The 64,161-nt window shown below is 45.8% G+C and overlaps 1 long non-coding RNA gene and 7 other non-coding genes across 8 annotated transcripts; all 8 read right to left on the reverse strand.

Annotated features, from left to right (window-relative positions):
• Positions 1 to 34,758: 34,758 nt before the first annotated feature.
• LOC125516080 lies at positions 34,759 to 38,928 on the reverse strand. Its single transcript, XR_007287229.1, has 2 exons — positions 38,592 to 38,928; positions 34,759 to 38,512 (listed from the first exon to the last, which is right to left on the reverse strand). It is a non-coding gene; the product is annotated as an uncharacterized LOC125516080 (long non-coding RNA).
• On the reverse strand, positions 36,020 to 36,100 carry LOC125517725. Its single transcript, XR_007287768.1, has one exon. It is a non-coding gene; the product is annotated as a small nucleolar RNA SNORD34 (small nucleolar RNA).
• On the reverse strand, positions 36,244 to 36,336 carry LOC125517787. Its single transcript, XR_007287795.1, has one exon. It is a non-coding gene; the product is annotated as a small nucleolar RNA Z43 (small nucleolar RNA).
• Positions 36,757 to 36,877, reverse strand: LOC125517678. Its single transcript, XR_007287726.1, has one exon. It is a non-coding gene; the product is annotated as a small nucleolar RNA SNORD14 (small nucleolar RNA).
• Positions 37,017 to 37,137, reverse strand: LOC125517680. The gene has a single exon (XR_007287728.1). It is a non-coding gene; the product is annotated as a small nucleolar RNA SNORD14 (small nucleolar RNA).
• Positions 37,276 to 37,396, reverse strand: LOC125517681. The gene has a single exon (XR_007287729.1). It is a non-coding gene; the product is annotated as a small nucleolar RNA SNORD14 (small nucleolar RNA).
• On the reverse strand, positions 37,436 to 37,581 carry LOC125517808. The gene has a single exon (XR_007287813.1). It is a non-coding gene; the product is annotated as a small nucleolar RNA snoR2/U65 (small nucleolar RNA).
• Positions 37,751 to 37,850, reverse strand: LOC125517788. The gene has a single exon (XR_007287796.1). It is a non-coding gene; the product is annotated as a small nucleolar RNA Z157/R69/R10 (small nucleolar RNA).
• Positions 38,929 to 64,161: the final 25,233 nt, after the last annotated feature.

The following is a 64,161-nucleotide window of genomic DNA, read 5'->3' on the forward strand; positions in this document are numbered from 1 at the left end:
TCCCCTGCACCATGCCCCTGGCCGCCCACGCTGGCCGCGCTCGGCTCGCCCGCTGCCGCTGGCACCCGCGTGCGCTCGGCCGCCCCTGACCGCGTCGTCGCCTGAGCTCCCGTGCTGCTGAGCTGCTCCTTGCGCCGTTGTTTCTTCGCTGCTACTTCCGCCACTGCTTGCTCCTTGACCGCTGCTTGCTGCTGCCGGTAGCCGCTGTTGTGCGTGCCTGCTACTGCGCTGCTCTGCTTCGACGCTGCTGTTGCTTAGTGCAACTACTGCGCTGCTCTACTCCAGCCGCTGCTAGTTGCTGCTAAAGGCCATGGCCGAGTGTGTGCGTGCAGCGTGCAGCGTGTGTGTGTTGTGTGCGTGCAGCGTGTGTGTGTTGTGTGTGTGTGTGCGAGTGTGTGTTCTGTGTGTGTGGCCGGCCAAAAACTAGTTTAGGGACTAGTTTAGTTTGTTTGTGTAGTTAGTAGTACTAGTTAATTAGTCCAATGGTAGATGACATGTGGACCCACTCTTAGTTAAAATTTTTTTAAAAAAAAGTCTAAGTCAATGACATGTGGCCCCTACACCGTTTATATGTTGACTAGTCAACTGTTGACTTTGACCCTGACCCCACCAATGATAAACTATGGCTAGAATAGCACTAGGTGACAAAACAAATTATTGTTTTATTTCCGAATTATAAGAATTCCAAACTACCATTAAAACTTCAGAAAATCATAGTAAAACAACCGTAACTCGGATGAAAAAACTTTGTATATAAAAGTTGCTCAGACCGACGAGACAAATCTGAATACGCAGTCCGTTCGTCCGCCACGCATCCCTAGCATAGCGAACACGCGACTTTCCCCCTCCGGTTCATCTGTCCGAAAACGCGAAACACCGGAGATATTTTCCCGAATGTTTTTCTCCTTCATCGGTACCACCTCATACCTCGTTAGGGCACCCCTAGCACCGCTACTTCTCTTGTCATGCATCGTTATTCATCTGTTTGCATTATATTTATTGTTTCTTCCCCCTCTTCTCTCGCTAGACACCGAGACCGACGCCGCTGCTACCCAGTACGACTACGGTGTTGACGACCCCTCTCTCCAGGCAAGCCCCCCTTGATCACCAGATATCGCCTACTCTTCTCTATACTGCTTGCATTAGAGTAGTATAGCATGTTACTGCTTTCCGTTAATCCTATCCTGATGCATAGCCTGCCCTTGCTACTACTGTTGTTACTTTTACCTGCAATCCTAATGCTTAGTATAGGATGCTAGTTTATCATCAGTGGCCATACATTCTTGTCCGTCTGCCATGCTATACTATCAGGCCGTGATCACTCGCGAGGTGATCATAGGTATATACTATATATTTTATACATGATACATGTGATGACTAAAGTCGGGTTGGCTCAAGGAGTACCCGCGGTTGATTCACGAATTGGGGGCTGGAAGGACATACTTTCCCGACGGCCCTCTATGTGGATCTTTGTGGCGAAGCGACAGGGCAGGTTGAGACCACCTAGGAGAGAGGTGGGCCTAGCCCTGGTCGGCATTCGCGGTTATTTCAAAATAACACGCTTAACGAGATCTTGGTATTTGATCTGAGTCTGGCTACTGGCCTACACGCACTAACCATCTACGCGGGGACAGTTATGGGCACTCGACGCCGTGGTATCAGCCGAAGCCTTCGTGACATCAGCGACTGAGCGGCGCGCGCCGGGTTGGACTGGAACTCCTACTCTTGTATAAGGGAGGCTAGGTCTGCTCACCGGCCGTGTACGCAACGTGCAGGTGTGCAATGGGCGATGGGTCCAGACCCCTGTGCCATAGGATTTAGACCGGCGTGCTGACCTCTCTGTTGTGTCTAGGTAGGGCTGCGACGTGTTGATCTTCCGAGGCCGGCCATGACCCAGAAAAGTGTGTCCGGCCAAATGGGATCGAGCGTGTTGGGTTATGTGGGTGCACCCCTGCAGGGAAGTTAATCTATTCGAATAGCCGTGATCTTCGGTAACAGGACGACTTGGAGTTGTACCTTGACCTTATGACAACTAGAACCGGATACTTAATAAAACACACCCTTCCAAGTGCCAGATACAACCGGTGATCGCTCTCTCACAGGGCGACGAGGGGAGGATCCATCGGTTAGGATTATGCTATGCGATGCTACTTGGTGAACTTACCATCTACTCTCTTCTACATGCTGCAAGATGGAGGTGCCAGAAGCGTAGTCTTCGAAGACTAGCTATCCCCCTCTTATCCCAGGCTTTCTGCAGTTCAGTCCACATATTAATAGCCTTATTCCAGTTGATACCAATGCATACATATGTAGTGTAGCTCCTTGCTTGCGAGTACTTTGGATGAGTACTCACGGTTGCTTTCTCCTTCTCTTCCCTCTATCCTTTCTACCTGGTTGTCGCAACCAGATGCTGGAGCCCAGGAGCCAGACGCCACCGTTGATGACGACTACTACTACTCGGGAGGTGCCTACTACTACGTGCTGCCCGCTGACGACGACCAGGAGTAGTTAGGAGGATCCCAGGCAGGAGGCCTGCGCCTCTTTCGATCTGTATCCCAGTTTGTGCTAGCCTTCTTAAGGCAAACTTGTTTAACTTATGTCTGTACTCAGATATTGTTGCTTCCGCTGACTCGTCTATGATCGAGCTCTTGTATTCGAGCCCTCGAGGCCCCTGGCTTGTAATATGATGCTTGTATGACTTATTTTATTTGTAGAGTTGTGTTGTGATATCTTCCCGTGAGTCCCTGATCTTGATCGTACACATTTGCGTGTATGATTAGTGTACGATTAAATCGGGGGCGTCACAAGTTGGTATCAGAGCCGACTGCCTGTAGGAATCCCCCTTCCACACTCCTTGGCCGAAGTCGAGTCTAGACATTGAAAACTTTTACTAACATGGTGTGCCTTACGGGCCCACGTCGCCATTGGGTGGTATTAGGATCTTTTACTCCTCGATCCTTACTCTGGGACTCTGAACTCTATTCTATTCGGGTTAAATGAATTTTGCTAAATCTAACATTAGGATCTCATTATCACTTTCACCCGGAGAGCCCCTTATTACTAATGATCGTCTGCTGCACGTGAAGACCCTGAAGATACTCACCGCTGTTAACCCGAGAATTTGTGTTCATCGCGTTTACAATACCCCTTCCACCGTCAACCCTTATGGATAAATACTTGCAGTTGTTTATGCTTACATACATCCCTAGTCGGTCTTGTTATTACAGATACCCCGAAATACTCGTCGTATTTTCGAGAATCCTTTGAGCTTACTGCCTTGCTGTTCTTTGTCACCTGAATACCCCTACGGATAATTCTCGCACTATCGAGTATCCGCTCATCCCCAGATATTCATGCAGTTCACAAAATTCTTCGAAATACCATTCGGTCTTCCGAAAATCCTGAGCAACCTATTGCTCCTGAAATTCTTGCTTGCTTGCATTATGGTTAATCCCATAATTAAGTATAGTAATCTTATTGGCAACCTTTGTCAATATCATTTTGAGTCCATTGACTCAATATGTTGCGCATGCTCGCAATCCTCACTCAGATCATAGAATTCATCCTTCCAGCTCAGATGTCATTTAAAACGCGAGCTGGTCCTCGGCCAATCAGATTGCCATCGATTGTACCCCTAAGTCTATTCAACTTGTCCGTCCTTGATCAGAGCGTTTGCTCCTGATCCCTTGATTCAAAAATCATAATTCCTTTGTTATTTAAACGTTGAATTATTTAGATGTTCTAGAAAACGATGCATTTGCATTCTTTCTTCCTCTGATTGGGTATTGATACTCACATCAGCTCCATTGTGGATCACCATATCCACTGTTGGATTATTATCCGACAATGTCCTTCATAATTAATCACCTTGTGAGTTCTTTCTCCGATACATAATGCCTTTGGTAAATTGTATCCTCTCCTTTTGCCAACCATGCTCTGCTTTCGAGCTGGTAATATTTACTCTCAAAGCTTGTGGTATATGTTTCCACGATACCCTGACGGGTTGAACCTATGCCTTCCTTAATTTGTGTGACCTCGAAAGTTATGCGGGTTATACCCTGCTGACGCTTCGTCAGGTAACTTCTCAACACTACAACTTCGAAAAAGGGGAGGTAAATGTAAGGTTATGCATTGAAGAAGTGGGAGTCGACCTTGAACTTTGTGTTCATGCCCATGGACACGATGTATATCTTATCATTAAAGCTTCTCTTAAATTAATAACTCCCTTGGTATAAGTTCATATTATATCTGGGATCTGGCCTTTTTGCAATCGTGGTTTCGACCATGTTCTCTTTTAGGTACCGTTTCTCGTGCAAGTTTAAGCACTTGTCTTCTGCAGAGCAATACCCCAGTCCAACCTCTACTTTGATCTGTCGTCGAGTATTACCCACTGGTATCTCGAGGATACCACGGAGTACATAACTTCTTATGAGTTCTGCATCAACTAATATTCTTGCCAATTCCATTTTTCCAATGGGTTCTCAGTTGTTAGAACCCCTCAAGGACACCGACAACTGAATTGAGTCCGCACTACGATTCAACAACTCTTGGTAACCTTCATTACTTACGAGTCTGAACTCGATCACGTCATTCCGAGCCTACTCGGCTATATCATTATCGTGCCAAATTTTAACTGTGCTACCTGGTCCTTCTTTCCGGAGCACAATTTCGACGATGGGCTAAGCTTACGTCGATCTTCCTTGTCTTATCGTTTCACCTCAAACAACAAACTTGATTTCAAGTTTGTGTCGTACCCATGGTTCCAATAACCTTTCGCTTCATCATTCGTTTGACTTGATGTCATCGCCGACCGATTACATCTCCATGAAACCTCTCGACAGAAATTGTCATGATCATCATCAACATTTCGAACTCCTCAAGGATATCAATTGAATTCCTGATGAGAAATACCATCCTTGCCCTCGATGATTTGTGTTATCATCGACCACTCGATTGCCTTCCGTTCAACACAAACTTGTTCGTGTTTTGTGTTATGCCTTGAGATCCTTGCTATCCAGCATTTGTTCTCCTTTACCTTGGAGTACTACCATCTTTTATGTCAAGAATGTTGTGAGAATTTCACCACCTCTTAAGAATTCTTGATATAGGTGATACTTCTTGCCATATCCGTTCATTCCTTGCCCGCGAGTTCAAAAGTTCTAGCAACCCTTTTGCTCTGAAGTTAATGGTTGATATTTCATTCTTAGACCATTGGTTGTCGAATCACCATTCTAACTTTGATCATGCTACCTAAACCCATATTTCGGGTGGACCTTTCAACCAATGTTTAATTGTGTATGTTCTCCTCGAGCATATTTCACTATATCATTTGATCCGACAAATGTTATCTCCTTATCCACATAACTGTGGAGACCCACCTTTTGGGATACCATCGTTGAATTATCACTGAGTCCATCAGCCACCTCCTCATCCTCTCCTTGGCTTAAATGATGAACTCATGATTCGGAACTTGCTTCCATAGTTCATTTCCCGAGAATCTTGCAAATCATCTCGTCAATTTGTCTTGTACCTTTTCTTCTCAGGCATCTTGAGTCTGAGGTTTCCTAACACTGATCAGATCTGAATCTCGGTCAGATCTGATGGTTGGAACATATTCCCAAGAGTTATAATACTGGTCTTTTATATGACCCGGTAAGGTGATGTCATGCCTAGCACACCTGGCCGTAGGCCCTATTGTTATAACTTCCTTTTTAGCAAGGTTAACCATTCTGCCATGACGAAATTGTAAAACTTATTCTATAAGTTGTTTTCGGTGGATCCTTTGTATCCAAAGTCTGATCTTCACCTGGAGACCATGCCAATGCTATCTCGAAGCATGTCTATGGTACTCCGATTTTCCACAAGAGCATTTGAAGCCCAATGCTAAATGTTTCCTGCTCAATTATCCAAACACCGTTGTATGGGTAATGTCAGGAAATTTCTCTCCCCATACTTAAAGAATTTTCTACATTATATCCTGTCATGGATATCATGCTCTACTTGTCCATGGGAAGGATATATCCCTGAAATATGTGTTTAAACACATTTTCCTTTCCATTGTTCTGTTTAAATCTGATGATCACCTTTTCCTTTCCATTGTTTTGTTTAACCTTATTGGTGATATACATGATCTAAGCAGTAATATTCTCCTGCTTATGTAAACACCATGGTGTACAACTCAGTCAGTAAGACCCTGTTACTATTGTTGATGATATTCCGGTAACCACCGATGGGCGAGAACTTTGCCTATTGGTCCGCCTCGTTTCGACGAGTAGGAAAATGGTTCTCTTCGTCTCTCGCCCTTGGTACCAACGTTGTTGCCGACATAACTGACATGGTACTCTCTGACATGCCTTGCTATCATGACCAGGCAAGATGTCCCTGCTCCTATAAAAAAAATCACCTGGTGGGCCCATAACCCACAGGTCCACTGGATCGAAACCTGACTCTTCTTTACAACCCAGATTCTAATGTGTCCTGTGCACCTGGCTTCGTATGTGATTCACGAGCTAAAATATATACCATTATTCATCCTGAAATCTAACAGCATGTTATTCTCGTTGTTCAAACCCCCATTCCAGCTTCTGTCTAGTCAACGAATGATCGCCTGCCAGTTTGAAACTTTGGTACCATCGTTTATTGCACTCAGAGACTTCACTGAAATACAACTCGTGGGGTACCTTGTGTATTTCCTATTGAGTTCACCGTCAGATGCCCAGCCTTCTGGAGATGCGTTCTTCCGGAGTTTTTCCCCTTGGTCGCGTTCGTAGGACGATGGAGATCCCGGAGAAAGGATGACGAGTTGATCATGGTAATTGGAAGTAGAGAAATGAAGACATCAACGAAAGGGATCAACCTCTTCGAAAGGACAACCAAGACCGAGAAGACTCGTTAGGTTTCTCGCTACCAGCACCTCCCCCCCTACTCCCCTGCTTAAATCTCGGGACGAGATTTCTTGTAGTGGAGGAGATTTGTGACGCCCGGGTAATTAAACTACAGTAAACCTCTACTAAGGATGCCACGTCACCTCGGTTACTGTTGATAAACTCGAGTTAGTTCAAAAAACGATTCAAATTTAAATCCTAAATAAGTCAAACAACAAAAGTTTTCAAATATTATAATAAAAATGTTCGGGCTATGTCAATTATTGCATCGTTAATTATGGTGAAATAAACACATTTTTATAAAATGCCTAAATACTTTTAAATGAATTAAAACAGAAAAGAAATAAGAAAAGAAAATACGAAAGCAAAAGACAAAACAAAACAAACAAAAAAATAGGCCCCCTGGCCAACTGGGCCAAACGGCCCAGCTCACCGGCCAGGCCGGCCCACCTGGCCCAGCCGGCCGACACGCCCCTGCCTTATCCCCACGAGGGGGAAAACCCTAACCCCCCCACGATGCCCCACTCCCCCACTCGTTACCCACCCCCGCGCGTCTCCCTCGCCCCTCCCCGATCTAGATCGAGGGAGACGGCGCCTCGGCCCCGCCGCCTCACCCCTGCGCCCGATGCAAGCCGGCGTCGGCGCCGCCCCTCCCGGACTCCTCGCCCCTCCTCTCCCTCGCGTGGCGCCCAGCTGAAGCCGCGGCCTCGCCTCATCGTCGACCCGACGCCATTCGTCGTCGCTGCCACCTCGCCCCCGTCGTCGATCTACCTCGTCGGACCACCCCGAGCCCGCTGTCTGTCCCTACAGCATCGCTGTGAGCTCCGCCACCCCCCCTGTGCCTTCCCGAGCTCGGATACGAGCTCCTGCATGTCCTCCCCACCACCCGTAACTCCGGCCACCGCTCCCTTCGCCGCCTCCGCCGCGCTTGTCGCCGTCCCCTGCCCGGCGCCACTTCGGCCTCCTCACGGCCCGTCGCGTCGCTGCTCCGGCCGCGGCCACGAGCCACGCGTCGGCCCCCCTTCTTCCTCCCCTCTCGCTGGCCGCATCGGACGCCGACGCCCGCGCCTTCCCGGTCCGGCGCCGTGGCCCGCCTCCCCTCTCGCCTGCAGCCGGCGCCCAGCCCGCCTCGCCGGCGCTGGCGCGCGCGCCTGCGGCGGCCGCCCGAGTTCGCCGTTAACGGGTGGCGCCCGCGGCCTGCACCCAGCGCCCGCTAAGGCCCCTGGCCAATGACACGCGGGGTCCACCCGAAAACGAAAAATAATTAAATGAAAAGATATAATGATTAAAATAGTTAGTTAATTAATTAACCAAATGAATTAATTAACCTAATTAATCATGTTAATTAACCTATTAACTGCTTAATTAGTCTAACTAAAATTGTCAATTTACTAGTGAGTCAATGACAGGGGGCCCTACCCCCTATTGACCAGTCAAACCGTGACTGGTCAACTGGGTCCCCCTTGGCCCACTTGTCATCCCCTGGGTACACTTTTGTGTACCCTGTGCTGGGTGCACATAGCATTTATTCAATTAATTTCGAATTAATTGCTTCATGTGCTGCCTCCGAGGCTGCCATGTACTCCGCTTCACATGTAGATCCTGCCACGACGCTCTGCTTGCAGCTGCACCAGCTCACTGCTCCACCATTCAATATATACACGTATCCGGTTTGTGACTTAGAGTCATCCAGATCTGTGTCGAAGCTAGCGTCGACGTAACCCTTTACGACGAGCTCTTCGTCACCTCCATAAACGAGAAACATTTCCTTAGTCCTTTTCAGGTACTTCAGGATATTCTTGACCGCTGTCCAGTGTTCCTTGCCAGGATTACTTTGGTACCTTCCTACCAAACTTACGGCAAGGTTTACATCAGGTCTGGTACACAGCATGGCATACATAATAGAACCTATGGCTGAGGCATAGGGGATGACGCTCATCTCTTCTATATCTTCTGCCGTGGTCGGACATTGAGCTGAGCTCAATTTCATACCTGCAACACAGGCAAGAAACCCCTTCTAGACTGATCCATATTGAACTTCTTCAAATATCTTATCAAGGTATGTGCTTTGTGAAAGACTATGAGCGTCTTGATCTATCTCTATAGATCTTGATGCCTAATATATAAGCAGCTTCTCCAAGGTCCTTCATTGAAAAAACTCTTATTCAAGTAGGCCTTAATGCTGTCCAAGAGTTCTATATCATTTCCCATCAATAGTATGTCATCTACATATAATATGAGAAATGCTACAGAGCTCCCACTCACTTTCTTGTAAACGCAGGCTTCTCCATAAGTCTGCGTAAACCCAAACGCTTTGATCATCTCATCAAAGCGAATGTTCCAACTCCGAGATGCTTGCACCAGCCCATAAATCGAGCGTTGGAGCTTGCACACCTTGTCAGCATTCTTAGGATCGACAAAACCTTCCGGCTGCATCATATACAATTCTTCCTTAAGGAAACCATTAAGGAATGCCGTTTTGACGTCCATTTGCCATATTTCATAATCGTAGAATGCGGCAATTGCTAACATGATTCGGACGGACTTTAGCTTCGCTACCGGTGAGAAAGTCTCATCGTAGTCAACCCCTTGAACTTGTCGATAACCCTTAGCGACAAGCCGAGCTTTATAGATGGTCACATTACCATCCGCGTCTGTCTTCTTCTTAAAGATCCATTTATTTTCTATGGCTTGCCGTTCAACGGGCAAGTCAGTCAAAGTCCATACTTCGTTTTCATACATGGATCCTATCTCGGATTTCATGGCTTCTAGCCATTTGTCGGAATCCGGGCCCGCCATCGCTTCTTCATAGTTCGAAGGTTCACCGTTGTCTAACAACATGATTTCCAAGACAGGGTTGCCGTACCACTCTGGTGCGGAACGTGTCCTTGTGGACCTTCGAATTTCAGTAGGAGCTTGATCAGAAGTATCTTGATCATTATCATTAACTTCCTCTCTAGTCGGTGTAGGCACCTCAGGAACATTTTCTTGAGTTGCGCCATTTTCCGGTTCAAGAGGTAATACTTCATCAAGTTCTACTTTCCTCCCACTTACTTCTTTCGAGAGAAACTCTTTCTCAGAAAGGATCCATTCTTGGCAACAAAGATCTTGCCTTCGGATCTGAGGTAGAAGGTATACCCAATAGTTTCTTTAGGGTATCCTATGAAGACGCATTTTTCCGACTTTGGGTTCGAGCTGCTCAGGTTGAAGTTTCTTGACATAAGCATCGCATCCCCAAACTTTTAAAAACGACAGCTTAGGTTTCTTCCCAAACCATAATTCATACGGTGTCGTCTCAACGGATTTCGACGGAGCCCTATTTAAAGTGAATGCGGCAGTCTCTAAAGCATAGCCCCAAAAAGATAGCGGTAAATCAGTAAGAGACATCATAGACCGCACCATATCCAATAGAGTGCGATTACGACGTTCAGACACACCGTTACGCTGAGGTGTTCCAGGCGGCGTGAGTTGTGAAACTATTCCACATTTTCTTAAGTGTGTGCCAAATTCGTGACTCAAGTATTCTCCTCCACGATCTGATCGTAGAAACTTGATTTTCCTGTCACCTTGATTCTCAACCTCACTCTGAAATTCCTTGAACTTTTCAAAGGTTTCAGACTTGTGTTTCATTAAGTAGACATACCCATATCTACTCAAGTCATCAGTGAGGGTGAGAACATAACGATAGCCACCGCGAGCCTCAACACTCATTGGACCGCACACATCAGTATGTATGATTTCCAATAAGTTGGTTGCTCGCTCCATTGTTCCTGAGAATGGAGTCTTGGTCATTTTTCCCATGAGGCATGGTTCGCACGTGTCAAATGATTCATAATCAAGAGACTCTAAAAGTCCATCTGCATGGAGCTTCTTCATGCGTTTGAACACCTATGTGACCAAGGCGGCAGTGCCACAAGTATGTGGGACTATCATTATCAACCTTACATCTTTTGGTACTCACACTATGAATATGTGTAGTAATACGCTCGAGATTCATTAAGAACAAACCATTGACTATCGGAGCATGACCATAAAACATATCTCTCATATAAATAGAACAACCATTATTCTCGGATTTAAATGAGTAGCCATCTCGTATTAAACGAGATCCTGATACAATGTTCATGCTCAAACGTCACACTAAATAACAATTATTGAGGTTTATAACTAATCCCGTAGGTAAATGTAGAGGTAGCGTGCCGACGGCGATCACATCGACCTTGGAACCATTCCCGACGCGCATCGTCACCTCGTCCTTCGCCAGTCTCCGTTTATTCCGCAGCTCCTGTTGTGAGTTGCAAATATGAGCAACGGCACCGGTATCAAATACCCAGGAGTTACTACGTGCACTGGTAAGGTACACATCAATTACATGTATATCAAATGTACCTTTGGTGTTGCCGGCCTTCTTGTCTGCTAAGTATTTGGGGCAGTTCCACTTCCAGTGACCCTTCCCTTTGCAATAAAAGCACTCTGTCTCAGGCTTGGGTCCATTCTTTGACTTCTTCCCGACAGCTTGCTTGTCGGGCGCAGCAACTTCCTTGCCGTCCTTCTTGAAGTTCTTTTTACCCTTGCCCTTCTTGAACTTAGTGGTTTTATTCATCATCAACACTTGATGTTCCTTCTTGACTTCTACCTCTGCTGATTTCAGCATAGCAAATACTTCAGGAATGGTCTTTATCATCCCCTGCATATTGAAGTTCATCACAAAGCTCTTGTAGCTTGGTGGAAGCGACTGGAGGATTCTGTCAATGACCGCATCATCCGGGAGATTAACTCCCAGCTGAGTCAAGCGGTTATGTAACCCAGACATAGTGAGTATGTGCTCACTGACAGAACTATTTTCCTCCATCTTACAGCTGAAGAACTTATCGGAGACTTCATATCTCTCGATCCGGGCATGAGCTTGAAAAACCATTTTCAGCTCTTCGAACATCTCATATGCTCCATGTCTCTCAAAACGCTTTTGGAGCCTCGGCTCTAAGCTGTAAAGCATGCCGCACTGAACGAGGGAGTAGTCATCAGTACGTGTCTGCCAAGCGTTCACAGCGTCTTGGTTCTGTGGGACGGGTGGATCACCTAGCGGTGCTTGTAGGGCATAATCTTTCTTGGCAGCTATGAGGATGATCCTCAGGTTCCGGACCCAGTCCGTATAGTTGCTGCCATCGTCTTTCAGCTTGGTTTTCTCTAGGAACGCGTTGAAATTGAATACAACGTTGGCCATTTGATCTACAATACATATTGTAAATATTTTAGACTAAGTTCATGATAATTAAGTTCATCTAATCAAATTATTAATGAACTCCCACTCAGATTAGACATCCCTCTAGTCATCTAAGTATTACATGATCCGAGTTAACTAGACCGTGTCCGATCATCACGTGAGACGGACTAGTCAACGTCGGTGAACATCTTCATGTTGATCATATCTTCTATACGACTCATGCTCGACCTTTCGGTCTTCTGTGTTCCGAGGCCATGTCTGTACATGCTAGGCTCGTCAAGTTAACCCTAAGTGTTTTGCATGTGTAAAACTGTCTTACACCCGTTGTATGTGAACGTAAGGATCTATCACACCCGATCATCACGGCGTGCTTCGAAACGATGAACTGTAGCAACGGTGCACAGTTAGGGGAGAACACTTCTTGAAATTGTTGTAAGGGATCATCTTATTTACTACCGTCGTTCTAAGTAAACAAGATGCAAAACATGATAAACATCACATGCAATCAAATAATAATAGTGACATGATATGGCCAATATCACATAGCTCCTTTGATCTCCATCTTGGGGCTCCATGATCATCCTGTCACCGTCATACTCATCGACATGTAAGTTGTGATTCCTTGTACAATAGCATGAACATCTCATACATCACATATAGATCATTCATCATTCATCACAACTTTGGCCATATCATATCACAAATCACTTGCTGCAAAAACAAGTTAGACGTCCTCTAATTGTTGTTGCAGGTTTTACGTGGCTGAAGTAGGGTTCTAACAAGAACGTTTTCTTACCTACGTGAAAGCCACAACGTGATTTGTCAACTTCTATTTACCCTTCATAAGGACCCTGTTCATCGAATCTGCTCCAACTAAAGTAGGAGAGACAGACACCCGCCAGCCACCTTATGCAACTTGTGCATGTTAGTCGGTGGAACCGGTCTCACGTAAGCATACGTGTAAGGTTGGTCCGGGCCGCTTCATTCCACAATACCGTTGAAGCAAGATAAGACTAGTAGCGGCAAGAAAATTGACAACATCTACGCCCACAACAAATTGTGTTCTACTCACGCAAGAGAACTACGCATAGACCTAACTCTGATACCACTGTTGGGAAACGTTGCAGAAAACAAAAAATTTCCTACTCGTTTCACCAAGATCCATCTAGGAGTTCATCTAGCAACGAGTGATTAGATGCATCTACATACCTTTGTAGATCGCGAGCGGAAGCGTTCGAAGAACGGGGTTGATGTAGTCGAACACGACGTGATTCAAATCACCGGAGATCCTAGCACCGAACGGACGGTACCTCCGCGTTCAACACACGTACGGAGCGGATGACGTCTCCTCCTTTCTTGATCCAGCAAGGGGGGAGGAGAGGTTGATGAAGATCCAGCAGCACGACGGCGTGGTGGTGGATGCAGGGCGTCACAGTAGCAGGGCTTCGCCGTGTACTACGATGGAGAGATGTAACAGGGGAGAGGGAAGCACCAAAGGCTGAGATATGAAGTCCTCCCTCTCCTCAACTATATATAGGAGGGCCAAGGGGGGGTGCGCAAGCCTAGGAGATCCAATCTCCTAGGTGCGGCAGCCAAGGGGAGGTTTCCCTCCCCCCCAAGGCACCTAGAGGTGCCTTCCACCATTGGGACTCTTCCCTTAAGTGGAACCCTAGGCGCATGGGCTTTTGGGGCTGGTGCCCTTGGCCCATCTAGGCCAAGGCGCACCCCCTACAGTCCATGTGCCCCCCCGGGACAGGTGGCCCCACCCGGTGGGCCCCCGGGACCCCTCCGGTGGTCCCGGTACAATACCGATAACCCCGAAACTTGTCCCGATGGCCGAAACAGCACTTCCTATATATAATTCTTTACCTCCGGACCATTCCGGAACTCCTCGCGACGTCTGGGATCTCATCCGGTGTGACGCCCGGGTAATTAAACTACAGTAACCCTCTACTAAGGATGCCACGTCACCTCGGTTACTGTTGATAAACTCGAGTTAGTTCAAAAAACGATTCAAATTTAAATCCTAAATAAGTCAAACGACAAAAGTTTTCAAATATTATAATAAAAATGTTCGGACTATGTCAATTATTGCATCGTTAATTATGGTGAAGTAAACACATTTTTATAAAATGCCTAAATACTTTTAAATGAATTAAACAGAAAAGAAATAAGAAAAGAAAATACGAAAGCAAAAGACAAAACAAAACAAACAAAAAAATAGGCCCCCTGGCCAACTGGGCCAGACGGCCCAGCTCACCGGCCAGGCCGGCCCACCTGGCCCAGCCGGCCGACACGCCCCTGCCTTATCCCCACGAGGGGGAAAACCCTAACCCCCCCACGATGCCCCACTCCCCCACTCGTTACCCACCCCCGCGCGTCTCCCTCGCCCCTCCCCGATCTAGATCGAGGGAGACGGCGCCTCGGCCCCGCCGCCTCACCCCTGCGCCCGATGCAAGCCGGCATCGGCGCCGCCCCTCTCGGACTCCTCGCCCCTCCTCTCCCTCGCGCGGCGCCCAGCTGAAGCCGCGGCCTCGCCTCGTCGTCGACCCGACGCCATTCGCCGTCGCTGCCACCTCGCCCTCGTCGTCGATCTACCTCGTCGGACCACCCCGAGCCCGCTGTCTGTCCCTACAGCATCACTCTGAGCTCCGCCACCCCCCTGTGCCTTCCCGAGCTTGGATACGAGCTCCTGCATGTCCTCCCCACCACCCGTAACTCCGGCCACCGCTCCCCTCGCCGTCTCCGCCGCGCTTGTCGCCGTCCCCTGCCCGGCGCCACTCCGGCCTCCTCACGGCCCGCCGCGTCGCTGCTCCGACCGCGGCCACGAGCCACGCGTCGGCCCCCGTTCTTCCTCCCCTCTCGCTGGCCGCATCGGGCGCCGACGCCCGCGCCTTCCCGGTCCGGCGCCGTGGCCCGCCTCCCCTCTCGCCTGCAGCCGGCGCCCAGCCCGCCTCGCCGGCGCTGGCGCGCGCGCCTGCGGCGGCCGCCCGAGTTCGCCGTTAACGGGTGGCGCCCGCGGCCTGCACCCAGCGCCCGCTAAGGCCCCTGGCCAATGACACGCGGGGTCCACCCGAAAACGAAAAATAATTAAATGAAAAGATATAATGATTAAAATAGTTAGTTAATTAATTAACCAAATGAATTAATTAACCTAATTAATCATGTTAATTAACCTGTTAACTGCTTAATTAGTCTAACTAAAATTGTTAGTTTACTAGTGAGTCAATGACAGGGGGCCCTACCCCCTATTGACCAGTCAAACCTTGACTGGTCAACTGGGTCCCCCTTGGCCCACTTGTCATCCCCTGGGTACACTTTTGTGTACCCTGTGCTGGGTGCACATAGCATTTATTCAATTAATTTCGAATTAATAATAATTTCAGAATATCATTAAAACTTTGAAAAATTATATAAAATAATCCGTAAGTCAGATGAAAATACTTTGTACATGAAATTTGCTCAGAACGACGAGACGAACCCGGATACGTAGTCCGTTCGTCCGCTACACATCCATAGCATAGCAAACACGCAACTTTCCCCCTCCGGTTCATCTGTCCGAAAACGCGAAACACCGGGAATACTTTCCCGGATGTTTCCCCCCCTTCACCGGTATCACCTATCCCTGCGTTAGATCACCTCTAGCACCACGTTTGTCATGTTATGATTTGATTGCTCTGTTATTTATTGTGTTCCCCCTCCGTTACTTCTTTTCGGTAGACTACGAGACCGACGCCGTTGATGCCCCGGTCGACTACGGTGTTGACGACCCCTCATTCTTGTCTGAGCAACCAGGCAAGCCCCCCCCCCTTGATCACCAGATATCGCCTACTCTCCTCTATACTGCTTGCATTAGACTAGTGTAGCATGTTACTGCTTTCCGTTATTCCTATCCTGATGCATAGCCTGTCCTTGCTACTACTGTTGTTACCATTACCTGCTATCCTACTGCTTAGTATAGGATGCTAGTGTTCCATCAGTGGCCCTACACTCTTGTCCGTCTGCCATGCTATACTACTGGGCCGTGATCACTTCGGGAGGTGATCACGGGCACATACAATATACTTTACACAGTTACCTTACCTGTGATACTGTTCGGAGATGGGGGCTGAAGGGGCAGGTGGCTCCATCCCGGTAGAGGTGGGCCTGGGTTCCCGACGGCCCCCGACTGTTACTTTGAGGCGGAGCGACAGGGCAGGTTGAGACCACCTAGGAGAGAGGTGGGCCTGGCCCTGGTCGGCGTTCGCGGATACTTAACACGCTTAACGAGATCTGGGTATTTGATCTGAGTCTGGCCATTTGGTCTATACGCACTAACCATCTACGCGGGAGTAGTTATGGGTATCCCGGCGTCGTGGTATCAGCCGAAGCCTTCGTGACGTCAGCGACTGAGTGGCGCGCGCCGGATTGGAACGTAAGCCTGCTCTTGTATTAAGGGGGCTAGTTCTGCTTCCGGCCGCGTTCGCAACGTGCAGGTGTGCTAAGGGCGATGGGCCCAGACCCCTGTGCGCTTAGGTTTAGACCGGCGTGCTGACCTCTCTGTTGTGCCTATGTGGGGCTGCGACGTGTTGATCTTCTGAGGCCGGGCATGACCCAGGAAAGTGTGCCCGGCCAAATGGGATCGAGCGTGTTGGGGTATGTGGTGCACCCCTGCAGGGAAGTTAATCTATTCGAATAGCCGTGATCTTCGGTAACAGGACGATTTGGAGTTGTACCTTGACCTTATGACAACTAGAACCGGATACTTAATAAAACACACCCTTCCAAGTGCCAGATACAACCGGTGGTCGCTCTCTCACAGGGCGACGAGGGGAGGATCATCGGTTAGGATTATGCTATGCGTTAGGATTATGCTATGCGATGCTACTTGGAGGACTTCAGTCTACTCTCTTCTACATGCTGCAAGACGGAGGCTGCCAGAAGCGTAGTCTTCGACAGGATTAGTTATCCCCCTCTTATTCTGGCATTCTGCAGTTCAGTCCACATATGATACCCTTATCCCATTTGATACCCATGCATATGTAGTGTAGCTCCTTGCTTGCGAGTACTTTGGATGAGTACTCACGGTTGCTTTCTCCCCTTCCTTCCTTTCTGGTTGTCGCAACCAGATGCTGGTCCACCACGCGCACCGTTCGACGACGACTCCTACTACTCGGAGGTGCCTACTACTACGTGCTGCCCGCTGACGACGACCAGGAGTAGTTTAGGAGGATCCCAGGCAGGAGGCCTGCGCCTCTTTCGATCTGTATCCCAGTTTGTGCTAGCCTTCTTAAGGCAAACTTGTTTAACTTATGTCTGTACTCAGATATTGTTGCTTCCGCTGACTCGTCTATGATCGAGCTCTTGTATTCGAGCCCTCGAGGCCCCTGGCTTGTAATATGATGCTTGTATGACTTATTTTATTTGTAGAGTTGTGTTGTGATATCTTCCCGTGAGTCCTTGATCTTGATCGTACACATTTGCGTGCATGATTAGTGTACGGATCAAATCGGGGGGCGGGGGCGTCACATCCGGGACTCCGAACAACATTCGGGTTACTGCATATACATATCTTCACAACCCTAGTGTCACCGAACCTTAAGTGTGTAGACCCTACGGGTTCGGGAGACATGCAGACATGACCGGGACGACTCTCCGGTCAATAACCAACAGCGGGATCTGGATACCCATGTTGGCTCCCACATTCTCCACGATGATCTCATCGGATGAACCACGATGTCGAGGATTAAATAACCCCGCATACAATTCCCTTTGTCAATCGGTATGTTACTTGCCCGAGACTCGATCGTCGGTATCCCAATACCTTGTTCAGTCTCGTTACCGGCAAGTCACTTCACTCGTACCGTAATGCATGATCCCGTGATCAACCATTTGGTCACCTTGAGCTCATAATGATGACGCATTACCGAGTGGGCCCAGTGATACCTCTCCGTTATATGGAGTGACAAATCCCAGTCTCGATCCGTGTCAACCCAACAGACACTTTCGAAAATACCTGTAGTGCACCTTTATAGTCACCCAGTTACGTTGTGACGTTTGATACACCCAAAGCACTCTTACGGTATCCGGGAGTTACACGATCTCATGGTCAAAGGAAAAGATACTTGACATTGGAAAAGCTCTAGCAAACGAACTACACGATCTTGTGCTATGCTTAGGATTTAGGTCTTGTCCATCACATCATTCTCCTAATGATGTGATCCCGTTATCAATGACATCCAATGTCCATAGCCAGGAAACCATGACTATCTGTTGATCAACGTGCTAGTCAACTAGAGGCTTACTAGGGACATATTATGGTCTATGTATTCACACATGTATTACGATTTCCGGATAATACAGTTATAGCATGAATAAAGACAATTATCATGAACAAAGAAATATAATAATAATACTTTTATTATTGCCTCTAGGGCATATTTCCAACAGTCTCCCACTTGCACTAGAGTCAATAATCTAGTTACATTGTGATGAATCGAACACCCATGGAATTCTGGTGTTGATCATGTTTTGCCCTAGGGAGAGGTTTAGTCAACGGATCTGCTATATTCAGGTCCGTATGTACTTTACAAATCTCTATGTCTCCATCTTGAACATTTTCACGAATGGAGTTGAAGCGACGCTTGATGTGCCTTGTCTTCTTGTGAAACCTGGGCTCCTTGGCAAGTGCAATAGCCCCAGTGTTGTCACAAAAAAGTTTGATTGGCCCCGACGCATTGGGTATGACTCCTAGGTCGGTGATGAACTCCTTCACCCATATTGCTTCATGTGCTGCCTCCGAGGATGCCATGTACTCCGCTTCACATGTAGATCCTGCCACGACGCTCTGCTTGCAGCTGCACCAGCTCACTGCTCCACCATTCAATATATACACGTATCCGGTTTGTGACTTAGAGTCATCCAGATCTGTGTCGAAGCTAGCGTCGACGTAACCCTTTACGACGAGCTCTTCGTCACCTCCATAAACGAGAAACATTTCCTTAGTCCTTTTCAGGTACTTCAGGATATTCTTGACCGCTGTCCAGTGTTCCTTGCCAGGATTACTTTGGTACCTTCCTACCAAACTTACGGCAAGGTTTACATCAGGTCTGGTACACAGCATGGCATACATAATAGAACCTATGGCTGAGGCATAGGGGATGACGCTCATCTCTTCTATATCTTCTGCCGTGGTCGGACATTGAGCTGAGCTCAATTTCATACCTTGCAACACAGGCAAGAACCCCTTCTTAGACTGATCCATATTGAACTTCTTCAATATCTTATCAAGGTATGTGCTTTGTGAAAGACCTATGAGGCGTCTTGATCTATCTCTATAGATCTTGATGCCTAATATATAAGCAGCTTCTCCAAGGTCCTTCATTGAAAAACTCTTATTCAAGTAAGCCTTGATGCTGTCCAAGAGTTCTATATCATTTCCCATCAAAAGTATGTCATCTACATATAGTATGAGAAATGCTACAGAGCTCCCACTCACTTTCTTGTAAACACAGGCTTCTCCATAAGTCTGCGTAAACCCAAACGCTTTGATCATCTCATCAAAGCGAATGTTCCAACTCCGAGATGCTTGCACCAGCCCATAAATCGAGCGTTGGAGCTTGCACACCTTGTCAGCATTCTTAGGATCGACAAAACCTTCCGGCTGCATCATATATAATTCTTCCTTAAGGAAACCATTAAGGAATGCCGTTTTGACGTCCATTTGCCATATTTCATAATCGTAGAATGCGGCAATTGCTAACATGATTCGGACGGACTTTAGCTTTGCTACCGGTGAGAAAGTCTCATCGTAGTCAACACCTTGAACTTGTCGATAACCCTTAGCGAAAAGCCGAGCTTTATAGATGGTCACATTACCATCCGCATCTGTCTTCTTCTTAAAGATCCATTTATTTTCTATGGCTTGCCGTTCAACGGGCAAGTCAGTCAAAGTCCATACTTCGTTTTCATACATGGATCCTATCTCGGATTTCATGGCTTCTAGCCATTTGTCGGAATCCGGGCCCGCCATCGCTTCTTCATAGTTCGAAGGTTCACCGTTGTCTAACAACATGATTTCCAAGACAGGGTTGCCGTACCACTCTGGTGCGGAACGTGTCCTTGTGGACCTTCGAATCTCAGTAGGAGCTTGATCAGAAGTATCTTGATCATCATCAATAACTTCCTCTCTAGTCGGTGCAGGCACCTCAGGAACATTTTCTTGAGTTGCGCCATTTGCCGGTTCAAGAGGTAATACCTCATCAAGTTCTACTTTCCTCCCACTTACTTCTTTTGAGAGAAACTCTTTCTCCAGAAAGATTCCATTCTTGGCAACAAAGATCTTGCCTTCGGATCTTAGGTAGAAGGTATACCCAATAGTTTCTTTAGGGTTCCTATGAAGACACATTTTTCCGACTTGGGTTCGAGCTGCTCAGGTTGAAGTTTCTTGACATAAGCATCGCATCCCCAAACTTTTAAAAACGATAGCTTAGGTTTCTTCCCAAACCATAATTCATACGGTGTCGTCTCAACGGATTTCGACGGAGCCCTATTTAAAGTGAATGCGGCAGTCTCTAAAGCATAGCCCCAAAAAGATAGCGGTAAATCAGTAAGAGACATCATAGACCGCACCATATCCAATAGAGTGCGATTACGACGTTCAGACACACCGTTACGCTGAGGTGTTCCAGGCGGCGTGAGTTGTGAAACTATTCCACATTTTCTTAAGTGTGTGCCAAATTCGTGACTCAAGTATTCTCCTCCACGATCTGATCGTAGAAACTTGATTTTCCTGTCACCTTGATTCTCAACCTCACTCTGAAATTCCTTGAACTTTTCAAAGGTTTCAGACTTGTGTTTCATTAAGTAGACATACCCATATCTACTCAAGTCATCAGTGAGGGTGAGAACATAACGATAGCCACCGCGAGCCTCAACACTCATTGGACCGCACACATCAGTATGTATGATTTCCAATAAGTTGGTTGCTCGCTCCATTGTTCCTGAGAATGGAGTCTTGGTCATTTTTCCCATGAGGCATGGTTCGCACGTGTCAAATGATTCATAATCAAGAGACTCTAAAAGTCCATCTGCATGGAGCTTCTTCATGCGTTTGACACCTATGTGACCAAGGCGGCAGTGCCACAAGTATGTGGGACTATCATTATCAACCTTACATCTTTTGGTACTCACACTATGAATATGTGTAGTAATACGCTCGAGATTCATTAAGAACAAACCATTGACTATCGGAGCATGACCATAAAACATATCTCTCATATAAATAGAACAACCATTATTCTCGGATTTAAATGAGTAGCCATCTCGTATTAAACGAGATCCTGATACAATGTTCATGCTCAAACATGGCACTAAATAACAATTATTGAGGTTTATAACTAATCCCGTAGGTAAATGTAGAGTTAGCATGCCGACGGCGATCACATCGACCTTGGAACCATTCCCGACGCGCATCGTCACCTCGTCCTTCGCCAGTCTCCGTTTATTCCGCAGCTCCTGTTGTGAGTTGCAAATATGAGCAACGGCACCGCAGTTCCTCATCAAGTACTACATTCTCACTGATTCCCAATTTTTCACGGGCTCTGGGTTATTAAACACTCAAAAACCGATAACTGAACCGAGTCCGCACTACGGTTCAACAACTTTTGGTAATCTTCTTTACTTACGAGTTTGTACCCGATCACGTCCTTCCTACCCTATTTGGCTATAACATTACTGGGATGATTTTAACTGTGCTACCTGGTCCTTATTCCCGGAGCACAACTTTCGACGATGAGCTAAGCTTACGTCGATCTTCCTCATCATACCATTTTGCCTTAAACAACGAGCTTGGTTTCGAGTTTGTGTCATACCCTTGGGTTCAATAACCTTTCGCTTCATCATGCCTTTGGCTTGATGTCATCGCCGACCGATTACATCTTCATGAAATCTCTCAACAATTGTGTCGTGATCATCATCGGCATTTTGAGCTCTTCCAGGATGTCAATTGAGTTCATTATGAGAAATACCATCCTTGCCCTCGATGATCTGTGTTATCATCGACCACTTTATTGACTTCCCTCCAACACAAACTTATTCGTGTTTTGTGCTATACTTTGAGATCCTTGCTATCCAGCAATTATTCTTCTTTACCTTGGAGTATTACTACCTTATAGGTCAAGAAGGTCGTGAGAATTGCTCCACCTCTTAAGAATTATTGGTATAGTGATACTTTTCACCATCACCATTCTTTCTTGGTTCCCGTGTTGATTCTAGCCGGGATACCAACAGGTGAATGGTGCTGCTTGGATTCTACACTTCTAGCAACCATATTGCTTTGAAGTTAATGGTCGATAATTCATTCTTAGACCATTGGTTATCGAATCACCATTCTAACATTTATCATGCTACCTAAGCCCATATCTCGGGTGCACCTTTTACAACCAATGTTATCTCCTTGTTCACATAAGTGTGGAAATCCATCTTTTGAAAATCTCAATGAATTGTCGCGGAGTCAATCAGCCACCTCCTCGCCTCTCCTTGATTTAATGATGAACTCTTGTTTTGGAACTTGCTTCCATAGTTCAATGCCCGAGAATCTTATAATGTCATCTCGTCAATTGTGCTACACCTTTTCTTCTCAGGCATCCTAAGTTGGAGGTATCCTGACACCGGTCGGATCCGAACCTCGGTCAGATATGATGGTTGGAATATATCTCCAAGAGTTATAGCATTGGTCTTTATATGACTCGGTAATGTGATGTCATGCCTAGCACACCTGGCCGGAGGACCTATTGTGATAGTTTCCTTTTCTGCAAGATTATCCATGCTTCCATGAGGAAATTGTAAGACTTACTCTACAAGATGTTCCTGATGGATCCTTCGTGTATCCAGAGTCTGACCTTTGCCTGAAGACCATGTCAATGCTATCTCGAAGCATGTCTATGGTACTCCGATTTTCAACAAGAACATTTGGAGGCCAATGCTGAATGCTTCTTGCTCAATTATCCAAACACCATTGTATGGGTAATGTCATGAAATTCCTCTCCCATTACCTAAATGGTATTCTATGTTATATCCTGTCATGGATATCATGCTATGCTTGTCCTTGGGAAGGATATACCCCTGAAATATGTGTTTAAACACATTCTCCTTTCCATTCCTTTGTTTAATCTAATAATCACATTTTCCTTTCCATTATTTTGTTTAACCTTTCTTGTAATCTGACTTAGCTGAGCAGAGATAATTCTCTGCCTAGTTGAACCTCGTTGTATCACTCTGTCAGCAAGACCCTGTTACTATTGTTGATGACATTCCGGTAGCCACCGATGGACGAGAACTTTGCCTATTGGTCCACCTCGTTCAACGAGCAGGAAAATGGTTCTCTTCGTCCCTCGCCCTTGGTACCGACGTGGCCGACATAATTGATAGGCTATCCTCTAGCATGCCTCGTTATCATGACTGTGCAAAATATCACCGCCCTTTCTACTTTTAACCCACATGCTGGGCCCATAACCCACAGGTCCCAGGATCGAAACCTGACTGTCATGTATACCCCTATCTCCGAAGTCATTCCTCGCGATTGGCTTCGTATGAAGATCACCAGCCACCTTCCTAGAGATGATCTAATCTGGTATCAGACGCAATACTTGTTCTCGTTGCTCTGGACCCCTTTCGCACTTGGTTTCAGGCATCGAATGATTGCCTATCCGTTTGAAACTTCTCATGCTACCTTCTTACCTTGCTCTCGATATCTTCTTAAGTTTCAATTCGAGAGGTACTTATGCTTCTTCCCCGGAGTTAACCGTCAGATGCTCGATCTTGTTAGAATTCGTCCCTATAGAGTTTTTTCCCTTCCTACCCTTTCATAAGTACGGTGAAGATCCTAAAGGAAGGACGACAACTTCATCATGATGACCTGAAGCAGAGAAATGAAGACATCAATGTAATGGATCGACCTCTTCGAGAAGAGCAACTAAGACCGAGAAGAATCGTTAGGATTAAGTAACCAGATCTTTCCCCTTACTCCACCTCTTAAAATCTCGGGACGAGATTTCTTGTAGTGGATGAGATTTGTAACACCCCGAGAATCTTGCTACAGTAATCCCATGCCTAATGACGCCATGAAATCATCATCATTTTGCTAATCCTCACTTTGATTCAAATCCAGATTCAAATGCCAAGTCATATAATATTTTTTATAAAATAGTAATTTAAAAATGTTCCTTAGGTTGAAAACTTTCATTACATAATTGTCATGCATTAAAAAAACATTATGGAGATGTTTAAAATACCCCTGAAAATTATAACACTGGTCTAATAGCTAATTATTTGACCTTTTCAATTTCTAAAAAAAGTTGAACACTCCCTAATCCTTTGAAACTTTTTGTAGCAACCCGGAATATTGCGCTTTACTTTTGTGCCAAGTTTTGTATTAAATAAAACTCTTTAGTAGCTCAAATAAAATGCAAAGTATGAAAGTTAAATTAAAAATAAAAAAATAAAACATATCCTACCACACTAGTGTTAGCAGACGCGCTATCCCTCTCCTTCTGCTGCTAGTGGAGGCAGGGGAGGCCGTGGCGCCATCTCCATGGCCGCCGGCCACACGTCGGCATCCGAGCCGCCTTGCCCACCTACAAGACCCCCTTGACCCCCTGGACGAACCCTAGTCCTCCCTCTCTTCCTCCCCCGCACAGTTTCTTCCGCCCAGAGCAACCACCCGAGGCGTCATGGTCGTGCCGCTATAGATCCCGTGGCCACAGACAACCCCGCGCCCAGCCGTCGTGTCCTTAGGCTCCGCCGTCGACTGCTTCGTCGTCTTCAACCACCAGATCAAGCCGGGACTCCCGAACGACTACGCCCACGACCGTCTTCCTCGCCACGGCCGCCGGAGCTCCGCCGCTCGATCCGCCACCGTCCGTCCACCACGACGCCCACGAGCCGTCCGCGTGACTTCCCTGTGAGCAGACGCGCTATCCCTCTCCTTTCCCTTCTTCAATTGATAGCCGTAACTACCCTGTACGCCATGGCCGGACCTCCGCGCCCGCAGCTGCTTGCCGCGGCCGGCCCCTCCCATGGCCGCACTCCCCTTGCCCCGGGCGCTCCCCTGCACCATGCCCCTGGCCGCCCACGCTGGCCGCGCTCGGCTCGCCCGCTGCCGCTGGCACCCGCGTGCGCTCGGCCGCCCCTGACCGCGTCGTCGCCTGAGCTCCCGTGCTGCTGAGCTGCTCCTTGCGCCGTTGTTTCTTCGCTGCTACTTCCGCCACTGCTTGCTCCTTGACCGCTGCTTGCTGCTGCCGGTAGCCGCTGTTGTGCGTGCCTGCTACTGCGCTGCTCTGCTTCGACGCTGCTGTTGCTTAGTGCAACTACTGCGCTGCTCTACTCCAGCCGCTGCTAGTTGCTGCTAAAGGCCATGGCCGAGTGTGTGCGTGCAGCGTGCAGCGTGTGTGTGTTGTGTGCGTGCAGCGTGTGTGTGCGTGAGTGTGTGTGGCCGGCCAAAAACTAGTTTAGGGACTAGTTTAGTTTGTTTGTGTAGTTAGTAGTACTAGTTAATTAGTCCAATGGTAGATGACATGTGGACCCACTGTTAGTTAATTTTTTTTATAAAAAAGTCTAAGTCAATGACATGTGGCCCCTACACCGTTTATATGTTGACTAGTCAACTGTTGACTTTGACCCTGGCCCCACCAATGATAAACTATGGCTAGAATAGCACTAGGTGACAAAACAAATTATTGTTTTATTTCCGAATTATAAGAATTCCAAACTACTATTAAAACTTCAGAAAATCATAGTAAAATAACTGTAACTCGGATGAAAAAACTTTGTATATGAAAGTTGCTCAGACCGACGAGACAAATCTGAATACGCAGTCCGTTCGTCCGCCACGCATCCCTAGCATAGCGAACACGCGACTTTCCCCCTCCGGTTCATCTGTCCGAAAACGCGAAACACCGGGGATATTTTCCCGGATGTTTTCCTCCTTCATCGATACCACCTCATACCTCGTTAGGGCACTCCTAGCACCGCTACTTCTCTTGTCATGCATCGTTATTCATCTGTTTGCATTATATTTATTGTTTCTTCCCCCTCTTCTCTCGCTAGACACCAAGACCGACGCCGCTGCTACCCAGTACGACTACGGTGTTGACAACCCCTCTCTCCAGGCAAGCCCCCCTTGATCACCAGATATCGCCTACTCTTCTCTGTACTGCTTGCATTAGAGTAGTATAGCATGTTACTGCTTTCCGTTAATCCTATCCTGATGCATAGCCTGTCCTTGCTACTACTGTTGTTACTTTTACCTGCAATCCTAATGCTTAGTATAGGATGCTAGTTTATCATCAGTGGCCATACATTCTTGTCCGTCTGCCATGCTATACTATCGGGCCGTGATCACTCGCGAGGTGATCACGGGTATATACTATATATTTTATACATGATACATGTGATGACTAAAGTCGGGTTGGCTCAAGGAGTACCCGCGGTTGATTCACGAATTGGGGGCTGGAAGGACATACTTTCCCGACGGCCCTCTATGTGGATCTTTGTGGCGAAGCGACAGGGCAGGTTGAGACCACCTAGGAGAGAGGTGGGCCTGGCCCTGGTCGGCATTCGCGGTTATTTCAAAATAACACGCTTAACGAGATCTTGGTATTTGATCTGAGTCTGGCTACTGGCCTACACGCACTAACCATCTACGCGGGGACAGTTATGGGCACTCGACGTCGTGGTATCAGCCGAAGCCTTCGTGACGTCAGTGACTGAGCGGCGCGCGCCGGGTTGGACTGGAACTCCTACTCTTGTATAAGGGGGGCTAGGTCTGCTCACCGGCCGCGTACGCAACATGCAGGTGTGCAATGGGCGATGGGCCCAGACCCCTGCGCCATAGGATTTAGACCGGCGTGCTGACCTCTCTGTTGTGCCTAGGTAGGGTTGCGACGTGTTGATCTTCCGAGGCCGGGCATGACCCAGAAAAGTGTGTCCGGCCAAATGGGATCGAGCGTGTTGGGTTATGTAGTGCACCCCTGCAGGGAAGTTAATCTATTCGAATAGCCGTGATCTTCGGTAACAGGACGACTTGGAGTTGTACCTTGACCTTATGACAACTAGAACCGGATACTTAATAAAACACACCCTTCCAAGTGCCAGATACAACCGGTGATCGCTCTTTTACAGGGCGACGAGGGGAGGATCATCGGTTAGGATTATGCTACACGATGCTACTTGGTGAACTTACCATCTACTCTCTTCTCCTGCTGCAAGATGGAGGTTACCAGAAGCGTAGTCTTCGAAAGGACTAGCTATCCCCCTCTTATTCCGGCATTCTGCAGTTCAGTCCACATATGATACCCTTATTCCATTTGATACCAATGCATACATATATAGTGTAGCTCCTTGCTTGCGAGTACTTTGGATGAGTACTCACGGTTGCCTTGCTCCCTCTTTTTTCCCTTTCTATACTCGATTGCTGCGACCAGACGTGTAACGCCCTCGATGCGGCTATATCTCCCACGTGTCGAAGCACGACTTAGAGGCATAACCGCATTGAAAGCAATGTCGCAAGTGAGGTAATCTTCACACAACCCATGTAATACATAAGGGAAAGAGATACATAGTTGGCTTACAATCGCCACTTTACACAAATACATAAATAAAGCATTACATCATCCAAATACAATCAGGGTCCGACTACGGAACCAAAATAAAAGAAGAACCCCAAATGCGACAAGGTCCCCGATCGATCCCAACTGGGCTCCACTACTAATCAACTAGAACGAAACAACACAAAGGACAAGATCTTCATTGAGCTCCTCCTGAGCTTGGTTGCGTCATCTGCACGGACTCATCGGCACCTGCAAGCTGGTTTGGAAGTATCTGTGAGCCACGGGGACTCAGCAATCTCAAACCCTCGCGATCAAGACTATTTAAGCTTATGGGTAAGGTAAAAGGTATGAGATGGAGCTGCAGCAAGCGACTAGCATATATGGTGGCTAACATACGCAAATGAGAGAGAGAAGAGAAGGCAAAGCACGGTCGGTAAAAGTATGATCAAGAAGTGATCCTAAAACAACCTACGTCAAGCATAACTCCAACACCGTGTTCACTTCCCGGACTCCGCCGGAAAGAGACCATCACGGTAACACACGCTGTTGATTCATTTTAATTAAGTTAAGGTTCAAGTTATCTACAACCGGACATTAACAAATTCCCATCTGCCCATAACCGCGGGCACGGCTTTCGAAAGTTCAAATCCCTGCAGGGGTGTCCCAACTTAGCCCATGACAAGCTCTCACGGTCAACGAAGGAATAGACCTCCTCCCAAGACGTTCCGATCAGACTCGGTATCCCGGTTCTTCAAGACATCCTCGACAATGGTAAAACAAGTCCAGCAAGACCACCCGCTGTGCCGACAAATCCCGATAGGAGCTGCACATATCTCGTTCTCAGGGCACACCGGATAAGCTAAGCGTAGAGGAGCCGACGTAACCCAAGTTGCCAAGGGATGGCCCTGCACGGTGCTCTGGGTTGGACCAACACTCAGAGAAGCACTGGCCCGAGGGTTTAAGATAAAGATGACCCTTGGGCTGGCCTAACCCAAGGGAAAAAGAGGCTAGGTGGCAAATGGTAAAACCAATGTTGGGCCTTGCTGGAGGAGTTTTATTCAAAGCGAACTGTCAAGGGGTTCCCATTATAACCCAACCGCGTAAGGAATGCTAAATCCGGGAACATAACACCGATATGACGGAAACTAGGGCGGTAAGAGTGGAACAAAACACCAGGCATAAGGCCGAGCCTTCCACCCTTTACCAAGTATATAGATGCATTAATTAAATAAGATATATGATGATATCCCAACAAGTAAACAAGTTCCAACAAGGAACAACAACTCCATGTTCCAACAAGGAACATACTTCAATCTTCACCTGCAACTAACAACACTATAAGAGGGGCTGAGCAAAGCGGTAACATAGCCAAACAACGGTTTGCTAGGACAGGGTGGGTTAGAGGCTTGGTTCAACAATATGGGTGGCATGATAAGCAAGTGGTAGGTATCGCAGCATAGGCATAGCAAAAGAGCGAGCATCTAGTAAGCAAAGATAGAAGTGATTTCGAGGGTATGATCATCTTGCCTGAAATCCCGCAAGGAAGAAGAACGAGTCCATGAAGAAGACAAACGAACGTAGACGAACGGGTCCTCACAAACGCGACGTTACCGGAACCAACCCGAAGAAGCAAACACCGGAAAAGAAGCACACAACATAGTAAACAACCAACACATGAACATGGTATGATATGCGGGATGCGGTATGCGATGCATATGCAAGATTTGACAAGGAAAGCATGAACCTGGCCTCAACTTGGAAATCTAAGTGTGCCACTGGAAAGATGAGATGAAATCGCTTGAAAACGATATAAAGAACGCCGGAATCGGAGTTACAGTTTGGAAATGGCAAGCAATTCAAATATGGCACCGGTCTGCGATATACAGCAAGTAGCCATCTAAATGCAACAAGTTAAACATGCTACAACACTCAAACATGGCAACAAAATACATGGCAGGGATGCATTCAAGATGCTTAACAAAATATGAACACTGAGTTACGGCCAATTCATTCATTAACAGGTTCAAACAAGCATGGCAAAAATGCATATGGTAAACAGATCTTAGACTTAGTGAAATTAACACTTGTCTGGAATTTCAGATCAGGTAGCACACTTCGGAGCATGAAAACTATATGCTACAGGACCTGAACATGGCAAAGTAAAGCATGGCATGGAGCTACTCAAAGAGCTTAACAAAAGTCCCTTAGTGACCTTGAGCCAAGAGGGATCAGAAAACACAATTGCAAGCATGTGAACATGGCAAAAACATAATCAGTTCTCAGACTTAGTGAAAACTGGAGCATGCTGAAACAGATATCAAGTAGGCATGTTAACGAGCTCGATGCACTCACTACAGAGCAAGGCATGACAATCTAAGCATACACCCATCAAGAATACACATTATACAAGCTAGACATGGCAAGAACAATAACATGGCATGCACGGATCAACTACAACATCCTCGGCAAAATCGCTAACAAGTAGACAATCTGCCCAGATTCACGAAATAGCAAAAGTAGAGCTCGATTGACTCAAGCTAGGGTGCTCCATAATTGCAAACAAAGACATGGATGGATAGAGCACTACAAGATTAACAAAACATCCTTACTGATCATCCTCAAAAGAGGCACGGATTACTAGGAAACAACATGAACATATGGCCATATGAGATAAACAGCTCAAGGACTTGGTGGAAATGCTAAGTCCCTGAAATCAGCATTAACAAGTGCCTCACTTTGCAAGCTTGTGCTAGTCACCACACACATCACGAAAATACATGGGTTGCACCTCTGGAAAGATGGCAAAACCCTTAACAAAACATATGTAGAGCTCATGGGCATATCATGCACACATTAATTATGGAAAAAATGACAAATATCTAAATGGAGTAGCAGATCTGACAATTATCTCAAGTAGCATTCTTCTAACAGCATTTCGGGCATCAAGATGAACTCAAATGAAAATGATGCAATGGAATGAAATGATGTACTCTCTGAGACGAACATTTTGATATGCTATATGCCCAAATCGAAGTTACGGATGAAAAGTTACGGCACGATAAACAAGGGCATATGGATCTGGGAATTTCGGGGACTTAGTGAAATTACCACCTCCAGATCTAGGGTTTGGCAGCGCGTGAACCGAGGCGGCGGCGGATCTCACCGGATCCGCGCCGGAGAAGGCAGGGGCGGCGGTGGCCGGACTTGATGCGGGGGACGGCCGGAGTTGGGCTCGCCGGAGCCACCGGAAGAAGAGGCCGGCACGGTGCGGGCGATGTGGCGCCGACGAGGAGGCGCAGCGCCGGCGTGGTGGAGTGGCGTGGTGCAGGGTGGTGGTCGCCGGAGCGCGCGACGGCGACCTGGCGAAGAGGTGGGGAGGCGACGTTCGGAGGCGGCCGGGCGCGCGGGCGGCGGCGGGCGACGCGCGTGCCGCGCGGGCCGGCTGCGGGCCCCGTGGGCCGGCGGCGGGCGCGGAGGAGAGAGAGGGAGGATGCCGCTGAGGTGGAGGCGCGTGGTTGGAGGAGAGGGGCGGCTGGCTGACGTGGCAGCCGGCGATTGGCCGGGCGACGTGGCGGCTGGGTGGACGCGTCCGGCCACCGGGCGAACATGTCCGGTGGCGCGGGGAGGAGTGGATTTAGGGTTCATCCGCGATTTTTGGGAGGGGATCACATATTTATAGGTAGAGGGAGTTAAGAGAGTCTAAATGAGGTGCGATTTGCGGCCACGCGATCGTGATCGAACGCTCTAGATAATGGAGAGGGTTTTGGTGGGTTTTGGGCCACTTTGGAAGGGTGTTGGGCTGCAACACACACGAGGCCTTCTCGGTCCCTCGGTTAACCGTTGGAGTATCAAACGAAGTCCAAATGGTACGAAACTTGACAGGCGGTCTACCGGTAGTAAACCAAAGCCGCATGGCAAATCTCGGTCCAATCCGGAAATGTTTAATCCCCACACACGAGAAGAAGGTAGAAATGACCACCGGAGGAGAACGGAGTGCCGGATTGCAAAACGGACAACGGGAAAAATGCTCGAATGCATGAGACGAACATGTATGCAAATAAAATGCGCATGATGACATGATATGCAATGCATGACACGCAAGCAATGACAACGCAACAACAGCGAATAACTGGACGACACCTGGCACATCGGTCACGGGGCGTTACAAGACGTTGGAGCCCAGGAGCCAGACGCCACCGTCGACGACGACTACTACTACTCGGGAGGTGCCTACTACTACGTGCAGCCCGCTGACAACGACCAGGAGTAGTTTAGGAGGATCTCAGGCAGGAGGCCTGCACCTCTTTCGATATGTATCCCAGTTTGTGCTAGCCTTCTTAAGGCAAACTTGTTTAACCTATGTCTGTACTCATATATTGTTGCTTCCGCTGACTCGTCTATGATCGAGCTCTTGTATTCGAGCCCTCGAGGCCCCTGGCTTGTAATATGATGCTTGTATGACTTATTTTGTTTGTAGAGTTGTGTTGTGATATCTTCCCATGAGTCCCTGATCTTGATCGTACACGTTTGCATGTATGATTAGTGTACGATTGAATCGGGGGCGTCACAGTATTTCTCTTTCTTGTCATCATAAGTTTCACTATGGAAACCATTTTGACGAATATCTCTATAGCTTAGTAGGGTACGAGTTAAACTTGGGAAGCAATGAAGCATCCCTGCGTTACTCGAGTACCCACAGGGATAGTAAATATGACTCGAGTTGAGCCAACAAATACCTCATCGCGTCTAGCGATTTTAAAATATCTCATTTCTCTCAATGAGAGTGGAAACATTGGACTTCCCTGAGTATAGAGTTTATGATGCATATGTCCACAAGGCACATATCATTTTTCATTGGATTGACTCCCGTAGAAATCTATATATAGACATGAAGATTCTCAATATGAAAATCACTGTCAGATATATAGACAAATGTATTTGTACCAAAGTGCTGATACAATATATTGTGATATACAATATATGACGATGACAACAATACTTGTGTTGTTGTTACAACATCGTAAATGGACATTAATTATATTGACCACTCAGGAGATTGAAAGACTATTCATAATCTCCAAACATGTCGGTTGAGGCATATTCAACCATCACATTCTCCGTGCTCATAGGGCCCCGTCACAGCCGGTGATGTCGGATTGAAGGTTGAAGTAATATTCAAACCTTCTCCCTTGAGGTTCATTGTATCCCAGGAATTGCTGATACAGAATAACCAGATGCTGAGATCTGAATCTAATGCCTTATGATTTATAAGACATCATTTTCTGTTAGCTGTGTGATCCTGACCAGAGGTGAAATCAGGATTGCACACATTATCTCATGAGACACAAGAGCGATCATGATGTCCATGGTCCAGATAGGGCAGTGGTGGCCATTGAGGGCGAATGCCTCAAACTCTATAGCCATATGTTACCTCTATGGGTAAACCAGAGATAATTAATTTACAACCAGTAAATTAAAGACCATCATGGTTGATGTTGTAATGAACTTAGCAAAATCAGTGGGTATTTCAAGAAGTTATCTTGAAACCATTAGTGTGAATTTCAAATTGCTAAATATGACACCTTGAAGATAATCTTCAAAATGGAGTAGATCTCGCAGCACTAGAGAGTATAATCTCATGAAATCAGTAGATACTCACTCGTAATGCCTTATGTCATGACTTAGCAAAATGTGTGGGAGAGCACTTTGTAAAGCAATTATAATGTCAAAATGACAAAATATAGGCTTTAACAGTAGTCATTAATAATCTGCAAAAGGCAGTAGATCTATATGACTACCTTGTGATCTCAATACATCAATTTGAAGAAATCACCTTGAATTTTGCATTCTTATTTGCAAGAAATTAAAAATCTCAATTGCAAATAGACATATTAATCTCGACATGTAGCTAACATGGAGATATATACATTCCGGAATACATCGTAATCAACAGAAATACACTACTATTGTAATGAATAGTAATGATGTTGCAAATTCAGGTTCAAGTGAAAAACTTGAATTGTATAGACCTTAAATTAAATGAGATGATCTTGTATCAAGTTGCAAGATAATTCAGCAAAGTGAATTAATATTTTGCAAGAGAAAATTAATCTCAATCGTAATGAGATTGTTTTGTGAGAAAAGAAAATTCTCAATCACAAACCAGTAACGTAGAGGTACTGAAATTATCTTTGCAAGAGATGAAAAATCTCAATTGCGAATGAACATAATTAATCTCAACACGTGATAAACATGGAAATATATTACATCAATTTAAAATCTGAAATACCTCGGTACTCAACAGAAAACAGTACAAAAATATATGTACTGATTTTAACAGGATTGAAATCACTTGGTAGGAATGTGTTGGAACACTAATAATCTGCTACTGTGCTCAATCAGAGGGTACTCATGGAGTAGCAAATAAAGCAACGCCTGCCGGTTGCCTAAATTTCCACCGCATGCACATGGCCACGCAAGCGAGAAAGTCCAGTCAATAGAAAAGATAAGGAGAGAGAAAAGGAAAGAAATCCCCAGCAAGTCGACGCGGAGGCAGAAGGCGGAGGCTCCGGTCAGCGCGGACACGAAGGCGAGCGTGTCATCGTGAACTTGCACTTGATGTGTGGCCGGGATGTGCGCCATCGTCAACAGCGTCAGGAGCGGCGCACCGCCATCGGCCTCTACAACCGCTAGGGTCGGATGCTGTTCATTACTTCTCTCGTTCGACTCGCTGCTGATAACATGTTAGAGTAGAACGAGAGAAGTAATGTAAACTATGTATCCTTTATTAGATAAGATCTGCTATTTATACAAAGGGAAGAGACACCACTAGGAAGGCGTCTGTTCAGGTAGGCAGGGAACCGACACGGCAGATGCAACTGCCTGCGGTTAGTGAAAGCAGGGATTATTCCATAATTAACAATCATTAATTAATCCTAACAAAGATAACACCTTTGGAAATCAGCTTTGCACCTAGCAAATCTCCCTGTTCTAAAAATTCATATTCATCCACATCCATAGACAAAGATGCTTCTATAGTACAAAAATCCATGGAAACCACGAATGTGGGAAAAAATTGTTTTCAATTTGGCTGTAGAAAAAATATCCTAGCAAAATTTATGTATACATTTAGAAAAACAAATGAAACATACTATTAATGAGTACATTTTGAATGTTTCCAAACTGTAGAAAAATGAATTTTGGAAACGAGCTATGACCATCCCAATCTTTTGGCCGATCGGCCAGAGCCGTTCGAACTATACGCACACATAAGTCTATCCAACGCCCACTGAATATGTTGCAGAAACTCCGCTGAAATAATCTTAGGGGCATGATCCTCAACAAATCTATCCACATGCTCTCAGCTTAGTCATTGATAAGAACTTTCAGCGGTGAGATCCCAGCAAACCAAAGCCAAGCAGCTCAATCTGGATCACAGCATGCAGATTGGACAATAGCATCAACAGGACCTTCTCCTTCGTCAACCACGCACGGGAGAATAAGTTAAAAGAGCGGCGCCCCCATCCATATTGATGTTGCAATAGTAGCACTATCACGTGCTCCGCCCAACTGACCGCTTGCCGACTCTCACGGTGCGCCGGTGCCGCCATCAGAATTGTAGCACAACTACTTAGAATTCAGCTCTTCGTCGGTTGGTTCCAGCATGCAGGAGGAAGATGATTATAAAGAGAAAACAGTGGGGTTGGGCCAATCAAATGGAGGAGTGGACGATGCAAAACCGGCTCCTTTTGAGAAGAAAAGGTACTCATAATTGTGTCGTTCGAAAGAGAAATATCTGTGTCGATACAACAACGTACGGTTGTCCGGCAGAAAACATTTCATGAAAAAGTATACTTGAGTGGCACGATGTTTCTCCTCCCAGATGAACAGTAAAACCCAAAATAATAGCAAAGATAATCAAAAAATTGTGATCATTTTTCTTACACACATGTTTGAATGTTCCACACTTGGTAAAACACCATTGTAAAACAAACACAAAAGGAAAATTACGGATCTTACAAGATTTAGACCAGAAGTGGAAGAAATACATGCATCCCAGAATCAAATTCAGAAAGTTTGGTATGCAGATCAGCCATTGGTTCAAAGTCAAAGAGACATGGCATCACATGAACCGGGAGAAGGTTACGCAAGAATACCACTACAATGGCAAATTTGTGGGGCCCATATATCCATTGAATCAATAATTTTGGAGAAACTAATTGAGTAGTATAAAAGTAGTTGTTGTAATTGCCGTCAGCTAAGAGCAAAAGACCGTCCAAATAGCAATCATAATCCATTTGGAACATTTTTTTTCTTTTTCTTGTTCATCCTCAGACGTTGCATACGTTCTCACAGATTGTTCAAACAATGTAGGCAATACAGTTCGCAACTCATCATAGGTAAGAACAATTTAAAAACAGCATAAAATATAGATCATTGGTCTTAAACACAGATATGAAATGAGACAATTCTATTTCTATAATCATCAGAAAAACATCAAACAAAATAGATATGAATCAAAACCAAGAAAGGAAAACATGCATCTGGAGGACTCAGAATATGGGTGGTGATATAGCAGTATGGTCGGCAAGGCAAAAAAATGCCAATTACAACGGAGACCAAATATCAATCTTCACCATCCCAGCGAAAAACCAACCGAATTAATGTTTCTCTTCAGTGAAGATACTAAAGGATGCAACACAAACCATGTTAACACCCATGACTTAGGGAGCAGCTGCGAATGTTTTGAGAAACAAGATTTAGTTTTATCATAAGTTTCTACGTTTCAGAATCCTACATTCCAAACAGGCCTGGTACAAATATATCAGATTAAAACCAACATCATTAAGTCAGACACCAAAAAAGAACATTAAATAAGGTAAATTAACATGGCTCAGACATCCAAGGAAGGAGTCATCGCCACTGATTTCACCCAATTAAAAGAAGTACAGCAAAAACATATTATTGTTAAGTATGCAAAGCAAGTATAACAACAAAATATCATGTTAAATCAAGAAGATAAAGCAGAGAGAAAAAAAGATTCAAATGGGTAATATCAACATGGCTCAGACATCCAAGGAAGGAATTAGCAGCATTAGCTCTCAAGCCTGGCAGGGCGAAAGCTCTTAGGCGGCAACTGCGAATGTTTTGAGAAACAAGCCAAAGTTTTATCATCATCGCCACTGATTTCACCCAATTAAAAGAAGTAAAGCAAAAGTATATTATTGTTAAGTATGCAAAGCAAGTATAACAACAAAATATCATGTTAAATCAAGAAGATAAAGCAGAGAGAAAAAAAGATTCAGATGAGTAAAATCAACATGGCTCAGACATCCAAGGAAGGAATTAGCAGCATTAGCTCTCAAGCCTGGCAGGGCGAAAGCTCTTAGGCGGCAACTGCGAATGTTTTGAGAAACATGCCAAAGTTTTATCATCATCGCCACTGATTTCACCCAATTAAAAGAAGTACAGCAAAAATATATTATTGTTAAGTAGGAAAAGCAAGTATAACAACAAAATATCCTGTTAAATCAAGAAGATAAAGCAGAGAAAAAAAAGATTCAAATGAGTAAAATCAACATGGCTCAGACATCCAAGGAAGGAATTAGCAGCATTAGCTCTCAAGCCTGGCAGGGCGAAAGCTCTTAGGCGGCAACTGCGAATGTTTTGAGAAACAAGCCTATGTTTTATCATCATCACCATTGATTTACTCCAATTTAAAATAAGCTTAGAAATAGGTTTTTTTTAATGAAACAAAACAGCTCTGTGTTCCGACTAAATCACGTCCACAGGTAACTATCAAACGTGAAACATCCAAGATCTCTCTGTTGGCACAAAGTAGCATCTCTGGTCAAAGCTGTAGCTACCAGAGACATGGCAACACGCCCAATGAAAAACACCCAAGCAGTCACAACACAACAACCTAAAGTCCAAGCAATCATACCATAAGAAACACAAATCATCTCAAGGAGTTGGTAAATCATCCTGAGAAATTGGCAATGAACAAATGAAAACGTGAACTAATCCAAAGATATAAATGCACCAGTTAGAGGGAGGGGGGAGGTCAGACGGCCAAGGGTTTGTCTTCAAAAGTACTGCTGAAGAGGCAGTATCAGAAACTCTAGTCCACATAAATGTCATCAACACTCAACTCCCTAACTAGCTGATGATGCAAACAGAAAAGATGTAAAAATTGAGAAACGGATATCAAAAAAATAAATAGAGAACAAACCAATCAGCAAGGGAGAATCTAGAACACAGTACTGGCATAAGCACAAATACCCAACTGCACAATAGTGTTCTGCAAAAGAAGAACAGGAAAACTGTACGCTACATTGTGCAAAAAAAAGCATAGTTGTCATTCACGAGAGGCAGATCTCAAAGAGGCAAGGATAACAAGAAGTCCAGTTGTCAGTGTGATTGAGATAATATTACCATGGCAAAAGCAGCTTCAAATGAATGACACTTGATACTTAAAGAGTTATGCTACCAACCTCCATATGAAATCTTCAAACCTAGCATTCCAATTGGAATCATATTTTCATTTTTACATACCTATTTTAATGCATAATTCTTAACCAGCTTTAGGAGCATGGTTGTGCTGAACTTCTCTACACACGAGTAACCGTACTTGAAAACACAAAAATGTTAGATATTATCCATAGTTTTGCCATGCTTTCATCCCTACTGAATAACTATCAGGATTAAGGATTAAAATTATCAGGGCAGATAAATCAACAAACCTAGACCTAGAGCACATCACCGTTAACAAACTATGATCTGCCCAAAAGCGCATGCCTGCCTTGAACTTGAATGAACTGGCAGCAAAGCAAAACATAAGAAACGTTGATGATAGATAACAGCCTACAGTGCAGAATTGAAGATAGCTGGCCTCACCTCTGCGGGATGCAGCACGGTTTTGGGTTAATATGGTGAGATTTCTAATGGACGACCTGAAAATCTTCTTCAAGTATTCCACCTTTTTCTCCGCAAGAAAAAAAAAGTGGAGTACTTGAAGAAGACGTTCAGGTACTCCAGCTTGGCGGATCTCTCCTCGACTGGTCTCCTGCGTGAATTTTGGCACGCCGGTGGCTCTGGGATGTTCAAGCAAGCGCCGCATGCTGCCGGTAGCATGAGGTTCCTGCTTGAACACCACAGAGCCGCCGGGCTCCCCGACAAAACCGGCGGACGGCGCACATCATCCGGACGAGATCCAGCCAGCAGAAGGAGACGCGGCTCGACGGGGGGAGCCGCGGAAGGTGGGCGGCGGCGGTGGCGGGGGCTGGGGAAACGGGCGCGGCGGCTGACGGGAGGCGCTCAGGCGCGGGGCGCGGCGATAAGGATGGGGTGGGGAGGAGGATGCTGAGGAGAGGAGATGGGATCTGAGATCTGGGAGGGCGTGGCGGCGGCGCTGCGAGGAGGGTTTGGTGAAGGGTTGGGGGTGGACGGGTGGTGCGCTGGGAGAATGTATAGGGGTGGGCGATCTTCGTCGGGCTCAAGAAAACCAATTCGATACGGCCCTTGTGTTTTAGGGTCTGACGCAGACCGGGCCTGGCCTAGTTGAGGTGGGCTATGATCTCAAAAGATAATTCACATTCAGTGCTCTTCGCGGCGAAAGGCCTCCGCTCGTTGCGGCTAATTGCCAAGCGGACGCACAGGCCACTCCAACTAGGCCGGCCTATTAGCGTAGCACAGTGAAATATCCCAGCGGCTAACCAACGGAATTCGAGAGCTTCGAGATCTCTGAGGCAACATGCCCCCTCTATTATATGCATCTTAGAAATCCAAATAGAGGGCTCACGTGTTGAGAGCATGATAGGATCTTTAGGTTTTGAAAAGAGTTTTGTTGTAAGCAGTAGAGGTAGAAGTGATGGTTTTGGTATCTTTTGGAATGAAGCAATAAAGTTGGAAATTCTCGGTTATTCAGAGTATCACGTTGATGTACTTGTGAAAGAACTAGTCCTGGTGCAAACTAGGATCACTTTTGTCTATGGAGAAGCACAAGTGCAAGAAAGATATAAAACCTGGGATATGATGCGTGGCATTGCTAATACCAGCAATCATCCCTGGGTTGTAGTTGGCGACTTCAACGAAGTGTTGCATGGCCACGAGCATGATGGGGTGTGTGCGAGAAGCCAAGCGCAGATGGATCTGTTCCGAGATGTTTTGGATACTTGCAGCCTTACCGACATCGGATATAAGGTGCAGAGCTGGACTTTTGAGGAAAAAAGTCGCCGGAGGATCATTCACAAGAGTGAGATTGGACAGAGTCGTAGCAACGCCGGACTGGTTGATGGCGTTTCCGACAGCAGAAGTCAAGCACCTAGCGGCGGCAAGTTCTGATCACGTAGCCCTATTACTTACGCTGCAAGAAATGCATGCATGCAGGAGGGGCCCGAAATCATTTCAATATGAGGTATGTTGGGAGCGGGATCCCTCGCTGGGCTCGGTAGTGGCCGACAAGTGGGCAGAGGCGCCAGGCAAATCGATGGAGCAGATCAAGACAAAATTACAAGAGCTGTCGGGCGAGCTATCAACCTGGGATCACGTGCATTTTGGCAGCGTTCGGCAGGAAATCAGTGCACTAAAGACAAAATTGCAGATGCTCCGCGCAATTCCAGAACGATCATGGCCGACTAGAGAGGAAACAAAAATTACAGATCAACTTGTCGAACTATTTCACCGAGAGGAAATACTCTGGAGACAGTGTGCACGTGTTGACTGGTTGATCCATGGTGATAAAAATACCTACTTTTTTCACTTGCGTGCTAGTAGGCGAAGAAGAAAAATCAAATCAAAGAACTATTGCGTTCGGATGGTACATTGGCAGATAATGTGATGGAGATGGAGACTATGGCAACGTCGTTTTACAAAAATATTTACATGTCAAAAGGTTTAGCGGATATGGGGCCGGTCCTGCATACTATTCCACGCAAAGTTACTGATTTAATGAATGATGCATTGAATGCTCCATATAGAGAGGAGGTGAAAATAGCTTTTTTCATATGTTCCCGACGAAGGCCCCAGGCCCAGATGGATACCCAACTCATTTCTTTCAGCGTCACTGGGAGGTTTGTGGTAACGAAGTGAAAAATGCAGTACTACGGATAGTGGAGGGTACAGAATCAGCAGCATGCATTAATGAACAGTCCTGGTGTTGATACCAAAGGTAAAAAATCCCACCTTATTAGCTCAGTTAAGACCGATTAGCCTTTGCAATGTGCTCTACAAAATTGCTTCAAAGGTGATAGCTAACCGTGTGAAAGTTATTTTGCCTGATATAATATCTGAAGAGCAGTCAGCCTTTGTTCCTGGACGGTTGATAACTGATAACATTATCACTGCGTACGACTGTCTCCATTTTATGAAAAGGAACAAATCAAAGAAGCACCGGTCTTTTGCACTCAAACTCGACATGATGAAAGCATATGACAGGGTCGAGTGGCCCTATCTGAGGGTGGTGATGATGAAACTGGGCTTCACGGAAAGGTGGGTAAATATAGTGATGAACTTAGTCACTTCGGTTAAGTTGTCGGTGCTTTTCAATGGGAACAAGTTGGAGGAGTTTGAACCATCAAGAGGGATCAGACAAGGGGGACCCAATCAGCCCTTATTTGTTCTTGCTTGCGGCAGAGGGCCTGTCGTGCATGTTTAAACTCCAAGAATGAGTCATCCAATCTGAGTGGGTTACAAGTGGCACCTACGGCGCCCCAGGTAAGTCACTTGTTATTTGCTGATGACAGACTGCTGTTTTGTAAGGCGAGTAATGCTGGTGCTGAAGAGGTGAACCTGGTACTGAACAATTACTGTGAAGCTTCGTGCCAACAGATTAACTTTGCGAAATCTTCTATCTATTTTAGTAAGGGTGTCCCTGATAGCACCCGGGAAGTGATCAAAGACACTCTCAATGTTCCAAATGAAACACTCAATGAGAAGTATCTGGGTATGCCATCTGACATAGGAAATTCCAAAAATGGGGCTTTCAAATATTTGAAGGATCATTTGTGGAGCAAAGTGCAAGGTTGGCTAGAGAATACTATATCAACAACGGGTAAGGAGGTGCTAGTTAAAGCAGTGGCACAAGCATTTCCGGTCTTCTCTATGTCTTGCTTCAAGTTGCCGAGGGGATTGTGTGAACACCTTAATATGCTCATAAGAAAGTTCTGGTGGGGCTCTAAGGATGGCAAGAGAAAACCTCACTGGGTCTCATGGAAGTCCATGACAGAGCCAAAAGGTATGGGAGGACTGGGTTTTAAGGATTTCGAGCTTTTCAACTTATCTATGTTGGCACGCCAAGCATGGAGACTCCTTCAGAACCCTGAAACCCTCAGCGCACGTGTGCTGAAAAGTGTCTACTTCCCGGACACAGATATATTACAGGCAAACCTGGGCGGCCACCCAAGTCAGGTCTGGCGGGCAATAGTTGAAGGCCAAGACGTGCTAAAGCAAGGTATCATTCGCCGCATAGGCAATGGTGAAACTACCAACATCTGGGCAGATACTTGGATACCGAGGGACGAGATGATGCGCCCGTACGGATGCCGGGTGGCCGAGCTGATTGACAACACCAGTGCCACGTGGGATGTCCAACGCGTCAACCAGGTTTTCATGCCAACGGATGCTAAGGTCATTTTAAGCATTCCTTTATGTACACGCAACACAGATGACTTCTGGAGCCGGAACTTTGAAAGGAACGGTGTTTTCTCGGTCAAGTCATCATATCGCATGTTAGTGGAAACCAGAAGGCGTCGGGAGGCCTGGTTGGAAAACACAACAGGCTCTTCAATGATAGTAGCAGAAGAAGGAACATGGAAAATATTATGGAGCACAAAGGTACTGGGGAAAGTGAAAATGTTTCTGTGGCGTTTATCAAGACAATCCCTCCCAACAGAAGATGTTCGAGCTCATAGACACATGTCACACAGCTCGGCTCGTGGGATGTGTGGAGCGCTAGATTCATGGAGGCACTCGCTGCTAAACTGTACATCATCCCGATGTGTGTGGGCTTTGGTTGATGATGACCTTGCCCAACCTCTTGTTGCTACCACCAAACCAAAAGCTAAGCTATGGCTTTTTACACTTATGGAATCCCTTTCACATGACCAGTTTGTGCTGCTAACGGTCACGCTGTGGGCAATATGGACGACCCGTTGGAAGGCAATTCACGAAGGGATTTTTCAAACACCACAGGCCACCACTGATTTTGTCAGGAGATTTATAGTTGAGCTTGAGGTGCTGGAAAACAAGAAGGAACCCATAGCAAGAGGCGGTCTCCCTGCTCAGGTCAGGCCACAAGCTCCACCTGTGGGTTGGTTCAAAATTCACGTTGACGCCGGTGTCAGAGCTGGGAGGGGAGGATCAGCCATTGCGATGTGCAGGGATCAACAAGGCAACTACCTGGGGAGCTCAGCGCTGGTCATTGCTGGAGTGGACGACCCAGCGATTTTGGAGACAATTGCATGCCGAGAATGTAACGCCCCGAGACCAATGTGCCAGGTGTCCTCCAGTTATTCGCTGTTGTTGCCTTGTCATTTGCTTGCGTGTCATGCATTGCATATCATGTCATCATGTGCATTTCATTTGCATACATGTTCATCTCATGCACCCGAGCATTTTCCCCGTTGTCCATTTTGCATTCCGGCGCTCCTATCTCCTCCGGTGGTCATTTCTACCTTTCTTTCGGGTGTGGGGATTAAACATTTCCGGATTGGACCGAGACTTGCCAAGCGGCCTTGGTTTACTATCGGTAGACCGCCTGTCAAGTTTCGTACCATTTGGACTTCGTTCGATGCTCCAACGGTTAACCGAGGGACTGAGAAGGCCTCGTGTGTGTTGCAGCCCAGCACCCCTCCAAAGTGGCCCCAAACCCACCTAAACCTCCTCCATCATCTAGAGCGTTCGATCACGATCGCGTGGCCAAAAACCGCACCTCATTTGGACTCTCCTAGCTCCCTCCACCTATAAATATGTGGTCTCCTCCGAAATTCTCGCGCAGATCTAACCCTAGCTTCGTCCTCCTCGCGCCCGGACAAAACCCCCACCGCGCCGGACATGCCCGCCGCCCCGCCGCCATGTCGCCTCAACCAATGGGGAGCCGCCACCGCCCTCACCCAATCGGACGCTGCCACCTCGCCCGCGCCTCTCTCTCCTCCGCCGCGGCCCGTGGGGCCCGAGTTAGGCCCGCCCGGGCCCGGAGGCGCCCGCCGCCGCTCTTGCGTGCCCAGGCCGCGCCGGACCTCATCGTCGGGCCGTGCCCGACGCCGCTGCTCGCCGCTGCGCTCGCCGCCGGCCGCCGCCTCCACCACGCGACCTGGCCACCGCCCGTCTCCGCCGCCTTGGGGTCACCGGATCCGCTGCCCAGGGCAACTCCGGCGAGCCCCCGCGCCTCCTTCTCCGTCTCCGGCGTCCCTCCGGCCAGCTCCGGTGAGCTCACGTCGGGGGTGGACGAGATCCACCGGGTGCCCGATCCAAACGTGCGGCCGCGTCCCGATCCGCTCCGTCCCGGATCCCTCCATCCCGCGTTGGCTTTTCGCGGAGGTTTAAATTTCACTAAGTCCCCGAAATTTCCAGATTCATATGCCCATCTTCATCGCATCGTAACTTTGCATCCGCAGCTCCGTTTTGGTCATGTATCATATCAAAATGTTCGTCTCAGAGAGCACATCATTTCATCTCATTGCATCATTTTCCTTTGAGTTCATCTTGATGCCCGAAATGCTGTTGGTAGAGTGCTATTTGAGTTAATTGTCAGATCTGCTGCATCAAATAGCTATTTGTCATTTTTGCCATGATTAATGTGTGCATGATATGCCCCTGAGCTCTACATGAGTTTTGTTATATGCTTTGCCATCTTTACAGAGGTGCTATCCATGTATTTTTGTGATATGTGTGGTGACTAGCACAAGCTTACAAAGTGGTGCATTCGTTAATGCTGATTTCAGGGACTTAGCAATTCCACTAAGTCCTTGATGTGTCTTTATCAATATGCCATATGTTCATGTTGTTTCCTAGTGATCCGTGCCTCTTTTGAGGATGATCAATAAGCATGATTTGTTCATATTGTGGTGCTCTATCCATCCATGTATTTGTTTGCATTTATGGAGCACCCTAGCTTGATTCAATCGAGCTCTACCTTTGCTATTTCGTGAATCTGGGCAGATTGTCTACTTGTTAGCGATTTTGCCGAGGATGTTGTTGTTGATCCGTGCATGCTATGTTGTTGTTCTTACCATGTCTAGCTTGTATAATGTGTATTCTTGATGGGTATATGCTTAGATTGTCATGCCTTGCTCTGTAGTGAGTGCATCGAGCTCGTAAACATGCCTACTTGATATCTGATTTGCATGCTCCACTTTTTCACTAAGTCTGAGATCTGATTATGTTTTTGCCATGTTCACATGCTTGCAATTGTATTTTCTGATCTCTTTTGGCTCAAGGTCACTAAGGGACTTTTGTTAAGCTCCTTGAGTAGCTCCATGCCATGCCTTGCTTTGCCATGTTAAGTTCCTGTAGCATATAGTTTTCATGCTCCAAAGTGTGCTACCTGATCTGAAATTCCAGGCTTGTGTTAATTTCACTAAGTCTGAAACCTGTTTACCAATTACACTTTTGCCATGCTTGTTTGAACCTGTTAATGGATGAATTGGCCGTAGCTCAGTGTTCATCTTTTGTCAAGCATCATGAGCGGATCCCTGCCATGTATTTTGTTGCCATGTTTGGGTGCTGTAGCATGTTTAATTTGTTGCATTTAGATGGCTACTTGCTGCTTATCGCAGACCGGTGCCATATTTATTTTGCTTGCCATTTCCAAACCGTGCATCCGATTCCTGCGATCTTTATATCGATTTCAACCGAAATCACCTCACCTTTCCAGTGGCACTCTTGGAATCCCAAGTTGAGGCCAGGTTCATCATTCCTTGTCAAATCATGCATATGCATCACATACCGCATCCCGCATATCATACCATGTTCATGTGTTGGTTGTTTACTATGTTGTGTGCTTTCTTTTCCGGTGTTGCTTCTTCGGGTTAGTTCCGGTAACGTCGCGTTTGTGAGGACCCGTTCGTCTATGTCCGTTTGTCTTCTTCATGGACTCGTTCTTCTTCCTTGCGGGATTTCAGGCAAGATGACCATACCCTCGAAATCACTTCTATCTTTACTTGCTAGTTGCTCGCTCTTTTGCTATGCCTATGTTGCGATACCCACCACTTGCTTATCATGCCTTCCCTATTGTTGAACCAAGCCTCTAACCCACCTTGTCCTAGCAAACCGTTGTTTGGCTATGTTACCGCTTTGCTCAGCCCCTCTTATAGCGTTGTTAGTTGCAGGTGAAGATTGAAGTATGTTCCTTGTTGGAACATGGAGATGTTGTTCCTTGTTGGAACACGTTTACTTGTTGGGATATCACAATATCTCTTATCTAATTAATGCATCTATATACTTGGTAAAGGGTGGAAGGCTCGGCCTTATGCCTGGTGTTTTGTTCCACTCTTGCCGCCCTAGTTTCCGTCATATCGGTGTTATGTTCCCGGATTTTGCGTTCCTTACGCGGTTGGGTAATAATGGGAACCCCTTGATAGTTCGCCTTGAATAAAACTCCTCCAGCAAGGCCCAACATTGGTTTTACCATTCGCCACCTAGCCTTTTCTTTCCCTTGGGTTCTGCAGACTCAAGGGTCATCTTATTTTAACCCCCCCGGGCCAGTGCTCCTCTGAGTGTTGGTCCAATCGAGCGATGTCCGAGGCTACCAGGGGCAACTCTGGGCTGGCTTACCCGACGTCTGGCTCATCCGGTGTGCCCTGAGAACGAGAAATGTGCAGCTCCTATCGGGATTTGTCGGCACATCTGGGTGGCTTTGCTGGTCTTGTTTTACCATTGTCGAAATGTCTTGTAACCGGGATTCCGAGTCTGATCGGGTCTTCCCGCTAGAAGGAATATCCTTCGTTGACCGTGAGAGATTGTGATGGGCTAAGTTGGGACACCCCTGCAGGGATTTGAACTTTCGAAAGCCGTGCCCGCGGTTATGGGCAGATGGGAATGTGTTAATATCCGGTTGTAGAAAACCTGAAGTTGACCTTAATTAAAATGCATCAACCGCGTGTGTAACCGTGATGGTCTCTTTCCGGCGGAGTCCGGGAAGTGAACACGGTGTTGGAGTTATGCTTGACGTAGGTCGTTCTAGGATCACTTTTGATCATAGTTTCTCGACCGTGCTTTGCCTTCTCTTCTCGCTCTTATTTGCGTTTGTTAGCCACCATATATGCTAGTCGCTTGCTGCAGCTCCACCTCATACCTTTACCTTACCCATAAGCTTAAATAGTCTTGATCACGTGGGTGTGAGATTGCTGAGTCCCTGTGACTCACAGATACTTCCAAAACCAGTTTGCAGGTGCCGATGATACCGTGCAGATGACGCAACCAAGCTCAAGGAGGAGCTCAATGAAGATCTTGTCCTTTGTGTTGCTTCATTCTAGTTGATCAGTAGTGGAGCCCAGTTGGGGTCGATCGGGGATCTGTGTAGCATTTGGGGTAGTCTTCTTTTATTTTGGCTCCGTAGTCGGGCCTTGATTGTATTTGGATGATGTAATGCTTTACTCATGTAATTGTGTGAAGTGGCGAGTGTAAGCCAACTATGTATCTCTGTCCCTTATATATTACATGGGTTGTGTGAAGATTACCTCACTTGCGACATTGCTTTCAATGCGGTTATGCCTCTAAGTCGTGCTTTGACACGTGGGAGATATAGCCGCATCGAGGGCGTTACAGAGAAGTGCTTGCCCTAGCTGAAGACCTCGACCTGAATAATCTGATCATCGCCTGTGACGCTAAGCAAGTGGTTAGTGATATCTCAAAATCACATATGGACAGAAACACTGCAATTATTCAAGAGATTAGAAGTATAGCTTCTTCTTTCGTTTGTAATTTTATGTTTGAAGGTCGTGCGACTAATAGGGACGCACATAAACTTGCCAAGTATTCACCCTCGCTAGGGCCGGGGCGCCACATCTGGTTAGGCCAACCCCAGGCTCTGACTTGTATCCCATGCTTTGTGGACTTTGATGAATAATTTGGCTTCACCCCTAAAAAAACCAACGTAATTAATGAGCTTTGTTGGTTTAATATGGCACATGGAGCTAAAGGCAATACAAGATTCGAACGTTTTGTCAAATTCCAAATTTAAACATTAGTTTGAAAAAAGTAATTTTTAAAAAGAGAACACTTTTAAAATTTGAGAAGAAAAATAAATAAGTTCAAACATTTTTTTAATATGTGAACAAATTTTTTATAAACTGAACTTTTTTTTGAATAGGTATTTTTTTAAAAAAATATGAACATTTTGATAAAAGGGGAACAGTTTTGCATCTGTGAACAAAATGTGAAACTCCGAACAATTTTTTTAAAAAGCAAACATTACAAACATTTATTCAATTTGGGAACAAAATTTGAAAACATGAACTTTTTTTAAGCTTATGAACATACTTTAAAAGGCAAAGATTGTTACAGTTATGAGAACATTTTTTAAATATCAGGGCACTTTCTGAATTTGTGAACAAAAGTTAAAATTTGAATGTTTTCTTGAACTTATGAACAAGAGGTGAACATATTTTTAAATATGCAAACATTTTATAAAACTCATGATTTTTTTTAACTTCTGAAAAAAAACTAAAAAACAGGAACATTTTTTGACCTTCTGAATTTTTATTACAATTTCGAACATTTTATGAAATTTTGAAAAAGGAAAATGAAAAAAAACAAGTAGAAAAGGGAATTATAAAAGAAATAGAAACAGGGATAAAGGAAAAATAAATAAGAAAAAATAAAAGGAAAACAGAAAAAATGAACAATGAAGAAAAGAAAAAACAGAAAAAGATAAAACCAAAAACCACTGAAAACCTGTTTAGCAACCTTCTAGAAGCTTCCCAAAACCGATCCGGCCCCGCTTGGAATGTAGTTTTTCTGCCACAAAGAGCTTCACAGAATCTTGAATCCTCCAAATCACTCTTAACAGTTCTGCATTACACAAAGGCAACAATGAGCCAATGATATCAGTAGCAATAATAGGTGCTGCAGTTATATAACTTATCAAACAGGCCCAGCTTAGTTAGCATTCTATTTGCACAAGTGGACAAAGAAAACAGATGAACTATTCATAAACCCATGGAAGTTTATTGGACCCTGTTCATAAACAAATCATTGGGCCATTGTTCATCACTTGTAAAATATGCGTGAGTACACGCATATTCAACAGCACAGACTACACAAGCAATTTCCAATCTTCAGGTTAGGTTTACATCAATCTGAACTTCGACAGCAGCTAACGAACTGAATTCTTGTGAAACTTTGGCAGAGTTGTTAACTGGCAGGAGGGTTCGGGCTAATCATGACCAAGCAGGACGGCCACGTCACCAAGGAGTACTCAGCCGCCGGTTGAACGGGGAAGGGGCGGGAAGGGATGGCAGAGGAGGAGGAGGAGGAGGAGGGAGGATACCTTGGTGGAGCAGAGGAGGATGAGAGATTCGCCGTCACGGTCAGGTCACGGCTGCCGGCCAACGTCGCCGTCGCGGCCAGGAGCGAGTCGCCGTCGTCGGCGCGCCTAACCCCCGTCGTGGCCACCGTCTTCTGCGCCTCACCACGTCGCCGTCGCGAACGCCGTTGCTTGACCACCTCGTGGACACCAGCGCCGGCGCCCCCCGGCAGCGCAACTCGATCTAGGTCTCGAGCGAGAGGCGAGGTGGGGAAAAACGACGGCCTCTGGTCTGTATCGGATACCCGCCCGATACGGGTGTAAACGAGAAAACCAGTGTAAAACTTATAGCCCAAAAACGACATGCCAAGCACCAACGACAGGCCCATCCGTTTTTATTTTACAGGGGTATATTTTACAGGTGTATTAGGCCCTAAAATGAGGAACCAAGCGGGGCCTAAGAAGGTTCCCAAAACCGGATGCAAATTGGGCCATCCCACCTTGTTCGCTAGTAGCTGCGTCTGTGCGAATCAGCGACAGTTTTGTCACAGAGACCGGCTTTCCTCCTATATGCCCCCGTACGCGGGGGAATATTCTATTTAACGCATTTTTGCGTCAAATTGTTTACTTTTCGCACAGGCTTGGATCCGGCTTGCCTGCTCCCTCTTCATGCTCGCATCCATGCTCCCACTTCATCCTACGGCTGTCTTTTCCCTTTTTCCTTTCTAATCTAATCATCTTCCTCCCTGATTTTAAGGGGGTGTGGCCAGGCCTTATTTTGTCCAATCAAATCAAACCACATATGCGGGAGCACGGATGGGCACACGGGGAGGGAGCAGGCAAGTCTCGTCCCACATGCTTATGATCGAACGCCAAATCTGGGCCGGCCCGTTAACGTGTAACAGCGCTTTCGGTTTTAGGAACCTTCCAGATCCATTTCTCAAAAAAAGGAACCTTCCAGATCCCAGCCGTTTTATCGCTTTTGGGAACCTTCTAGAAGGTTAGAAGGTTCCTGAATCGGGTTTTCTTTTTTATTTACTTTTTTGTTAACTTTTCGTTTTTATTTTTCTGTTTCTGTTTCTTTTTTGTTCTTTTTCCATATTTTTTTACCTATTTTTCAGTTCGGAAATTTCGAATATTTTTTGATAGTTTTAAAAAAATGTTCTCTTCTTAAATTTTTGTTCATATTTTTATAAAAAATATCATGTTTTAAAAAAACTTTAGAAATTTCAAAAACAATTCTTATTATCAAAATTTGTTCGAAATTCAAAAAAAGTTCTTGTCTTTAAATTTTGTTCATAATTTCAAAAATTGTTCGTGTTTAGCAAAAGTTCAAGAATTTCAGAAAAAGGTTCCTGTTTTCAAATTTGTTCACATTTTCAGAAAAATGTTCATGTTCATGGTTTTCAAAAAAATGTTTTTATTTTCAAAGAAAATTCAGCATTTCAGAATAATGTTCATCCTTAAAAAACTGTTTGCGGTTTAATCATTTTGTTTGCAATTTCAACAAATGTTCCCATGTTTCAAATTTTGTTGGCATTTCGGAAAAAGGCATACTATACAAATTTTGTTTCCATTAAAAATATTCTTTTTTAACTTTTTTTCAGGATTTAAAAAATGATCATGTTTTCTTTTTTTGTTTAGAACTTAAAATATGTTCGTCATCTAGGAAAATATTCAGAAATTTGAAAAAAGGTTCACATTCTTCGTAATTTATTCATTTTTTGGGAAATGGTTAAATTTTTGAAAAATTGTTCGGCGACACTGTAGCCATGCTCTCCACGATGTGGTGGATGTCTTGTCATACGGTTGGATTTGACGGGTGTTGACCCCGCCGGCTGCCGGCTGCGACCAATCGGCCCAAGCGATGCACCGCGCCCAGCCGACCTCCTGCTGGGGGAGTCGGCTTGAGGGCCTGTCGATTTGAGGGATCTGAACCGTCCCGATGTTTTGAAATGTTAACTTGTTTCCTTGAGCCTACCCGGGGGTCATCCCCCTGACGATAGCCCCTGAAGCTGTTGAGGTCCAGCAGTCATGGGCTGAGGTACTCCACAGGTTTCCCCCGAAAGCATGTTGAAGATGGCGACTGTAGGTTTCGATAAAGACGGGTCCGGCTGGCGGCAGTCTCCCAGCCGGAGGCTAGCCAGACGCCAGGGGAGGTGCCCGAGGGGACAACAAGCTCGAGGGGAGGGGGGGCGCCCCCAGGCTTGTGGCTCCCTCGGCCACACCCTGATCCATCTTAGGTGCCCCGTGGGTCTCTTCCGGTCCATAAAAAATCACGGTAAATTTTCATCCCATTCCGAAGACTTTTATTTCTGCACAAAAAAAGCACCACAGTAGTTCTGCTGAAAACAGCGTCAGTCCGGATTAGTTCTAATCAAATCATACCAAAACCATATAATTTTTTTAACATGGCATGAATACTTCATAAATTATAGATACATTGGAGATGTATCATCCACCTCCGCAACCACACGGTTCGCCAACAGTAATAACCTTCCATCCAAAATTGGCATACATTGGATGGTCGACTTCACCCAACGTCAAAAATATTATTAACGTAAACATGCAAAGAGGATATTAAATCCTAATATCAACGATCTATTACACACTAGGGTTCATCCATATACATGAGAACTAAGGGAACTACTCACTCATGATGGCAACAAACATCATAACACCCGGGGTAAAGGCCATGAATGAATTACACATGTAACACACAAGTTATCCCCCTTAGGGTTCCCGAGATTACAACGAGCGGCATGTGAATGATGATGATGATGATGATGACAGTGGGGATGATGTTGGAGCCTTCCCGGTGAAGGTGGTGGAGGCGACGGCCTCCTCCTTGTCGGTTCCTCCCTCCGGATCACTCCGGCGGCTAGGGTTCCTGCTCCTGGACAAGTTTTCTGGTCTCTCTGGGTCTCCGATCCACGATCCTTCTTCACGGGGTGAATACAGTTAACCTGGCGGCTATGATGGTACTCCATACAACCGCTCATACGGGCGGGCGCGGGCATATTGAACGTTGTCTTTTGCCCTAAAGGCTCAGCGACGATTGCCTCTTTGCCCATTTTGCTTCATTCTTTTATGGTAGGTAATTATCACTTTAAATACATGATTCCACTACCATTCCCTGGGATTTCTTCCATAAAATATCATTGGGTCCAGAAAAGCGTCATATGAGAAAAACGACAAAAAGAAGTGCGCGAACGCGGTAAAATTCCATAAAGCCTGCTTAGTAGGCACAAAAAAACTAGCAAAATAATCACATAATTTGGACTCATCAACCAGGTATAACAAAGCGCAAGTTGTTGGGAAACATAGTAGAAAACCAAACAAATCGCCCTACGATCACCCAAGAACAATATGAAGATGCATATAATGTTTGGATCAACGATCATTACCGACTCTGGAGTGCAGCGGAAGTAGATGATTCGGTGTAAATCGTACTTGGAGTCCCTCGAACCATTGATGATGATCCCGCGAACCGCCCTCGAATGATCACTTGAACGTAAGACTGAAAGCACGACCTCTCTACTTGGTTGCGAGCGTACTGTCTTCACGATCTGGCAGCGCTTCACCGTCCAGAGATAATTTTCACCAGAGAATTAGAGGGGAGATAGTAGAACCACACTGGGCTTCTAATTATGAGGATTAGGGAAACTAGTTCTAGCTCTAATTAGATCAACTAGGATCAACTAGAACTAGAACTGGATGAACTAGAGGAGGCTCCAAAGCTTGTGCCAATTGTCGCCACAAGGAGGGAAGGAATCCTCCCTCCTTGGATGGCCAAGAGGAGGAGAATTTCCCCTCCAATTTGGCTTCCCCTCCCTCCTTTCCATGGAGAGGGAGGCGCTGATACGTCCATTTTGCATCATGTTTTTCTATTGTTATTTATAATGTTTTTATGCATAATAATGCTTTATGGAATAATTCTAATGCCTTTCTCTCATAATATGCAAGGTTTACACAACGAGGGAGAATGCCAGCAACTGGAATTCTGGACCTGAAAAAGCTACGTCGGAGTTACCTATTCTGCACATCTCCAAATGAATTGAAAATTTACGGAGAATTGTTTTGCAATATATAAAAAATACTGGAGCAAATAACTACCGGAGAAGGCCCACCAGGTGGGCACAACCCACCTGGGCACGCCAGGACCCCCAAGCATGCCCTGGTGGGTTATGCTCTCCTCGGCCTACCTCCGGTGCCCATCTTCTGGTATATCGGTCATTTTGACCTAGAAAAAATGAGGAGAGGACTTTCAGGATGAAGCGCCGCCGTCTCGAGGCAGAACTTGGGCAGGAGCACTTTTGCTCTCTGACGGAGCGATTCCGCCGGGGGAACTTCCATCTTGGGGAGGGCAATCTCCATCAACATCTTCAACATCACCATCTCCTCTCAAACCCTAGTTCATCTCTTGTGTTCAATCTTTGTACCGGAACCTCAGATTGGTACTTGTGGGTGACTAGTAGTGTTGATTACATCTTGTAGTTCATTACTATATGGTTTATTTGGTGGAAGATTATATGTTCCGATCCATTATGCTATTTAATACCCCTCTGATCTTGAGCATGATTATCATTTGTGATTAGTTACCTTTGTTCTTAAGGTCATGAGAGAAGTCATGTTGCAAGTAATCATGTGAACTTGATATGTGTTCGATATTTTGATGATATGTATGTGCGATTCCCTTAGTGGTGTCATGTGAACATCAACTACATAGCACTTCACCATATTTGGGCCTAAGGGAATGCATTGTGGAGTAGTTATTAGATGATGGGTTGCGAGAGTGACAGAAGCTTAAACCCTAGTTTATGCGCTACTTCGTAAGGGACTGATTTGGATCCAAAAGTTTAATGCTATGATTAGATTTTATATTAATACTTTTTTCATAGTTGCAGATGCTTGAGAGGGGTTTAATCATAAGTAGGAGATTTGTTCAAGTAAAAACAACACCTAAGCACCGGTCCACCCACATATCAAATTATCAAAGTAGCGAGCACGAATCAAACCAACATGATGAAAGTGACTAGATGAAATTCCCGTGTACCCTCAAGAACACTTTGCTTATTATAAGAGACTGTTTTGGCCTGTCCTTTGCCACAAAAGGATTGGGCTACCTTGATTCACTTTATTTACCGTTACCGTTACTTGCTCGTTACAAATTACCATGCTATCAAACTACTCGTTACCGACAATTTCACTGCTTGCAGAGATTACTTTGCTGAAACCACTTGTCATTTCCTTCTGCTCCTCATTGGGTTCGACACTCTTACTTACCGAAAGGACTACAATTGATCACCTATACTTGTGGGTCATCAGGCGCCACCCCTATTGGACCCTTGTGGCCCAATTCTATTTCCACTACTTGGCCTTTTAAGGCCCTGATACGTCTCCAACGTATCTATAATTTATGAAGTATTCATGCTGTTATATTATCATTCTTGGATGTTTTACAATCATTTTATAGCAACTTTATATCATTTTTTGCGACTAACCTATTGACCCAGTGCCCAATGTCAGTTGTTGTTTTTCGCTTGTTTTTTACATCGCAGGAAATCAATATCAAACGGAGTACAAACACCACGAAACTTTTTGTGGATTTTTTATGGACCAGAAGACATCCGATGGGCCAGAGCAGCACCTGGGGGGTGCCCCGAGGGGGGCACAACCCACCAGGGCACGCCTGGGGGCCCAGGCGCGCCCAGGTGGGTTGTGCCCACCTCGGTGGCCTCCCATACCCCTCTTCGCCCTATAAATCGTCAAATATTCCAAACACCCTCGGGGTAACCCTAGATGAGAAGTTCCGCCGACGCAAGCCTCTGTAGCCATCGAAAACCAATCTAGACCCCATTCCGGCACTCCACCGGAGGGGGAAATCATCACTGGTGGCCATCTTCATCATCCCGGCGGTCACCGCGATGAGGAGGGAGTAGTACACCCTCGGGGCTGAGGGTTTGTACCAGTAGCTATGTGTTTAATCTCTCTCTCTCTCGTGTTCTTGAGATGTCACGATCTTGATGTATCATGGGCTTTATTAATATAGTCGGATCATATGGTGTTTTCCCCTCTTTATCTTGTGATGAAGTGAGTTTTGCCTTTGAGATTTCGTTTTATCGGATTGAATACTTTTATGGATTTGAGAACACCTGATATATGTCTTGCATATGAATACCCGTGGTGACAATGGGGTATTATTTTGATTCACTTGATATATGTTTTGGCACTCAACTCACGGATTCCCAAGGTGACATTGGGGTAATCTACGCATAGGGGTTGATGCACGTTCTTGTCTTTGTTTCTCCGGTAGAAATCTTGGGGCACTCTTTGAGGTTCTTTGTGTAGGATTGAGTATTATGAATATGAAATTATTTGGTGTTATTTTAGTACCAACTCTTGTATAGATCGATCGAAAAGAATAGCTTCGAGGTGGTTTTTGAAGGTAATATTCCCTAGAGGCAATAATAAAGTTGTTATTTATATTTCCTTATATCATGATAAATGTTTATTATTCATGCTAGAATTGTATTAACCAGAAACTTAGTACATGTGTGAATACATAGACAAAACAGAGTGTCCCTAGTATGCCTCTACTTGACTAGCTCGTTAATCAAAGATGGTTAAGTTTCCTGACCATAGACATGTGTTGTCATTTGATGAACGGGATCACATCATTAGAGAATGATGTGATGGACAAGACCCATCCATTAGCTTAGCATAATGATCATTAAGTTTTATTGCTATTGCTTTCTTCATGACTTATACATATTCCTCTGACTATGAGATTATGCAACTCCCGAATACCGAAGGAACACCTTGTGTGCTATCAAATGTCACAATGTAACTAGGTGATTATAAAGATGCTCTACAGGTGTCTCCGAAGGTGTTTATTGAGTTGGCATAGATCAAGATTAGGATTTGTCACTCCGAGTATCGGAGATGTATCTCTGGGCCCTCTCGGTAATGCACATCACTATAAGCCTTGCAAGCAATGTGACTAATGAGTTAGTTACAGGATGATGCATTACAGAACTAGTAAAGAGACTTGCCGGTAATGAGATTGAACTAGATATGATGATACCGATGATTGAATCTTGGGCAAGTAACATACCGATGACAAAGGGAATAACGTATTTTGTTATTGCGGTTTGACCGATAAAGATCTTCGTAGAATATGTAGGAACCAATATGAGCATCTAGGTTCCGCTATTGGTTATTGACCAGAGATGTGTCTCGGTCATGTCTACATAGTTATCGAACCCGGAGGGTCCGCACGCTTAACGTTTGATGATGATTTGTATTATGAGTTATGTGTTTTGGTGACCAAAGTTTGTTCGGAGACCCGGACACGGACATGATGAGGAGTCCCGAAATGGTCGAGAGGTAAAGATTCATATATTGGAAGGTAGTTGAGGGAGTCCTGGATTAAGGGGTCCTCGGATGGTCGGGTTATGTGACATGGGCCGGACTGATGGGCCGCGAAGATACAAGATAGAAGGCCTTCCCCATGTCCGGATGGGACTCTCCTTTGCTTAGACGACAAGTTTGGCGATCGGATGTGTAGTTTCCTTTCTTTGTAAACTGACTCTGTACAACCCTAGCCCCCTCCGGTGTCTATGTAAACCGGAGGGTTTAGTCCGTAGAGGCAATCAAAAATCATACAGGCTAGACATCTAGGGTTTAGCCATTACGATCTCGAGGTAGATCAACTCTTGTAACCCCTATACTCATCAAAGTCAATCAAGCAGGAAGTAGGGTATTACCTCCATTAAGAGGGCCCGAACCTGGGTAAACATCATGTCCCCTGCCTCCTGTTACCTTCGATCCTCAGATGCACAGTTCGGGACCCCCTACCCGAGATCTGTCGGTTTTGGCACCGACATTGGTGCTTTCATTGAGAGTTCCTCTGTGTCGACAACAGAAGGATCGATGGCTCGCCTTGTCATCAATGACAAAATCACCTTTGGAAGGGCCCTAGTTCCTGGGCAGATCCTCCAGTTCGGCAGTTTTACCATGGGTGCCCGCTCGGCCGTTCAGCCAAAGGCGGTCTCCCAAATTGCCAAAAATCATCTCCGCATCGGCCTCGAACACTCCGACAAGATGGATCTGGTAGATATTTCTGTTGGGTAACGCAGTAATTTCAAAAAAATCCTACGCACACGCAAGATCATGGTGATGCATAGCAACGAGAGGGGAGAGTGTCGTCCACGTACCCTCGTAGACCGTAAGCGGAAGCATTATGAGAACGCAGTTGATGTAGTCGTACGTCTTCACGATCCGACCGATCCAAGTACCGAACGCACGGCACCTCCGAGTTCAGCACACGTTCAGCTCGGTGACGCCCCACGAACTCCGATCCAGCAGAGCTTTGAGGGAGAGTTCCGTCAGCACGACGGCGTGATGACGGTGATGATGATGCTGCCGACGCAGGGCTTCGCCTAAGCATCGCCTATGGTATGACCGAGGTGCATTATGGTGGAGGAGGGCACCGCACACGGCTAAAAGATCAACTGATCAAGTTGTGTGTTCTAGGGTGCTCCCTCCCCACGTATATAAAGGTGGGAGGCTCCTCCTAGTAGGAGTAGGATTCCTCCTTTCCTATTCCTACTAGGAGGGGGAAGGAAGGAGAAGGGGAGGAGAAGGAAAGAGGGGGCACAGCCCCTCCCCTAGTCCAATTCGGGCTAGGCCCATGGGGGGCGCATGGCCAGCCCTCATGGCTTCTCCTCTTTTTCCCTTAAAGCCCATGTCGGAGGTAAATAGCCATGGGTAGCCTAGCCGGCCTCCCCTGGCCCTTCTGAAAAAGTTACGAGCCCGCCCGGCTCTCAAGAATCCAAGACATGGGGCCGCCTTCCCCTTGCTGGCTGCCACCCAGGCCGGCTTTCGGAAGGCGGTCCGACTTTAGCCCTCATGAGAGGGCCGACTCCAAGAAGCCGGCCACGAGAAGGCCGACGCCAAGAAGCCGGCTCCCATAAAGCGGTCAAGACCGTACCCACCAAGTTTGCACCCACCTAACGGCGGTGCGACGGGGCGTGGCTACAGTGAAGCCTGCCACCCCCAAATCCCGGAAGCACGCCTGGCACAGTGCGCCGTACGGGGTAGGCATGACCCGTCCGGCGCGGCACTGTTGCCATGTTGACCCTGGCATCACCCACGACGGGCCGCCAGCGTGGCCCACAGACGGTGGGCCCCTTTGAGCAGAGAGACGCCCGAAGGCGGCCACGCCTCCAACCAGTCGGCCCAAGACAGAGCCGGCTCCCGCCGCCTCCCTCGAAGAAGACGCCCCATTAAGGAGACAAGACGCGGTGAGGCTACAGCGATCGCCTGACAGGCGGCGGTACTGTAGCCGCGCTTACCACGACGAAGCCCACGTCAACAAGATGGAGCCACAGTAACCAGCCGCCGACCAGGCCCTGGACAGTGGGGCCTGCCTGTCGACCAAGGGGCCGGCAGCCGGCGGGACCCACCAGTCGGCGGGCCCCAGCAGCCAGCGCAGAAGCCGGCGAGCGCAGTCACAGACGGCTGGGCCCCGCGCCCAATCGGATTACCATTGTACCCCCGGGGGGTAGGCCTATATAAACCCCCCGGAGCACCCATGCAAAGGGTTCGACCCCTTGCTAGTTCTAGACACCACGCGAGGAGAAGAAGCAGGCTAGCCGTGCCCTTCTTCCTCCTCCCACCAAACAGCTCAAGGAGCGTTGTGTAGCTACTTGATTCATCTAGTGAACATGCGGAGACCCCGCAGAGCAGCAGTAGGGGTGTTATCTCCACGGAGAGCCCCGAAGCTGGGTAAGATCCGCCGGCGTGCATGTCTTCGCCTTATCCCGTTTCTAGGCACCGGCGATGTCTTACTGGCTCCCACAACGATAAGCCACCCGTTGGCATATGTCGCACCTACCACCCGACAGCCCACTAAGGCCCATATGTACTCCCGTATTCCCGTAACTCCCCCGGTACTCCAGAAAATACTCGGATCACTCGGAACCTTTCCGATGTTCGAATATAGCCTTCCAATATATCGATATTTATGGCTCGATCATTTCAAGACTCCTCGTCATGTCCGTGATCTCATCTGGGACTCCGGACAACCTTCGGTACATCAAATCACATAAACTCATAATACCAATCCTCACTGAACGTTAAGTGTGCGGACCCTACGGGTTCGAGAACTATGTAGACATGACCGATACATGTCTCCGGTCAATAACCAATAGCGGAACCTGGATGCTCATATTGGCTCCTACATATTCTACGAATATCTTTATCGGTTAAACCGCATAATAACATACGTTGTTCCCTTTGTCATCGGTATGTTACTTGCCCGAGATTCGGACGTCGGTATCCTCATACCTAGTTCAATCTCATTACCGGCAAGTCTCTTTACTCATTCCGTAATGCATCATCCCACAACTAACTCCTTAGTCACAATGCTTGCAAGGCTTATAGTGATGTGCATTACCGAGAGGGCCCAGAGATACCTCTCCGACAATCGGAGTGACAAATCCTAATCTCGATCTATACCAACTCAAGAAGCACCATCAGAGACACTTGTAGAGCACCTTTATAATCACCCAGTTACGTTGTGACGTTTGGTAGCACACAAAGTGTTCCTCCAGTGTTCGGGAGTTGCATAATCTCATAGTCATAGGAACATGTATAAGTCATGCAGAAAGCAGTAGCAATAAAACTGAACGATCATTATGCTAAGAAAACGGATGGGTGTTTTCCATCACATCTTTCTCTATTGATGTGATCCTGTTCATCAAATGACAACACATGTCCATGGTTAGGAAACTTAACCATCTTTGATTAACGAGCTAGTCAAGTAGAGGCATACTAGGGACACTCTGTTTGTCTATGTATTCACACATGTACTAAGTTTCCAGTTAATACAATTCTAGCGTGAATAATAAACATTTATCATGATATAAGGAAATATAAATAACAACTTTATTATTGCCTCTAGGGCATATTTCCTTCAGTCTCCCATTTGCACTAGAGTCAATAATCTAGTTCACATCGTCATGTGATTTAACACCAATAGTTCACATCTTTATGTGATTAGTTCACATCTCCATGTGACTAACACCCAAAGGGTTTACTAGAGTCAATAATCTAGTTCACATCGCTATGTGATTAACACCCAAAGAGTGATCATGTTTTGCTTATGAGAGAAATTTAGTCAACGGGTCTGCCACATTCAGAGCCGTATGTATTTTGCAAATTTTCTATGTCTATAATGCTTTGCACGGAGCTACTCTAGCTAATTTCTCCCACTTTTAATATGTATCTAGATCGAGACTTAGATTCATCCAAATCGGTGTCAAAGCTTGCATCGACGTAACTCTTTACGACGAACTCTTTGTCACCTCCATAACCGAGAACCATTTCCTTATTCCACTAAGGATATTTTTGACCGCTGTCCGGTGATCCACTCCTGGATCACTATTGTACCCTCTTTCCATTCTTATGGTGAGGTACACAATAGGTCTGGTACACAGCATAGCATATTTTATAGAACCTATGACTGAGGCATAGGGAATGACTTTTCATTCTCTTTCTATTTTCTGCCGTGGTCGGGTTTTGAGTCTTTACTCAATTTCACACCTTGCAACACATGCAAGAACTCCTTCTTTGACTGTTCTATTTTGAACTATTTCAAAATCTTATCAAGGTATGTACTGATTGAAAATATATCAAGTGTCTTGATCTATCTCTATAGATCTTGATGCTCAATATGTAAGTAGCTTCACCGAGATATTTATTTGAAAAACTCTTTTCAAACACTCCTTTATGCTTTCCAGGAAATTCTACATTATTTCTGATCAACAATATGTCATTCACATATACTTATCAGAAATGCTGTAGTGCTCCCACTCACTTTCTTGTAAATACAGGCTTCATCGCAAGTCTGTATAAAACCATATGCTTTGATCACTTTATCAAAGCATATATTCCAACTCCGGGATGCTTGCACCAGTCCATAGATGGATCGATGGAGCTTGCTCACTTTGTTAGCACCTTTAGGATCGACAAAACCTTCTGGTTGCATCACATACAACTCTTCCTTTAAGAAATCCATGAAGAAATACAGTTTTGACATCCATTTGCCGGATTTCATAAAATGTGGCAACTGCTAACATGATTCAGGCAGACTTTTAAGCATCGATACGAGTGAGAAAATCTCATTGTAGTCAAGACGTTGAACTTGTCGAAAACATTTTGCGACAATTCGAGCTTTGTAGATAGTAACACTACTATCAGCATCCGTCTTCCTCTTGAAGATCCATTTATTCTTAATGACTCACCGATCATCGGGCAAGTCAATCAAAGTCCATACTTTGTTCTCATATATGGATCCCATCTCAGATTTCATGGACTCAAGCCATTTCGCGGAATCTGGGCTCATCATCACTTCCTCATAGTTCGTAGGTTCGTCATGGTCAAGTAACATGACATCTAGAACAGGATTACCGTACTACTCTGGTGCGGATCTCACTCTGGTTGACCTACGAGGTTCGATAGTAACTTGATCTAAAGTTACATGATCATCATCACTAGCTTCCTCACTAATTGGTGTAGGAGTCACAGGAACAGATTTCTGTGATGAACTACTTTCCAATAAGGGAGCAGGTATAGTTACCTTATCAAGTTCTACTTTCCTCCCACTCACTTCTTTCGAGAGAAACTCCTTCTCTAGAAAGGATCCATTCTTAGCAACAAATGTCTTGCCTTCAGATCTGTGATAGAAGGTGTACCCAACTGTCTCCTTTGGGTATCCTATGAAGACACATTTCTCCGATTTGGGTTTGAGCTTATCAGGATGAAACTTTTTCACATAAGCATCACAACCCCAAACTTTAAGAAACGACAACTTTGGTTTCTTGCCAAACCACAGTTCATATGGCGTCGTCTCAACGGATTTAGATGGTGCCCTATTTAACGTGAATGCAGCTGTCTCTAATGCATAACCCCAAAACGATAGTGGTAAATCGGTAGGAAACATCATAGATTGCACCATATCTAATAAAGTACGGTTACGATGTTCGGACACACCATTACATTGTGGTGTTCCAGGTGGCGTGAGTTGCAAAACTATTCCGCATTGTTTCAAATGAATACCAAACTCATAACTCAAATATTCTCCTCCATGATAAGATCGTAGAAACTTTATTTTCTTGTTACGATGATTTTCCACTTCACTCTGAAATTATTTGAACTTTTCAAATGTTTCAGACTTATGTTTCATCAAGTAGATATACCCATATCTGCTCAAATCATCTGTGAAGATCAGAAAATAGTGATACCCGCCGCGAGCCTCAACACTTATTGGACCGCACACATCAGTATGTATTATTTCCAACAAGTCTGTTTGCTCGCTCCATTGTTCCGAAGAACGAAGTCTTAGTCATCTTGCCCATGAGGCATGGTTCACAAGCATCAAGTGATTCATAACCAAGTGATTCCAAAAGTCCATCAACATGGAGTTTCTTCATGCGCTTTACACCAATATGACCTAAACGGCAGTGCCACATATAAGTTGCACTATCATTATTAACTTTGCATCTTTTGGCTTCAATATTATGAATATGTGTATTACTACGATCGAGATTCAATAAACCATTCACCTTGGGTGTATGACCATTGAAGGTTTTATTCATGTAAACAGAACAACAATTATTCTCTGACTTTAAATGAATAACAGTATTGCAATAAACATGATCAAATCGTATTCATGCTTAACGCAAACACCAAATAACATTTATTTAGGTTCAACACTAATCCCGAAAGTATAGGGAGTGTGTGATGATGATCATATCAATCTTGGAACCACTTCCAACACACATCGTCACTTCACCCTTAACTAGTCTTTGTTTATTCTGCAACTCTCGTTTCGAGTTACTAATCTCAGCAACTGAACTAGTATCAAATACCGAGGGCTTTCTATAAACACTAGTAAAGTACACATCAATAACATGTATATCAAATATACCTTTGTTCACTTTGCCATCCTTCTTATCCGCCAAATACTTGGGGCAGTTCTGCTTCCAGTGACCAGTCCCTTTGCAGTAGAAGCACTTAGTATCGGGCTTAGGTCTAGACTTGAGCTTCTTCACTTGAGCAACAACTTTCTTGTCGTTCTTCTTGAAGTTCCCCTTCTTCCCTTTGCCCTTTTCTTGAAACTAGTGGTCTTGTCAACCATCAACACTTGATGCTTTTCTTGATTTCTACCTTCGTCGATTTCAGCATCACGAAGAGCTTGGGAATCGTTTCCGTTATCCCTTGCATATTATAGTTCATCACGAAGTTCCAGTAACTTGGTGATAGTGACTAGAGAACTCTGTCAATCACTATCTTATCTGGAAGATTAACTCCCACTTGATTCAAGTGATTGTAGTACTCAGACATTCTGAGCATATGCTCACTAGATGAGCTATTCTCCTCCATCTTGTAGGCTAAGTGCTTGCAAAGGTCTCATACCTTTCGACATGGGCATGGGTCTGAAATACTAATTTCAACTATTGGAACATCTCATATGCTCCGTGGCATTCAAAATGTCTTTGAAGCCACGATTCTAAGCCGTAAAGCATGGTGCACTAAACTATCAGGTAGTCATCATATCGAGCTCGCCAAACGTTCATAACTTCTGCATCTGCTCCTGCAATCGGTCTGTCACCCAGCGGTGCATCAAGGACATAATTCTTCTGTGCAGCAATGAGGATAATCCTCAGATGACAGATCCAATCCGCATCATTGCTACTCACATCTTTCAACTTAGTTTTTCTCTAGGAACTGGTACGTCTCCATGGTATCTACTTTTGCAAACACTTTTGCCCTTGTTTTGGACTCTAACTTGCATGATTTGAATGGAACTAACCCAGACTAACGCTGTTTTTAGCAGAATTGCCATGGTGTTATTTTTGTGCAGAAATAAAAGTTCTCAGAATGACCTAAAAATCAATGGAGAATTATTTTGGAATATATAAAAATACTAGAAGA

Source organism: Triticum urartu, chromosome 6 (assembly GCF_003073215.2).
Source record: "Triticum urartu cultivar G1812 chromosome 6, Tu2.1, whole genome shotgun sequence".
Lineage (NCBI taxonomy): Eukaryota > Viridiplantae > Streptophyta > Magnoliopsida > Poales > Poaceae > Triticum > Triticum urartu.